Source organism: Choristoneura fumiferana, chromosome 3 (genome assembly GCF_025370935.1).
Source record: "Choristoneura fumiferana chromosome 3, NRCan_CFum_1, whole genome shotgun sequence".
Lineage (NCBI taxonomy): Eukaryota > Metazoa > Arthropoda > Insecta > Lepidoptera > Tortricidae > Choristoneura > Choristoneura fumiferana.
The window spans coordinates 12,645,618-12,712,260 of NC_133474.1; the positions used below are offsets into that span (position 1 = coordinate 12,645,618).

A 66,643-nucleotide genomic window follows, 5' to 3' on the forward strand; every position below is an offset into this window, starting at 1 on the left:
TTCCGCAGAATAAAAATTAAAAGTTCTTTCAATAATAGAAAGCTACAATGTGTCTCTCATCGACAACTAAGAATATTAAAATAGATTATAACGTAATTCATGTCCCGCGGGAACTTTAAAATTTCTCGGGATATAATCCTATACAATATATCAAAGTCTATATCGTGTATGAAGTCGCGAGCAAAAGAAACGAGTAGTAGGTACTTTAATGTTTTCTAAAATTCCACCCTCAGCGAAACAGGGTTTCAAAGTTGGTACGAAACGTAGGTATGTATGTTGTTCTTCTAAAAAAGTCCATGGAATCACGAGGATCGCAGAAAGTAAATGTATGTTATCCAAAATTTAACGCGAGCGAAGCAGCGGGCAAAAGCTAGTAATGTTATAATCCAACTTCATTCGGCTTCTACATTTAACTATTGGATATGTTTGCTCTAGGGTTGCTCTAAATGCGAAGGTGATTAGACGGTGCAACTCAAAAAGTTTGACACTTTATAACACCGAAAATGGTGACAATTGGTATGAAATATTATAAAATGATATGAAAATTTCCACTTGCAAATTGAATAAGTATACACACACACAAACATCACGCCTGTATTCCCAAATGGGGTAGGGAGAGCACACGAAACGTTACCGCTTTGGAGGCGCTTTTAGCAATTTAAGGTTTTAAGTTTGACAAAAACGGTACAATAGTGACAGGTTGCTAGCCTGTAAATATACGTATATGGTTAATTTTTGTGTCACCATATGTACAGTCACGAACAGGGATTGTCGAACCATTTACTTTTGTTCATAATTTGGCCGTGTAGGTAATGCAATGCTAATGATGATAGGTGCCAACTAAGTATTTTGTACTATTCGAAATAAAACGGGTAACAGGCGGGGGGAAGAAACCCATAAACCTTTGTCTTATCTAAATAAAGAAAAAAAACCCTGGTTGTAAAAATAAATTCAAAATTCATTCGTTACATTGCGGATTATATCATGAAATAAAACAGGTATGGAAAGAACTCAACATTTATTTCACAAATTCATAAAATACCGCTGTACTTGATGAATGTAAAAGGCAGTTCCAAAACAATATAAAAATATAAAACAAGCTCTGTATAATTCACATTAATCAAATTTAAACATTTATACTTATTATAGACGTGTTAGTTACTCTTTAACTATAATATTTTAGTACGAATATAAATAGTGCATGCATTTAAATGTATATCGGAAAACGCCTTATAAAATATACAAACAATAAAATTTACTATTTAAAATTTACTAATAAAAATGTAATACCTTGATCTAGCACGTTTTATTAGACTTACATGCTAAGAAAATCTCTAATAAATTATTGTTGATATGATCATAATAATAATTCAAGAGGAATTATCTATAACGAATACCTCATTGCATACATACATATTTTTACTGAAACATGAATCATAATTCATAAGGCACAAAGCGCATTTTGTAAATTCAGTCTTAGTAACACCGAAAGGCCTGAATAGGTATATTAATATTGACATTATAAAAAATAGGGTTGGGTCCTGAAGGCCTTACTTGCATTTAGCCTTGGCGAGCAGAGCACGTTAGTTGTATTATTGTCCGGGTAGCAAAATGTCTTGGTCTGTAAAACGCCCTCACTGCTATAAGCCATAGTAGACGGAATGACTTGGCGGTAAATACGATTTAATGTCAGAATGTTTTAGTAGGTAAATGGTCTGGTCTGGTCTAGTAAATCTATTTAATACAATCAAGACCTTACACTTACTTGTGCATTTCACGACCTATGCGTTTTGGTAATTAAGTATTCCTGATACTTAGACAATTTTGTAATCATGGCATTAGATAAACAAGTCATTTTTCATACTTGGTCAGTGTACTACTGAGACGTTTTGAATGTCAAGGCTAAATGCAAGTAAAGCCTTCAGGACCCAACCCAAAAAATAATAATTAGGTACTATCCAAAATCCCGACACCAAAACCCATACCCATTTTTGTACTAGAATATATCAGTGGCGAAGCGTCCAAAGAACCCCATTCCCACCAGCTTGCCCAATATTTACAAAATACGACAACAGGACTCAAATTATTTATGAAGGATGTGGGCGATCTTTACTTCGGGTAAACCACGGAAATATCTGACGCTACGCCACTGTATATATATAATATATAGTAGTATATAAGAGTACAAAAATAAACAATAAACGAGGAATAAAACAATTACATAAAATTGTTGCATATTCAAGTACCAACCTATGTCACGAAAAAAATATGACATTTCGGGAAAAAGTGGCAGGCTCATTTATTTCTAGCTTTTATTTTCGTACTCTTCAATATTATTTTAAGTTGATCAATAAATGGCACATTAATCGATTAATTAATTTAGTACCCACCAATATATTGGGCATTTCTAGACTAACCACATCAGAGTTTTGAGTAGAACATTAATCTACATTAAAACCTTAACTTTGGCATATAAAAATTTTGGCAAATTTTTTCGTATAACAATCTCCAAAATATTAATAATTTGCTTTGTTTCTATTTGTACATAATTATTCTGTAAAAGTAACTTAATACAGTTACTATAGAGCAGCACCTTTCAACATAATTCATATCGTCACTACTTTTAAAAAAACTCGTATCTCAAAATGGATAATTTTTCTGAGTGCACTTTATGACCATTACGTCAAGGTTAAATTTTGTTGACGTATTGATTTGAGATACGAGATTTTTTCAAAGTAGTGACGATATCCTAATTATCATTACACATCCAGTTAGGATAAAACTTTGGAATGTTCCTTGTCTGATTAATAACTGTTATTGACACAAGTAATTATTGACAATGACAACTGACTTTAACTTATACTATAACCCGTTCATGCCTCAGGTACGATTGTTTTCTTCGCTGGTACCTAACGTGAATTTGGAGTACGTAGCAGGTGAAGCCCTCTAGAAGCATGATGTCTTAGACTATCTAAGTGTCCATTCTTCATTCAAAGATATTGATAAACAGCAAAATTCACGTAAAAGCCGTACGAACGATAAACACAAACAAAAAAGATAGATAAACAGAATTCAAAAAGAGAACGAAATAAAACAGCAAATTAATCGTAATCGAGTTTTCATCCCGTAACACATATATCGAAAATTTTAGCACTGGACACGTAGAATTGATTAAAGATAGAATTGACAGTTAACTTCTTATAATGAAAGCAGCATCGGACCCTCTTAAGTTCTGTTCTACGCTATTGTGTAATCCCTCGGATATTTAACCAATGGCATGGTTGCACAGGATAAATCAATGATAATTATCCAGATAATTATCAATGGTAATAAACGTTATATCTGCGTGTATTTATTATACGTAAAGTATTTGAAGTATATCTTAACGCGAATAATATTTTGCGTAACTTTTTTGACGTTACGTCGATTACGTTTATCAAACACTATAAATGTAAAAAATAATTAAAATTACTTCTTATACACTTGGACACCCTGGTGATATTCAAGGTATAATTTGTTTTTTGGAGTCTTTTTGTTATTTCAACCCCAAAATTTTTACTTTTACGGGTATTTCGTGAAACCATATCGAAAACCAGAAAAAGAGACCAGCGCTGGAAATCGAACCCAGGTCCTCGGCAATCCGTGCAGCGTGCTATAACCCCTACATCACCGCTGGACAGGAATCTAGACACGATTTTCGATATGGTTTCACGGGATACCCGTAAAAGTAACAAATTTGGAGTTGAAATAAAAATAGAAAAAGACTCCAAAAAAACAATTATAATTTGATTGCTTAGTAGCGACATCTCTTGTCTGGGTGAGCGGATAGTTCCTAAAGAATGTGACGTCTCTCGATGAGAGCGGAACATAGATGTCGCTAGTGCTGCTGCTTAAGTAGCGTAGTAGATAAAAAGCAACCTGAGATATGTATGCATAGGAAAAATTGTGTGATTCCTGTGAGTATACTTTAAGGTTTTAATAAGTATGCCCTCAGTTACTATGGAACAGAATCGACACTCTCGTTTCATAGCCGGTTCAGTAGCACCCATTGAATCTGGCTAATGATAGCGGTGAGGAAGTACACTGTGAGAGTGATGGAGCACTGCTCCAGTGGTTAGCCTTATCTTGAGCGAGGCATGCCTTTGGGCCTTTTTAGATACGACAAGCGACAAAAACAGGCCGTTAGGAATACTCGTACTGGGTATAGACTACTTGATAAGTATACTTAAATGTTTAATGTTCCGGCTTGAAATGTTGTAGAGCGTAGTCGTGATAGTACATCATTATAGCGAGAGGTTGACCAAGGATTATGGAGCTCCACACGATAATGTTGCCCCAACGGGAGCCGAACTTGACCTCGGCGAAGCGGGAGATGACGGACAGCGGCGGCTGAACCATCATTCCCAGGAAAGCCCACACCCTGAACATCTGAAGCGGGACGCTCACCTGTAACCAATTAAAGAAGAAATTAATCGATAACGATTAAGTATAAACTTTGAAACTATACTAAACTTGGTATACAGGGTGGCCCATTTATATCGGTCAGTATGGGAGTCTGAAACTATACGACATACGAAAATTTCTTCTTAGGAACCAAACATCGATTTTAATAATAAGAAAAATTGCATTCATGCATTTAAAAAAAACCTGTACGCAGCTCGGGAATCGAACCCGGTTGTTTTGAAAAACAAAAAAACTTACACTATTTCTATACTGACCGATATAAATGGGCCACCCTGCATAGTTGGTTTGGTTGTTTGGTAGTGGTTGGATTTGTGATTTTGGAACTTAGTGAAATCACAATTCTCATTCTCATCATCATTAGCCGTAGGACGTCCTCTGTTGGCCATAGGCCTCCCCCATAGACCTCCAGTTGCTTCAGTTGAAAACAGCCTACACCCACCGTACACCTGCGGTTTTAAACCAGCTCATCCGTCCATCTCGTTGGTTAGGTCTCTCGTTAGTGGACGTCTAATTTTATTTATATTATAAAACGCGAAAGTTCGTGAAGATGTATGAGTGCAAATTTCATACTAATATAGTAAACGTAAAATAAATGTAACTTGGTCTTTTTGTGTGTTATCTCTTAACGTTTAAACCGCTGATCCGATTGAAATGAAATTTATGGAGACAGTGGCGTAGCTACCGGAGGGCTAGACGGGGCAGTGCCCCGGGGCCCCCAAGCTCAGAAGGTCCCTCGACCTCTGACTTAAAAGCTAGAAATGACAAATCTGGAGGACGCCGAATTCGGAACACGACGAATACGGAACAAACGATTTTAGAATCTTAAATCTAGAAACTATCTGATAGTTTAGTTGGGGCCCTACGCCACTGTATGGAGATAGTTTGAGATCCAGTAAAGGACATTAAGATAGGACAACAGCAACAGCTAGTTATGTATATGTTATGTATGAGTGAATGAATCTTAGAAGCAAAACTAAGATAGTTTATAACATAGATAGATACTTACAAAGATAAATAATTTTTTACTAGGATGAATCTATACAGCTGGTATTATAAACGGAAACATTTGTGAGATTGATGTATGTACTATGTTACTCTTTCACGAGAAACTACAATTACTACTAGGTTTCTATACACCGACTACTAGATCATGACATGATAATAATATGACGACGATGATGACACACTGATGGATAATTACCTAGATCAACACATTTTATTCCAAAATGGTGCAGTTCCCGTGGAATAATGATAAACATTTTTTTTAAAACGAAGTGGCGGAGTGATGAGTCTGAAATGTGTAAACCAATCCTACTGACCCAACAAACAAGGTACAATATGTACATAGAACTGAATTATCTTGCTGTTATGGTTTAAACACATAAGTGCAAAATCCAAGGACAGCAATACTCACTACTATCACTTATTACCTTAATCTAATTTCATGATTGCTGTCAATGTAGATATAGTTATCTATACCTATAAATAAAACAGTTCCGTGACTGACTGGTAGACAACGCATAGCCAAAACCACTACAGCAAGAGGCTGGCAGATATATACCGTGAGTATTGTAGAGGTGCAATAATAAGAGATATTCGAAATTCGAACGAAAAGGGAACGGGCATAACTTAGCAATGCATTACTTACCACACAATCATAATAATTAAAAGTAACGAACCAAATATTCATGGAATAACGCCGATATAAGGAAGACTGCAGCGCTAGCAGTGGTCTTGCTATAACCCAACTCAGTGATAGGTATGTAGACGTGTCGCACCGCCCACTTGTGGACAGGCAGGTTCCAGGTCCTCCAGAAGACTCCGATGTTGTTAGCGTTCCACCAGTCTGCGTAGAAGTGGCGGTCCGCAAAGTGCAGCAGCTCGCCCATCAGATTAAGGAACGAATGGAAGCTCAGGTAGAAGAAACACAGCCACATGAAATGGTTTGGCACCTGAAATTGTATAAGGGGCTGTTTCACCATCCATTGATTAGTGTTAACTGTATGTGTATGTGATGCCGTCTCTATTTGTTTTGTTCGAATAGACAGAGACGGCATCACACCTAACCGCCAGTTAACACTAACCAATGGATGGTGAAACAGCCCCTAAATATTACAATAAGTATCTGTTAAATTGAAAGACAGATATAACAGTACAAATTAAGATAAGGCAATAAATCAAGGACATTCAGCCAGTTTTCATGCTATAAAATAATTACAAATGAAAAACTTAATAAAATGAACAGAGGCCTTATTGTCTAACACACTTGGAATCACAGTCGTTTTCACCATTTCTTTCTATCACACGGTATAAGACGAGCGTAGAAAGAGATGGTGAACGCGATCGCGAACGTCAGCGCGTTAAGACAATAATGGCCTCTATTGTATGTAGTTGTAACGTTTCCCTACAGATAAGTCAACGTTCCATATTCGAAAAATGATTTCCATAACATATATGTTATGTGCACTACTACATACCTACATTAGGTAATTTAAGTACTTAAGTTTTCACCTATATCTAAGTACGAAACACGATGCGAAATGTCGCTTCTGCTCTTCCACTTAACAAGGTGTCCACTACAAATCCTAAAAAAAAACCCTGACTTTTCACTGACTTTCCCTGACTTTCCCTGACCAATCATGTTCATTTCAAAGCAGGTTATAGGTATGATTTTTTTACTGCCCGAGATACTAAGCTAGACCCGATGATAGGAATTCAGTGCACACCGAACGTGGTCACTTTTTCGTTGACTGTTTTTATGGTGCCACTCTTTAATACGTCGCCCGGAACTGGAACGACTGGTGTCAAAATATGGAGCTAAGTTTTGCAAAATATGGAGTTTTTTCCGTGACTTTTAGATTTCTAGCTCACTGATTTTCCCTGACCACCTTGAGCTTTCCTGACTTTTCCCTGACTTTCCCGAAATTGAACACCCTGATTAAGCGTTTTTACACCACATTCATAACAGAACAGGTAAATTTAATTGTAAACAAAACGCATTAGGTACGTACCGTAAGGTCGGGGTACTTTGACAGTTTTCAGGTTACTTTCGCCCATATGAAAACCACATAAAAACAAACAATAAAGCGTAAAATAAAAACATAAAAACGTGATCGATCAATTAACATCAACCATATGGCAAAGAGCCATATTCTCAAAGCAATAATAAAACCAGGACCGAGTTATATCTAAGGGTCAAAGTAACCCTTCCTTCAGGGCCAAAGTACCCCGACCTTACGGTAATTAAACTTAATATTACTTTAAAAACTTACAGCAAGTTTCAATAATCTCTCTAAGATTTTGATATATTCCATTTGAGAAAATGTGACAATCGAATTTGTTACAGAAGGTATCATCCATTGCTGGAATAAGGCCAAGACTAGGTTAACGCCAAACACTACTTCCAATAATCGCTTGATCAAGAACCTTTTCCTGATTCTGAAATACAAAACAAAAAGACAACACTTAAGGTAGTTATAAACTTTAACACTGTTAGACTGTACATAAATAATTATATCAATTCTTGATTAACTTTTAAACAGCTAGAGTTAGACCACTAGTATCTTGAAAAAATTAACATCTTTTGACCTCTTGGATGTTCCCCTGAAGTTAACGGAAATCAAAAAGAACACGCTGTATAAGAGCTAGCACATTTACATTTCAGTTAAAATAAATAATCATCTTACACTGCACAAACTTCGTAGATTAGGATACACAAATATTTCCACATATTCTAGTCGCGGCTACAACCAGTCGACTTACTGATTGCGATCGCTGATTGGTATTTCATTCGAATGGAAACCGTATTAATCACAAGAACAGACATTCAATCATTAGGTAAGTTTATGATGAATGACGGAAACGGCAAGAGTTTACAGAAGTATTCGTGGTTTATTTCAACCGGATGGCCACATGGTTAAAGAACCTAACCACGAAGCTTGAGGTCCCGGGTCCGGTTCCCGGCCGGGGCAGATATCTGTATGAATAATACGAATATTTGCTCTCGGGTCTTGGATGTTTAATATACGCATTTTTATCCGTTGCTTAGTATCCATAGCACAAGCTTTACTTAGTTTGGGACTAGGTCAATTGGTGTCAAATGTCCTATGATATTTATATATTTATTGATTATTCATTTTACCTGTACAATCACCTGCATTAATATCTGCCACAACCGAGTGTGCAAAGATATCCAACAGATCCTACCGGCCCTTGGAATAGAGTCCTATCAGATATTCGTGTATTGTTCTTTCATGCGGTATCACTAACATCATGCATGACTAACCGTGTAGTGCGGGGGAAATTCAACTCATAACACAAAGTGGGGGCGAGCAGGAAGTAAAACAGGTCTTTCAGGTTCAAGTTATCAGGGTATCTGACGAGGCCAGCGGCCAGGAAGGCGTCGCTTTTCTCCTCCTCGATGGTCTCTGCACAAAACGTAAAACACGTGATAGCATGCGGTTATAGTTAAAGTATGTTGTACTGTGAAGCAACCAAACACCAAAATTGAATGCGCAAACACATAAAGGTGCTGATAGACTTTAGCATTCACTACAGAACGTCGAGCATTCGCCGTTTTTAAATATGTCGAACTGAACAACGAACATGGCTAAACATAAATAGAGCCAAACATTAGTACGAACATTTACATTACCTACACGATCATTCTAAGGAACGCTGTAGTAGTATGTAAATGCTCTTTAAAATTTGATTATCCACGATGATGTGATGTCGGACGGATGCTCGGCAAAAAGCTCGAAGCAAATTTGCCATCTTTTCGCTTGAATGCTCGCTGAAACGCTCACTAGAATGCCCGCTAAAACGCTCATGTTTATTTTCTGAGCTTTTGCCTGTCATGTAACATTCGCATTACAAGTGAATTGCTCAAGTTTTATCAGCACGTTAAGAGGAAAAAAACTGTACAAAGTGCGACGAATTTCTGACTTAAGCATTTTTTTATACATTTATACATTATCAATAGTACCTGGGCGACCGAGCTGTGCTCGGGCTAAAACTCGTTAATAAGCGTTTTCCCAGAGATAAGACCAAGCTATTCCCTTTGTTATTCCCGAAAACCTCTACATACCAAATTTTATCGAAATCGTTGGAGCCGTTTCCGAGATTCTGATTATATAATATATCAAAGAATTGCTCGTTTAAAGGTATGTTTTAGATACTTAGATAGATTAAAAATGTGCTGATTTACAGTGTTCAATAAAGTATGTTTTTGAATTCAGGTGATGCAGGCGTGCTAAGTACTTCCCAGCACTCAGTAAAGTTACATAACTCCACACTATTTTTATCTTATCTTTTATCTACTCAATAAGCTCTACCGCAATAAGATGCTTAGGTATACTGTGAAAATTCATATTCATTTATTGCTATCTAGTACATTGTTACAAAAATAATAAATAATGTAAACGTGGAGTCTGTTGCTCCAACCGCTTGGACGGACGGACAGAACGACGGACACGTAAGTTCAATCCTTCCGGTAGGGAATTTGAAAATCTTTAAACTTAAAATCGTCAAGGCAGACTTCTTCCTGTTGTTGTGTAGGTATTGAGTAACGTAATCACTTATCATTAATCATAAATAACGACAAAAAACACGCATACGGATTACGTAAGTACTTACAGCATTAAAATACACGTGCATAAAAACAGTTAAGTACTTTTGTGAGATAGAGGTATTCAAGAGCACACAATATTAGATCAGAGAGGCTAAATTTTATACTATAACAACTAATCAGGTCGTCTATTGTTTTGCCATGTCTAAATATGTCTCATATGTCTAAATGATCACAAAATAAAATACTCTTATTTTCGTTTTTAAATATTGTACGTGGTCAAAAGTAAGCATTAGTGCAAAGTGCAAAACTACAACAAGAAGCAAAAAAGAAGAAAAGAGAAGTACCAAAAGAACAGTGCATAAACAGTCAGTTATTTTATCTTGACTTACGCTCTTGCTCGGCGCTCATAAGTTCATCTGTAAATATAATGATTTAATTGTGAAACTAACTTTAAGTGCGATATTACACTTACGTACAATCTAAGAATAAAGAATAAGACTTAAACTTATTTTTCAAAATTCGGCACAACAAAAAAACTAAAAAGAAAGAAAAGAAAAATTATGCTGAAAAAAGTCAAAAGGGGCATACTCAGCGTATCATGCCGCAGGGCTCGCTTTCTGTACGAGTATGACCCATTAACTTCAATGCGTACAGCGCATAAAAATCAGATGTAGTACATAATGTACATATGTATGGATATGGCACGTAGGTAAAGACCAAAACGCGGCACACCTTAACGCAGGTAGTTAGAATTACTATTATTTTTTTCCACTGTGACATGAAAATTAATCATACATTTATATGGATAATTTTCATGTCACATCCACATATGTTCCTGTGATCCTTTGAATTGCATACTTCAATTATATCTCTACTACACTCTTATAATGCACTGCCATAAAACTTACTGTAATTAGGTGCCGACAGACTCTGTCGCCTCAATTTGTTTTTAGAAAACTTCCCTTTGGCTGCAGTTCGGACCCAATGGTTAGTTTGGGTGTAGCTCCATAGTTTCAAAAACAATATCAGATATAGTAAGCACACTGTAGATGTACCCACTGCAATATATAAAAAACAAAAATTATGTTATGACATCAATACTAAATTTACCTATTACTAAATTTAAATAATGCAAATATTTACCAAAACTGAATTCTTCACCCTTGAAATGTATAACCGCCACAGGCATTGTAATTAATAAGATTAAATTGCATACTTGCAGACTAACACCCAATTTTCCAGAAATTATGTCCTGAAAAAGAAAAGCATGACATATTACCACCCTTGTAGATTTTAGGACTATGGCATCCCTATGACGACCGGATGGCCAAGTGGTTAGAGAACCTGACTACGAAGCTTGAGGTCCCGGGTTCGATTCCCGGCCAGGGCAGATGTTTTTATGAATAATACGATATGAATGTTTGTTCTCGGGTCTTGAAAGTTTAATATGTATTTAAGTACATATTTATCTATATAAGTATGTTTATCCATTGCCTAGTATCCATAGTACAAGCTTTGCTTAGTTTGGGACTAGGTCAATTGGTGTCAAGTGTCCCATGATTATTTATTTATGAGAAGAGTGGCAACACTTTTAATCATTTAAATTTACGATTTTATTGCTTGATTAATATAAATAACGTAAATTTAAATTAAACTATTTAAGTATACCGACAGGTAATTTAAATTCACATAATAACTTACACTCCTAATTGTTCACACACCTAAAGTTCCTAAGTCTTTACTAATATTAAAAATGCGAAAGTGAGTTCCTTCGGTGGTTGCGCTTTCACGCCAGTATTCAATCGATCGTGATAAAATTTGAGACCCTGAGAAAGACAGGATAGTTATTATCGCGGAAATTGTATTGTAATTCTCGCCGGCGAGCGATAACGAATCTTCGAAAACGGAGTCGCGGACAACAGCCTGTCTAGAATAATTTGAAAACATGGTGCAGTTAAAAGAATAAAGTATGAATGTTTGTCAATATGTAAATGTTTAAATATGTATTATTTCACCTACCACAGCTATTGCCTTCTCTATCAGCAAACTTCCAACAACAAGCACTACTGAAACTGTAAAAAAAGAAAATCTTACATTCATTAATTTATAACTAAAGTAAAACACATAAATAAAGCAAAAAAAACACCCCTATTTTATCACGTTTAGGTAAATGATAAGTAAGATACATGTACAAAGGCGAACTTATCTCTTTAAAGGACCTCTACCAGTCAACCTTAGAGTGGATGTGAGGATCTATCAGTTAGGGAGCAACAAAAGGTTATATTTTTACTTTCTTAAAATTTTAATGAGACCAAATTGGAAGTATACCCTCTAACAAAAAAAGAAGTTTTAGTTAAGACTTACATTGCATGGTTATTATTAGCCAGACAGATATTAAGCGAAGTTAAAGTTTTTTGACTATCCTATTTCTGAACACTGAGTATATAAACTTACATATAATTAACACTACTGAAGGATACTCATTGTGGCCAGTGAGAAGAATAATCCATTCAATTGGATTCACACGGAAACCATATCTGAAATATAAATATTTGTGCAATCATAGCATATTCATTTACATATAAGAAACCAGTTTAGTTAAAAATTTCATTTTTAATACATGCTTTTTGTCCAGTGTACTTTTTGTTGACTGTTTACTGTACTTTCATTGTCATCCGACTTGGACCCACTGAAATTCAGCGTCGTGGCACCGCGTGCCATGACATGCTGAGGGGTGTCCTTTTTTTGTATCAACTACATATGTATATGTTTATTGTTTTTTTAGCTGTATTATTGTACTCGTAGTTATTCAACAATAAATATTTTCTATTCTATTCTATTCTACTTATGTATACCTACACCATAAGTCCAAATCGAAAATACAAACTGAGACATGGATGCACAGAAAAGCCAGAAAAAGAGACCAGTACTGGGAATCTAACCCAGGTCCTCAGCAAACCGTGCTGCATGCTATAACCCCTACACCACTGCTGGACAGGAATCTAGACACGAATTTTTTCTTTGCATACATATCTCAGGTTGCTTATTTCTACTATGCTACTTAAGCAGCAGCACTAGCGAAAACTATGTTTCGTCAAGAGACGTCACATTCTTTCGGAGCTAACCGCTCACCCAGACAAGAGATGTCGCTACTAAGCAATCAAATTATGATTGATTTTTTTGGAGTCTTTTTGTATTTTTTCAACTCCAAATTTGTTACTTTTACGGGTATCCCGTGAAACCATAAATCCGTGCTGCATGCTATAACCCCTACACCACTGCTGGACAGGAATCTAGACACGAATTTTTCCTATGCATACATATTATCTCACGTTGCTTATTTCTACTATGCTACTTAAGCAGCAGCACTAGCGACATCTATGTTTCTTCAAAAGACGTCACATTCTTTCGGAACTAACCGCTCACCCAGACAAGAGATGTCGCTACTAAGCAATCAAATTATGATTGTTTTTTTGGAGTCTTTTTGTATTTTTTATTTCAACTCCAAATTTGTTACTTTTACGGGTATCCCGTGAAACCATACCAACCAACCCATTATGGTTCCAACAAACCAATTATAACCACAAGTCCAATTACTGGAAGTGGATCAAAATTAACTTGCAAGATTTGACCAAAACAAACAGGGCACTAGTTAAATAAAAGCTTGTAATAAGTTACTATTGCCTTATTCATTTAAAACTGAATTAAAAATAATGACAATTAATTGCAGGCTTAGATATCCTTCAGAATTTATTCACTAAAGGAACAAAAAACAAGGAAAAGATTAATGTCTCACAATTTATCCCTATTTCAGCTCATTAGAGGAGTCATACATGGCTGTAACAACGCATTTTTGTATTTGATAACAACATTATTTAGTTTTCATAATATAAAACAGTCGCTTTCTACAATTGGACCCCCTGTATGCATGCTTAATAGCTTTTTCTTTTTAAAAAATTGCAGCCATCCGAAGATGGGCAAGTCAATAGTGATATATATATAATTGGTTGCATTCCAAGTTGCTAGTATTGAAAACATCAGTAAATTAAGTTGTATGATTTTAATATTCATTTTCATGTAGTCTTAAGATCCGTTTAAGAACGACCTTCACCAAGCTGGTTAATGGATGAAACATATTTTATATTAAATTTAATATGTCAATAAATATATTGCATATGGGTTGTCTAAAAAATTTCAGTTCAGGATATGATTAATTAAAAATTAAAAAAAAAAAAATGGTTTGGTTAATAGACAAATTCCATACCAATCGAAAGTATGAAGTCCATAGAATATGCAAACATTAGGTTGCCTATTTTTGTCCCATCACAACTTTCGGGTAGGCAGGTATGAACAGGTAAATCCGTACTAGTAGCTTGCACCGGTCTGGTTAATAAATGAAAGTTAAATGAAAATATAGATTATTTTATTACGAACACGGTGGTATAGGGTTATCTGTGAAAAATAAGTCCTGAATTCCAGTTGTTGAATTTTAAAAACTGAAATATTGCTAATAAAATTTGCAAGATTAGTATTATATATGTATTACTATAACCTTCTTATTTACTAAAGATGTATGTATAATTTAATGTCACATAAAATATATACACACATATGATATGATGATATTTCATATTACTATTATTCTTTTTCTTATTTAGGTTTTTTTGACATTTTGTTTTTTTTTATATAATAGTTTTTTTTAGTATTACTTATTATTATTTAATTAATTGTGATATAGTTGAGAACATTTACAGGTTTAAGTTGTCTTTTATTGTATTTTATTAATTTTGACATTTTATAATTCATTATTTTTGTTTTTTAAATACATGTTATTTCACATTTATATATAATTAATTGATTATCTAATAATGTATATTTTACATGAATTAACAAATAAACAGTTTTTTTATAGAAATTAGGCCAATATGAACAGAATTACTCACTTGAGGAAGTTTTCAAGGCATAATCTCAGCCCTCCAATAGTCAGCATGAGAAACCCCCAGTTCACCAAGCCCGTGAAGTTTTTGAATCCAGAGCTCCATGAAAATAAGGAATCTCTTGGTTTGTGAATTCTGGAAAAATAAACAATTATTGGTTTACAATTATAAGTTGAATCAGGATATTATGCACCAAATGTTATTTCCATGACATCATTTTCCGTTATCAGGTTAAATTTATGTATTATTTTTTTAAAGCATGGACTCACTAATATAATCCTGGGTTTGCATTATATAAATATTTCTTGCACAATACACAAACTTCTGAATATAATGCTATGCTTAGCAGCAGTAGTTTAGTTGATAGAACTATTAAAATGGAAACAGCAAGAATAAATATATAAAACATAAATAAAAAGAAAAGCTCTCAGGCTGTTCTGTCTGGCACAGGAAATTTATTAATGAATATTTCTTACGGTTTATCAAACTGTGACTTCCTCACTTTGTTTTCTTTTTCCGTAATTTCTTCAGCTCGTGTCACGCTCTGAGCTCTTCTATAGTGCAAAGCTTTTTCCTCAGCTTCTGTAGTCATTATGTTGCTTATGATGACAATAGAATTACTAACACATCCAAGTGAACACTATACCGGATTTAAAAGTGACTGAACTCACTTTTAATACAAAGATCCGGTTTGAACGATAAGGCGGGTATCTAGATAAAAAGAAGCGACTTCTCTTTACACCTAAAGAACACAGTTAATAGTAGTAGCTTAATTAAAGCTTAATTGAATTCTAACATTAAACAAATTGACAATGACCGGGAATGTTACAGGAGACTAATACCACGGACATTAGCTTTATCAAAGGTCAGACATTTGGGTCAAACAGTGTGCAAGCAGTAAAGTAGGTAAATGATAAGAAGCGACTACTAACTGGACTGGACCTAAACTACCTAACCACCCTTTAACCACCTACCTAACCCATAGACCTAACCATACCAAACCAACCAATCCGGTGTCACCCCAATGACAATGACACTGACAAGTGACAACTGACAGATTGACAGTGACAGACAAGGGTAATAATAGATGTTCTGGATGGTGCCAAATTAACAGGCCTGTGAAACATGCGAGTGTTTTGCATCTCTTTCTTTAGGGTGTCCATGAGTAAGTAAAAATTGGGATTGCCCTACAGAATTTAAAGGTGTATTGGAAGGGTGCGAAGTACTAGGTGGGGGTAATGAAATCTATCGCAGCGCTCATGGTGGCCAAACGTAGAAATAGTTCTGGCCAAAGAGTATTGTAATGTATAGGAATGTTCGGGCTCTGTCATCTGCCATACTCATATAAATCTGTCATTAACAAAGCAATTTGTATAGACTTTAACTACCTAATTTTAGTAATAGATGTTTGTGTTATGATGCGAGCTTGAATTATTGAACACTGTATCTGTTTTATTCTTAATTCCTCTACATCTCGGACATGTCCAGCAACAATTTTCCTTATGAAACGATTTGTGGTTTAAATTTTATATTGAGTGATACTCACAAAAACGGTCTTCAAAATGATACTAATTTTGATCTGAAAAATAATTTTACTATTATTCAAAGAAACCAATAAAATAGCTTTATCTTTTCGTTTTACAGTAAAAGTACAACCAAAGTACAACTAAACATGAAGTAAACAAACCCTGACATAACGAAAATAAAACAGACTTTTTGAATAATTTTTACTTACCTCATTTAATTTTAATGACCAAAAATGAATTCACAACCTTGTGTCCACCCAAATCCCGGTATCAAAGTAATTTTGTATAATAAATTAATACATTATTATAGGTTTGATTTTGGTCATAATGTCACGCTATCTGCTGGGCTACCACGAAACTCGAAAATCTAAGTTCGTATCGTACCGTCCCGCTGACTCTTATATTATTTAATACGAGAGCAAAAGGGACGGTACGATACGAACTTCGAGTTTAGAGTTTCGTAGTAGCCCAGCTGTGTTGAATGAACTGCAGGGCTACTACAAAACTCAAAAGTGGAAGGTCGTGCGTGCGGTCCCTCTGACACTTATACTGTTTAATACAAGAGGGAGAGGGACCGCACGACACGAACTTCGAGTTTCGAGTTACATAGTAGCCCTGCTGACAGACAGACAGCCAGCTTGTTGTACCAACTTGAAAAATCTAACTCGAAACGAAAAAGAAAGACCTTTGTAAATGCCATTTTGACTTTGGCTCGAAGAGAGCTTTCAAGTCAGTGTGTAGTAGTGTAGTAAGAGAAGATAAGAAATGGAAAATAACTAGAAATCAAATGAGAACAACGTCAGCTCAGAATTGTATAAATAAGGAATAAAAGCGCGGATCATAATGAAGATTTGGACATCTGAACACACTTTCAAGTAACTATGACGCAATATGTGATATTTTGTTGTCTTATTTCTGCATTATTTTTAACTGTTTAATTCTGTTGTAGCCACCCATGGGAAACTGTTGCTCAAGCAGCATGGCGCAAATATCCCAACCCTATGAATCCGGCTGTTATAGGAACAGATGTCGTTGAAAGAAGAGTAGTGAATGGAGTACTACACACTCGTAGACTTGTCAGCTCAAAGTGGTTTTTTCCCCGATGGGCGCAAGCGGTAATCTATTTTTGTTATAGCTAAAGATCAGGTGATAGGGATCAGCTGCCCCCACTTTTATGAAAGATTTGTGTGATGACTGTGCATTAGCAATGGTTTAACCTAACGCCCAATCCTTTGTAAAGGACTCATTGTAATTTGAACATCAAACTATCATAAATGACAAAGTTTGATGTTTATAAATCAAAAAAATTGACTTGGATGTTAGGATGTTAAATAGAATTCATGATTTTTGTAAATTGAAGACTAATATACTTTACTCTTATTTTGTTTTAGCTCATTGGAACAGCTAAAATATGCTATGCAAGTGAACAATCTGAGGTTAACCCTAACCAGAGACAAATGATGTTGAAAACTAGAAACTTAACTTTCTGCCATTATATAGCGGTTGATGAAACAGTGCGGTACACACCACATCCCTCTGATGCTTCTAAAACGCTCCTAACCCAAGAAGCAGTGGTAACAGTCCAAGTAAGTAGAAATTTGTTTTGAGGGTAGAGCAAGAAAATTGTAACTGCAGAATCTCTTTCAATTCTTGATTCTGTTTGATTCTATATTGGCAACCATACATTAACAATATGGCAATGTTATTTACCTATATCAATTTGTTAAGCCCCTACTAAGTAGGTATGAATGAGTGGTTGATAGGATTGTGTAATAACTGCAATCCGTGGTAGCTACTACAAAACCCAGCACTCAAGTCTCGAATCTAAACTTACACATGGACAATGCAATGCTCGTAGCCAAATTGCTGTACATTTTACATAGGTTTATGAACAGGAAATTCCAAATAGAATTTCCTAATTGTGCCAAGTGCTTGTTATAAAATTAGAAAATTCTTGTCTTGCATAATACATTTACTGCAACGTTGCACTCATAAGTGGTGGCAGTATTTTTCCATTTTGTTGCGAAAATTGCATATAAACCCAGAATCAACTGTTGGGTTGTTGACACTAAATGTGTTAATCAACCTTATATGACCATACATAATGATTTGTCTGCGGTGTCGGCTATTATGTTATGTATTACTAGCGTTTTCCCGTGGCTTATATCATACAGCAGTTGAATTGAAATTCCGGAATTTTATTAAATTCTCATGGGAATTCCCTAAAATGAAAACACCCATGCCAAAGTTCATAACTCAGCTATTGTTATTTCGAGATTTTATCCCTATCCTGTGGGAATATCGGGATAAAAAGTAGCCTCTGTGTTATTCCAGATGTCCAGCTATCTACATACCAAATTTCATGACTAAGCCCAGCGGTTGTTATTTAGAGATTTTATCCATATCCCATGGGAATATCGAGATAAAAAGTATCCTATGTTTTAATTCAGATTATAAACTAACTTTTTGCAAAATTTCATCCAAATCCGTCCAGCCGTTTCAGCGTGAATAAGTAACAAACATACTCACTCACTCACAAACTTTCACATTTATAATATTAGTATAGGAATAGGATATAAAATGAAGTAAGAATTTTTAACTAATACCAATATTATTTTGTTTTAGGGTGTTCCACTCAGTAGCTACATGGAAGATTTGTTAGCAAATAAAATATCATTGAATGCTGGAAAAGGTCGCCAAGCCATTGAGTGGGTCATTAGCAAACTTGACTCAGAAATAAAAGAGCTTGCTAGCACAGCTTGTAAGAGCACTGATGAGCTTTTATCCCACACTAAAAAATCACTTGATGACATAACATCCACGGCAAGAAGATCTATGGATGACATATCGTCCAAAGCTAAAAGATCTCTTGATGATATCGAAAAGTTCACCAAGGCAAATGCCAACCAGCGAAGCTGAAAAGAGGAGTGAAGGGTGCAACTTTTGGTTCAATTCTAGACAATCTGCAAAATGATTTTCATTAAACTGAAATCATCATAATTAGTAATAACTAATGAGCATTGTCTAAAATATATGTATAATTTATTTAATGATGCATACAGTAGCTTTAATTTCATAGGTAATTTTGCTATTATGGCATACAGCATTATCTACAAGCAAAATGTAAAGTTGGCATAAATACTTGTTGTTCTTAACAAACTGTGGCTCAACATTGCATTTCATTGTGATTGTTTTTGTCTGAAGCAATTATAAAGTATTGTTTTCTGAGATTGTTACACAAGTAATGTAAATTGTATGATAATCTGTGTGCTCAAATGTGTGTTAATTATCAGTATGCCTATCTGTATGTATTCACCATTCTATTCCTGTTGTAGATATTATTCTTTTATTCCATGTCACTAGTTACTGGGTAATTCCATTATCTTGATAAGGGAAGGGGCTTGATAGCAAAAATGAATTAATGTAAAGCTGTATGTTGGCTGTATATAATTTATTTAACGAATTGATATTTGCTAGAAGAGTGTTTACACAAATGTTTTTTTACTGACTTGTAATGAAAATGCAAAGATAAACAGATTATAGATACATTATTTGGTTACAATAAAATTAATTCACTTTTTTTTATTTCCTATATTTACCTCCACATTTAAAAAACCAGATATATCAATACAATTGTGTTATGCTATAACTATAACATACATGTTAGGTTTGTCTGTCAAAGGCAATTGTGAGGGCAAATAAAGACAATTTTTTTCTTATAAAAACCTATATAAATGGTTTGTTATAATCTACTAGGATCAAAATATAAAAAAATGGAAAGATAGAAAGAAATATTCAATACTGATAAACTGATATGATAACATTGACATTAGCTTTCCTAACTTTAAGGGGCTGTTTCGCCATCCATTGATTAATGTTAACTGACGGTTAAATGTGTTGACGTCTCCGTCTATTCGAACAACAAATAGAGACAGCATCACATTTAACCGTCAGTTAACACTAATCAATGGATGGTGAAACAGCCCCTTAGTCTTTCATTTCACCTGCTCAAAACAATCTATGGAAGGAAACTACAAGTCAATGTTTTCATTCATCAGAAATTTCACCACAAAAAATTCATGGTTTTGTACACTATTTGTAAAAACATGACAAGTTACTGGCGTGTGCATATGGCTTTGCCCCGATGGAAGGATTAAAAATAAGCCAGTTAGTTCCCTGTTCTGTGGGAATTTCGGAAAATCCCTTCTTACTGCATCTGTACAATTCTCAAGGTATAAGCGTGCTGTTCTCTGCAACTCTGCTTATATGTCTGCCTATTTCGCATAGCTGGCTATAAGCAAATTCTCAAGGTATACCTTGAGTATGATCAGCCAAATTAAGTTCCTGTCTATATCTCCAGTGGTTTAGGTTGTAAATTATCTGTTAGTAATTAGGTATATAGATAGACTGTTCACCTATGTTATATTCATGAATTGGACACTGATTTGTTGTGATTATGTACTAGTTCCAGAATTGGTCATGTTTCCATTGGGAACACTGCTAGTCACACTTCTACCATTTGTAGCTGCTAAGTGTGAAGCTTTGAGACGGTCCAGCTCGTTCACCCATGAGCGCACATGCTCTAGTCTGTGCCAAGCCATTTGGAGCACCTTCTGTGATGCGTATCCTGATCCCTCGTGAGGTTGACCAGTGGACACTTGTGTCAAATAATTTATTTGGTCACTCAATTTGGATTCCACTTGGCTAAGTGTTCTCAAAAACTGAGATGTGTTTGTTTCTGCTTGTTTTTGGCTTGATTTTTCTTTACCTAGCTCCAAAAGAGCTTGTGCTACAAAAATAAGAAATACAGTATTATGATAATAACAAATTAACTGAGATTAATTCCTATAATAAAAACAAAAATTATATGAGGGCACAACCAAGGGTGCAGCAAGGTATTCGCAGGAGGGGAGACGCTACCTCTGGAGAATAAAGTTGATTAGCAGGAACGCTCATATAATATACCTTCTCTCGCGCATCTTATTCCTTAGGGATATTTTTGGTTATTATCGACTAACAGAATCCTAGCTACGCCCTTGTATGTAACTAGCACATTGTCATCTTTGAAGTAAAAACGCTTGAAGATCGCAACAATTTTGAACAAAAATATTTAGTTTCAGTTTCATGTTTTCTACTCTTTTGTGTGGAAATCTACAGGCTTTATTTTAAGAGTAAGTAGGTAAATATGACCATAGGGCTGGTGCATTTCTCGCCCAACGTATTGGAATCACGATCCAGCGCGGAAATGCAGCAGCCTTATGGGCACTCTTCCTCAGGGACAAGACTTGGGCGAACTGTATATTATAGTTAATTTATTTTTAGGATAGTTTAGTGTAACTCAATTGTTCCTTTTTAATTAATAAAAAATAATATCTTTAAAGAGGAAAAAAAAAAAAAAAAAGGTAATATAGAATAACATTGATATAGTATCAATTTCAATATGTATAACGCCTTAGAGAAATTAAGCATTTTTAAATTATTTTTGGTAAAACAAATACGGATAATATAGTAGACATAGTAAACATAGCGCATACCTGCACATTGAAGACAAGTAATTATGTCTTTTTCTATGTCATCAAGAACTTGAATTCTTTCCATTGGACCAGCCATATTCAATTCGTAATTCTCGTAAGAAAGCTTTTTCTTGAATTTCTTGAATAAATGCGTCTTCGTTTATAATAGCAGAGGGGCTACTATGGTCTGTCTGTTTCTTAATCCGAGACTTTTTTATTTGATCTGGGATCCGAGATACTAAAAATGCAGAGTACGAGTAGTATATTGGTACTAATACTCTTACACAGACTACTTAGAGATACTACGTATCAGACCGCCAACTGAGGAACAAGACAATTCATCAGTAAACAACTATATTTTATCTGTATCTCTGGTGATGTATGACGTTTCGTTTTTTTTTTTTTCGCAATTTCTACAGGTCTAGGGAAAGATCGGCATACATCCATGGTATGCTACCTAGCAGATGAGGAATTGTTTTAAGAAAATATTTTAATTTCGAAATTGATCACTTAACTTCTAAAGGCACACTTGCATTAGAAGTCGAGTGATCAATTTCGAAATAAAATATTTATTTATTGGTATTTAGGAGTAAAATAAAATATCGATATTATTTGTTGATTTTTTTATTTTTTATTTTTTTTTTTAAATTTATTGTATGCCTTGTTCTGCATTTCTGGCAAATTTTGCCAATTTAGGCGGACTATATCTGTGCCCTTTAATATTTTATTGATTGTGTTGCACCAATTTGCTATAGTAAATCTCACTGTTAGGGTGACAAAATTGTGGAGCATCTCTGTGTTGTGTTCGGCACAGTCAATAAATTCGAAAGAATTTTTGGTCAAAATATTTTTTTTGATAATGTCTGAAATATTATTTTTGTGCGCATTACTTTCCAAAAATTCGTTTGTTTCCTTGACGACTGTGCCGAAACACCTCACAGCAGCTTCGGATGGGTAGCTTAGGCTTTTTTTAGCCGAATTGTATTCCCGCTGGCTAATCCATAAATGTATGGGACTTTGCTCTGATGTAAAACTTTTTTTACATTGCTTACATTTGTTTTTTTCTAAAATTTTTTTTACTACCCATCCAGCAGTGTAGGCCCGCGAGTGTACATTTAAACGTTCTCGTCGGGCCTGCTCCACAATCGTTCCATATGATACAGTTCTGGGATGACCCGGCTCGACATTCTGATTGTCTCTTTCGTCAAACAGTAAATGTAAATTAAAAATTTGGTCCGCCGAATCATCCTCACAATTAAAAGTTTCACTATGGAACTTTATCACCCTTGTCACCAACAAAGATTTAAAGGTGCACACAAAGCTGTGGCAGTTAGGGTCATTGTTTCTATAATTATAAGCCCTAACTTGGCCAAAAAAATTTTCTATCGGGTCAGAATTAAAATATCTTGGCCGCATTATTGTAATATTTTTCTCTTTGAGAGACTGCCACAGCTTCATTAAGCTTTTTATTGTGACAACAAAATTTTTGAGAGAGGGCACAGATTTTTGCTGTCCGGTGCCTGTTATATATTTCATGCTATTTAATTTTGTTATGCTTTCTCTCCAAAATTTATGGTGTGGTGACTTGGTGGTCACCGCTGTTCTGAGAAATTTGCCTTTTTGTTTTTCTTGCACAATGTTGTTGCTCCGTTCACGCTGTCAAAAAGCTGATCAAAAAAGAGTACAGTCTCCGCTGTATTTTTTAAAGTTCTGCTGACCGGTTTTCCGTCAGTATAATGAGCTGAAAGTAAAAAGAATAGCGTGTTCAAAAGTCGTGACGCAAAAATACTAAGTTTAGATTATTTCTATTACTAGTGTTTACCCGCGGCTTCACACACGTAAAATGTTTGAACAAGCAGTTCAAATGTTTGAACAAGCAGTTCAAATGAAATAACGGGATTTTACTCATTAATGCTGTATGTAAAACATTTGCCCTAATACTAGCGGTTGCAATTTTGAGACTAAGTGGGAATATGGAGATATCAGCTATCTACATACCAAAGTTCATCCAAATTCATCTAGCTGTATTAGTATGAAGGAGTTACAAAATAAAATTCCCGTAAAAATTCTTAAAAGTTACATTGTGTTTTCGTTGACATTGCATTGAAAACAACCTTATCAAATTTCATAACTACCCAGCCATGCAGATTTTGTTGTTTTATCCCAAACCCGTGGGAATATCGGGATAAATAGCTTAAGCGTTACTTACACAAACCAAATTTCATTTAAATCTGTCCTGCCGTTTTAGCGTGAAGGCGTAACAGGTGTAACAGACATACATACAAACACAAATATTATAACGTCTTAAACTTTCGTGATTTTCACTCATAGTCAAAATACCACGCACAGGACTTATCTTATCACGCTAACACACACGAGTAATATTTACCTCGACGTTTCGGCAACATTACAGTGGCCGTGGTCACAAGTATTACTAGTATTATTAGCGTGATAAATCCTGTGCGTGATATTTTGACCACAAATATTATATTCACAAACTTTCGCATTTATAATATTATTCGGAGGATGTGTATTAATGCTCATTGTTTACTGGAAGAATAGTCACAAATAAAGGTGTGTAACCTTGCGACACTTGTGACACACACAGGCTGTAGACAATGTATGAGGTGGTGGTTAGATACAGTCAAGTGTAAAAATATGAACTTATTCAAAGTTTCAATAATAAGTACCACAGACTCTTATTCCGACGCAACAAGGCCGTAGTAACATATTTTTGAATGGTTTGAATAGATACTTATTTTTGCACTTGACTGTACATGCATCAAAAAGTTTTTGCGTAGAATTTAATTGGATTAATGTTGCTTTTGCCTCAGATTGTATAAATAAAAGGCATACATTAACTAGTGGATGAAATTAAAATTGATTACATAAATAGCGTAACTTACAAAAATTTGCTGTATATGACAGAGCCGCAGAAACTGTTTGGCTAAAAACTTTCACACAGTTCTTGACCTGGAATAAAAAAAAATTAAATTATTTTTAACGTTACCGTAACTAAGTGCATACAAGCTTTACATTTGATAACAACAATTTGATCCCTCATTACATTTTTTAATTTTTATACAATATTTTCAGTGTAAATAAATCATTACACGTTAGTAAATTGCAAGTACTTGCCTTCATCTTTTTTATTTTTTCGGGAATGACATGCTGGTCATTCAATTTATGCAGCAGTCTCGCTTCGGTGTGAGTACAGTCTGCTTTGTACACGTCGACAATATCTTGCCATTTTGAAACTTTATCCTCTATTATAATATTTTTGTTCAAGAAATTGTTTCTCAGGCCTTTTATCAAATGAGGAGGATCATAAATGATTTGTAAATTTACCCCGCTCATCGTGATTGTCCCATCTGAAATAAAGAAACAAAGTTATTGAATTATTTAATTGAATGCATAATTATGGCGTAACTTGGCCAGTCCAGCTTTCTGTTGCCTCTTCGTACTTAAACCACTGAACCGATTTAGATGAATTTAGAATCAAGAACAGTTTGAGACCCAAGCAGAGTCGCAAGCAATAGCTTTTATATAAACATAGGTGAAATTCACTAACGCCCAGCTCTGTCTCTCTCTAACCTAATTTAATAAAGTGTAGTAAAATAAACTAATGTAAATACCGTATAGATCAACACATTAACAATACAAAGAATACTTGACCAAGATACAGCTAGATACAGGCACCTATCAGTTGCTTGCAACTGCCTGCCTGATAATTTATATAATAATAATAAAATATACTAACCTGGCACTTGATTTCGAAGTATTTGATCACGTTCTGTGTCTTTCTTTAGACTGTTTAAAGTAGACTGGAATGCGGAACCCTGGTCACAAATAAGGGCAATAGGATTCAATCCACACCCTGTTACAGCTGAAATAATATCTTTCAGTATGTTCTTCAATTCCGCACCCTTAGTTGCCCCTTCACAAAAATAAAATGCCACTGGCTGCTGCCATTTGTGAACAGCACCTCTCAACATAAAGACGAGGGCATGGTCAGCAAAGTCGTTTTTCTTTTTATTGAGCTCAACTAACCCATTGATTGTGTCCTTATTTTTATCATAGGTTAAACCAGGTTCCAGTGACATTTCGTCGAAAACCACAGAGCACATCTTCTTTTTTTCATCCCATGATTGAATCTGAAAACATCCATACTAATATTATAAACGCGAAAGTGTTTGTGTGTTTGTATGTTTGTCCGTCTTTCACGCCGTAACGGAGCGACGGATCGACGTGATTTTTGGCATAGAGATAGTTTATGGGCCCGAAAGTGACATAGGCTACTTTTTATCCCGGAAAAATGCACAGTTCCCGAGGGAACAGCGCGCGATAACCGAATTCCACGCGGGCGGAGCCGCGGGCAAAAGCTAGTAATTTATAATATATGTATATGCTATGCTGCTATGTCAATTGACGACAACAATTAATTAGAAACTACTGTCACGTACCATCAGCCAAATAAGTGGTCTATCAATTTTAAATAACTTTAAATGGCCCAAAGATCAAAATGACTGTCTCATAATAAGTACCTAAAATTTGAACTGGGTACTAAATTTACCTATTAATATTATAAAATGCGAGTTTGAATATTTTGTCACCCCATCAAGCAAAAACGGGATAATAAACACCATGAGAGATATGCACTTGTAGTTTACTCCCCATTACAGTAGTTATCTGCGTTAGTGATAATAGTGTTGTGTCGTTTCCCACTGACGCAATTTTGTGTTTAAGTTACTTAATTATAAATACTATAGAAATTTTATTGTATTTTATTGTATTGTATTGATTTTCTATTGCATCATAAAAGACTATTGCTATGTTTTGGACTACCTGTATTATGGAAGAGATATACAAAAGTGTCAATGAGCAATCAACAAGGTACAAACCTCTTTTGTTATCAGTTCAAATACTTGAGGACAGATTCCTGATTCGATCTTCAATTTTGTCACCATTTTGTTCAAGGTTGACCTCGATGGTAATATAAATATCTTGTGAAGAAATTTATAGCATTTCGGGCTTTGTTTCATGATAGACAAAGCAATTAACTTTTCTTCCTGAGTGAATCGGCGCCCCTTTTTATTCTTTGTGCAGAGATTAATTTGCATTTTCAAAATTTTTTTTGCATATGGGTTCATGTGTTGAGTTAATTTTTGGAAAGACTCCTCTTTATTGAACTTCATGGCTCTTTTAGCTCTTCGGTAATAATCCACCTGTTGTTTTGACTTCTTAAACTCTTCATAAATTATTTTGCACTCCGGTGTCATATTGGTTATTTTTTCAATTAATCTTCTTCTGCGGCGCATTGTCCCTTTGGCACTTCGGATTTTACTCGAACCTGAAACAGTATATATTTTTTTAAGGTAAGGACATCAAACAAAACTATTAAATACAATACAATGACTCTTTATTGTTCACCATAAATAGTAAACGATACAGAAACAGGTACATAGAAAGAAAGAACAATCAAGAAATGTATATAAGTAAAAATGAATCTTAAAATGTGTTGCTAAGCGCAAAACTCTGGAACGGCTGTTTCGATTCGCGATGTCACCTAGCCGCAGCCACGCAGACACCTCGGGGGTACTGAGGTACGGAAACCCGTTACGTGCTTGCGTATAGTTGACACCAGGTTAACGGAGAGCAGATGACGTGAAGCGGCGCCGATCCGGTGCCGAGCGGTTATATGTGCGTGTTAATTTCAAAATGAAAATGGATCAAAACAGGTTCGAAATTATGTACTAACCTGCAGCTGGTCCATGTGATAGATTGTAATTTTCAGAATGCTCAGCGGCAACGAGTTGTTCTTGCAATCCTAGCCGGTTGTCTGTGTTCAGCAGTGGATAACTCTCGAGTGCTGAAGATGAAGCAATGGGCTCCATTGTTACAGAGATTGCTATAAACAGACAACGCTATATGTTAGGTTTGGATTCTAAATAATGTTTTCTATTATTTTTATGCATGTTGTTGTACTTTATTTTATATTCCACTAGAGCGGTGCTGTACGAGGATAGATAAATGAAGCGATTCTATTGGTTCAAGAAAAACACATTCCTCGCACATCTCTGGTAGAAACGCAGCCTAAGGCTTGAATGAAAGAAAATATTGGGGCGCCATCATTGCCAAGAAGAATGCGCTGCAAGAAAGTTGGCAGAAAGTCATGTTTCATAATAATATAATTACAAATAAAATACTTAAAAACTACAATAAGTATACAATTAAAGAAAAATTACAAAATAATAATATTAATATAGGGATGTATGGGGTCCTAACTAAACACTAACTATATCTACTTTCAGTGGAAGTGTAGAATGCTTACACCATCATAAATTTTAAAATAATAATAATTTAGTTTTGAAATATACATTTCAGGTCAAGTAACCATTAAGCTTTTAGATTCCAAAGGCAAGCTCACAAAAAGAACTGAGTGCGGCTGTATCTACTAGACTATATACAACATGAAGAAACAATTACCTGAGCTAGTGCTAGGTACTGGATCTTCTGATAACCTTGGGCTCTCACTAGACGTTGAAGCAATCACATCTGGAATAAGATAAATGGTATGAATTTATAGTAATAATGACATACAAGATTATATGAAGACTATCAAAATTTTCTTTCCTTATTTGGATAGTTAAGTATTTCTTCCTGATAAGGAAAAAAGGAACCCTTTTATCATTCACACCATGACGTCTAGTCCTGTTTAAATGATCTGTGAATATAGGTACATTCAATAATCGGGTAAGCGCATGTCGGACCACATGCAGTGCAGAGTTTTGTCTATTAAGTTTTGATCTCTATTATTACCAGTAGGTAATCTAGGTAGGTAGCTTGGTAGACTTTGCAAGTTAACAAGTACGGTACTCAATCACATCTAAACTGCTGAACCGATTTAGATTAAATATGGTATACAGATAGTTTGAGTCTCCAAGAAGGACATAGGATAGTTTTTATCCTGGAAAATTGCATATTTGCCGCAGGATAGCTATAAACGAATACTACGCGGACGGAGTCGCAGGCAACGGCTAGTGTTTACATAATTGAAAACTAGGTATAATTTGGTTGATTCGTAACCAATATTGATAAGAGAAAAATAAGAAAAAATGTAAGTAGAATTTTTAACAAAATACCTTTTAGTGGTTCCCTTCTGCAGTATGTGTGGTCAAGGTGTCTTTTACGCGAGTAATTATGCTCCATAAGAGGATCCACATTTTCTGAAAGTAACAGGAATATATAAATCAATGAAACATACACATATTTAAATAAGGTTTCATTTCTACTTCAGTCTTACTAGAAAAGCTTCTAAAAACAGAAAAGTTTGCTGAAAAGCTTAGCGCCCACATCTCAGATCCGAACATCACATTAAGAATACTTACACTAAATTTATAGAATATGAGCTGGTATAAAATATTTTGCTTAGTATTTTCCGATTCATTTACTTGTTAACTTACTTAGTTTTGCTGTATTAGAGCTCATTGTACAACTTTATCTTCAGAGGTTGAGCAGAATCGGTAATGTCTACGTATTCCGAATCAAATACGAGACACACTTTCTTAACGAAATCTAAGATAAGATTCTGTTAATAAAATATACTAATAGGTATTTTCAAAACTTACCGGTATCGATATTCGCCTGAGATGGTATTCCACTAGATATCTCGTCTTCAGTAAACAGCGAAGGATATGCTGCAACTAAAAGACGTGATTTGGACGAAATAAACCGTTTTTCAAAGTGTTTTTTGACAAATAAACATCTTCGAAAGTTGCTCTTGTGATAATTTGTTTAGATCATCACGATTTAGACACTGTAACCACTTTTGGAGTCTTATCTCAATGGCTGGGAAATGGTGTAAAATAACGTCCTGTAGCGAAGATTTATAACACAGCACTCGTAATACATTTTGCAAATATTACTAGAACCGTTCGTAGGCTCAGTCACAGAAAAAGCGGATTGGATAAGCACAACGATTCACTCGATCAACATTCTAACGTGACTGATAAAAAAATGCATCATGGCTGCCGGCTTGCGCCTACGCACACAATAAAGCGCTCGCGCACACAGGTTCAGCTATCTGTCACTTTGATATAAAAACAAGATGGAGATACCACTAGCAGATACGTTATACGTTGATTACAGGCCGTGTACTCTTAGGAGTAGTAAAATATACCAGCCTAGTGACGTTTCATTCACGTTTTACGGGTGTAGTTAATGTACGAGTTGTTAATGCACGTTTAATAATGCACGATCTGATAATCCGAGCTTATGGGGTGTAGTTAATGTACGACTTGTTAATGCAAGACCTGATAATCCGTGCGTATGTGCACGAATTATCATGCCGTGAATTGTCGTGCATTATCATCCCGTACCGAACTAGCAGGGAACCAATAATGTACGACGTTATAATCCGAAGCATTATGTCTTCCGATTATCAAGCCTTACGATTTCCGTGATTGAAATAAAAAAAATACCTAAGGACCCAACCTAACCCGGCCGGGTCAGATCTGCTCCGACTATATCGATTTCGTATCGATAAATTATTCATTCGAATCATTGTACAGCACGTCGTACATTATCACTACGTACATGATAATCGCGGCAATAATAATTGACGCCCACGCTTCGTACATTATTACGCGTACATTCCGAGTTGTACGTTATTGTTTCCCTGTCACCCATCACCCAAGTTGTCATGTCACGTCACTGTCAGAACAGAACAGTAAGTCTACATAGGTTAGGTCAGTAAGTAAAATCCATGGACGTAATGGTAAAATCCTCGTAAAATCCAAGTCCCTTCCCTTGTGTCTTGTCTTTCTTTCTTGATATTATATAGAGAACTGTGAACTGCCAGTGTAAGTACGTAATCGTAATACCAAAAATCATGCAGGTGCCATTTCAACATTCATTTCATAATCAAGGTATTCAGCCACCAAACAATTGCCAATGGCGCCTCAATTTTATGCCACGAGGGCCTTATCTGAGGGCGCCACGACAAAATTGGAGACCACCGCCCCAGGAGTTTTCTAATGAAAATGAATATTGGTGTGAGACATGTGATAGAGGTTTCCGGACAGCAGATATCCTCGAAAAACACAAACAACAGCATCAGGTATATTATTTATTTATGATTTAGTACAGTATGTAAGATGCATTGAAAAGTAAGTCTTCTATCCTAGTCTTTATTATGTAGAAGGTCTACCTTCTTTGGGTGGGATTAAATATTTTAAAAGATAGATAGATGATGTTAAAAAAATAAATGTGACATGTTGGATCTACAATTATTGTGCCAAAATCATTTATGCTGTTTTTATATTGACTTTGACGTAATAATCGTAAAATGGCCAAATTGTGGATCTGACTGTTAATAATTGTCACACTCAAAAACTTTTATCATTACAGAAATGTAATATAGATGGGTGCCAGTTCATTGCACATCCTAAGGTTATCACAAAGCACATTCAAATGCAACATGCATCTGGCCTATACAAAAAAATTGCCAAACTACAAGATCCGGAAGAAATAAAGAAATGGAGAGAGGAAAGAAAGAAAAAGTACCCCACAAAAGAAAATGTTGAAAAAGCTGTTGCAGCAATGAAAGAAAAAATTGAAAGAGGTGAAAAAATGGGTCTGAAAATTTTCAGGCATGAAAGAAACCACAAAACAGGTAAATGTGTATTCTTTCTTACACTTAAACTAAGAGATATCTCTGACAGCAGTTGTGTAGCTTATGTATGATGAATGTGTTGAATGTGTACCTATTAAATTTTACAGATACTGCCAATAAAAGAAAATCTTTTGATAACCAAAGAAACCACACACCTCGCTTCAATCAGAATGCTTCTAAGAAGAGGAGAAAAGTTATACCAAAACCCAATGAGAAAAAATTGCCTGCTGTGGAAGACACCAGGAAGCTTAAACCTTTTGGAGGCATTCAAGAATTAAATCTAAATGTGGATGAAGAACAAGAAGACTTGAAATGTGATTTTAGAATTGAGGATGAAGATGATGTACCTGAAGCCACCACATCTGTTAAAGACACAGTTGTTGCAAGTTCTGTTTGTCTTGCTTTGTCTTCCTTGCAGTGTGATTATGGCTCTTCTGATGATGAAGAAGAATGTGAAAAGGACAAAAACACAGAGCCAGGACAAAAAACTGAGAAACATACCACTTCAATTATAAAAGACACTACTCCTTATTTGATTCCACCAAAAAAGCATGAGAGTGATGATGACAGTGGACCTGAAGAAGTGAATGTGATCAAAAAAATAAATGATGAGCCTAACAATCTAGAGTCAAAACCAACAAATAAAAGGAAATCAAAAGATGATATCCTTAAGAGACCAATTTTTAAGAGGCCTAAACCTAAGTTGCCATCTACTTTGTTGCATAAATTGTTATTTAAGGAAGTGAGACATGAACGTAATATTGTACTACAATGTGTAAGACATATTGTTAAGAATAATTTCTTTGATAAAACGAATTAAACTAAAATAATTATCAATTTATTAATGTCATATTTTATTTAATCTGCAATATATCATACCAATGAACCTAAAATAGTGATGACAACTTCAGTACAAAACTACGAATAAATATTTTATTCGTAGGTACAAAATGTTGTATGCCTCCATACTGAAATAGTACATTTTGTCTTATGGGCGGTAATTGAGCATTTCTAAAAAAGTTTGTACATTTGATTTGCGACCCCGATTTGGATAAAAATTTGCAGGTATGTAGAGTGAACGATACTGAGTCGTAATAACATAAGTCTCTCAAAATATTGGTTTGTATGGAAATTTCCTTTTTTGTTACCAAAACTCTATGGATTTGCGGTAATAAAAAAGGAACTTTCCATACAATCAATTGGGACATTTCGGGAGATACGTTATTTAAACTCTGTATCGTTCACTCATCTACCTGCAAATTTTTACCCAAATCGGAGTCTCAAATCAAATGTACAAACTTTTTTAGAAATGCTCAAATAAGGAATTACGAACGAGGGTCTAATAGAAGCCCGACGTCGAAGACAGGGCTTTGAGTGGATGTTCGTAATTCTAGTACCGCCCGTGCGACAATCTAACAAGGTCAGGCCATCAATGATTATATTTTAACCAATTAACAAAAAGTTGCAAAACCCCCGACTTTTGTCATTTCAAAAACGGCTGAACCTATTTTGATGAAACATGTCTAAGAAACATCGTCAGAAAACCTGATTTCAAATCGGTCCACCCGTTTAACCTTTTCGCCGCCACGTCAAATACGAAAGACATCACCCACACGCCAGGCTTCTACACTGCAATGTCTGAAATCGAACCTTAACACAATTAAACAAGGTTGCTTTTGCATTGAAGTAATGGACGTATATAATTATATGTTGTTGGCGTGGAACCGGCGGTGCGTATATATATTATACTAGCTTTTGCCCGCGTAAAATCCGGTTATCCCGCGCTGTTCCCTCGGGAACTGTGCATTTTTCCGGGATAAAAAGTAGCCTGTCACTATCTCCTCCGTCGTTCCGTTTCGACGTTTGAAAGACTGACAAACATACAAAACACACTAGTATTTATAATATTAGTATGGATATATATATATATATATATATATATATACTCACACGCACGAGTCGTTGGCGTGGAAAAGGTTAATGCCCTGATCACACGTACCGAGTAGAGTGGCGAGTGTCCTCAGCAGAGTGCTCGGTTCGTGTGTACTTTGTGAAGAGTACTAGGCCGAACAAAATGGCGAGCGAGCCACTCGGACCCTGGTTTGTTTACTAGGCAGAGTGCCCACCCCCGCAACTCCTCTCAGCATACCCCGCGCCGACTCGCTCGCCACTCGGCAGGTATGAACTCGTTCACTCGCCTAGGGAGAGGCCGCGCAACCGCGTATTGGCTACTGTCACCAGGAAAATCAAAATGCGTAAACCTAAACACCTACTCGCCCACCCTATTCTCTCGGCCGAGTACCAATTTTCTGTCTCGCCATGCTACTCGGTACGTGTGATCAGGGCATAACCCTTAATAAGGCATAGGCGATTTAGCGACCACATCACAAATTACCCCCGGTAATCGGTAGGGGGTAATCTGTGGACCACATGCATCGATTTGGAAATTGAACCTTATTGTTTTAGTAATAAGTTACAATATTCATTGTAATTATTGAAAAGTACGGCCCAACAAGAAAAAAAAAACAGTAAATAGTTTCGTCATTATTTTATTATAAATGCCCAATCTACGATTGTGCTGGGGCAGCAGCCGGGGTGGTGGTTGCGGCGGCTTCCTCCCTAATGCGGTCCTTCTTGAGGGTGCCCATGAAGGCGGCCTTGTCAGCCGGCGTCTGGAAGCGACCGTGACCGAACTTGGACGAGGTGTCGATGAACTTCAGGTTGATCTTTTCAAGGGCAGCCCTCTTCGTGTGCACGCGCAGAGACTGTAATTGAGACCGATATGAGGCAAAGCAATACTCTTAATTCAAATTTAGACTAAGTCAATATGGAATTCCAAAAAGCTATAGCTTAAAAAAAAGTATGCTCAAAGCAGAGCAGTGTTCTAACATAGAAGTTCTTTATGATGCATGTGGGTGACACTCTTTCCCGGCCCGGATAATACCGGGATGAAAATACCGACCCTGTTCTTCATGTACACAAAAAACAGGGCCGGTATTTCCATGTCGGTGTTATCCGGGCCGGGAAAGAGTGTCACCTCATAATATAGCATTTGTGAGTCATAGTTGTGGATTATTTGTAGGAAGAATGCAGAACCACTATTAGAGCTCCAACATCGATTTAGAATAGCTATCTATATCTCTTTATCTATAGCCCTAGAAACCCTACTAACGCTTAAAATGTGTCTTGCTACAACTGTGCTTAAACCCTTTCTAAGCACAGTTGCGCTGTCAATAACGCGTGGTTCGTTATCGGATCAACATGCCGAAGTGCTCCATAAAAAAGTGCAAAAATAATACATAAACGACGTTGAAAAAGGATGGCATATCGTATTTTCGGTTAGTACTACTTATTAGTTTTATAATGTAGTGAATTTATGGCAAAATACGCCTTAAAAACATTGTTTTAAATTAATTTCAATAAGTACCTATGTTCATTTGAAACGTCAAAGCCGTAAATTTGTTATTATTGGCATAAAACGAATCAGACAATAGGGATTGACTCAAGGTATAGTATTGTTTAAAAAATCTTGCCCACCGAAAGCGCGTCGGGTCTTATTTTGTAATGTCATATCATATGCCTCCTCTACATATCGACGGATGCGTCGGCAGATTGTATCTGCGGATGCGTCCGCCGAGGTGTAGAGGGTGGTTTTTGCTTGTCTGTGGTAGGTATTTAACGTCGGCAGATGCATCTGCCACTCATCCGTTTGGTGTCGGTTTTTCGACACGGATCAAAAGGGTGACAGCGCGAACGCAACGCGCCTGTCCACACGTCTGCCGATGTGTGGACGGATCGCAATTTATTCGAAGATATGGTTGCGGATCCATCTGCCGACGCATCCGTCGATATTTAGAGGAGGCAATAACCGCCAATCGCGCGCACTCGATATAACACCTTAATTTTCGTGACATAAGGTTGCATGTAAAGAAAATTGAAATGTTCCCAAGTACATTATATGTTTTTGATTTGCCTTGCGCGTGCACGAGTTATTCCCACCTCGTTACCACCAATTTTTACCAGTGGTAACAGCTGGGATTTTTTTTCCCCATCTTTTACCACTATATTTAAAAAAAGGTTCTATTCTATTCAATATTTATCGAGCCCATAAATATTGAATAGAATAGAACCTTTTCGCGGCAACTTAGTTTTTTTTTCCATCTCATACCCACTAAAGAAATCGGTGGTAACTAAAAAAAAAAAAAAAACCAGTTGTTACCACAAATTAGTTTAAGTGGTAACAGATGGGAATAACGCGCGCGCACTGATGAGTTAGCGATGGGTCATTTTTGCGACTTGAATTTGTAGGTGATTGATAATGTATCTCGGTATTCTAAATCGATGGGCTCCAATCTCACTATAAACAAATTATTACCTTTCTCAAAGTGATGACACGCTTCTTTGGTCCCATGCAGCAACCCTTGATCATGATGAAGTCATTGTTGACCTCTCCATAATGAGGGAAGCCACCCATGGGAGTGATGGACTTCTCAGACAGATCATACTCTGTGCTGGCATTGTTTTTGATGACCTTGCCATCCTTGGTGTGAATTCCTAAGAAAAAAAAATGTATTTGAATATTACTGAAGGTAGTTTTTTTTTTAAGTTTCAAATAGAAGCACCAAAATCATCAGTCCGCCCTAGTATAATCTTCACTTTAAATTCAGGTTCTAACCGTATTAAAAAGCGCAAGTGTTGGATCATCATTTGAATTCATTAATGGCACATTAAGTTCAGCAGGTAAACTAGGAGCTTCATTCATTAATTATGGAGCTTTATTAATCACCTTGCCCGATGCGGTAGATTTTCTTGTTCATTTCAGTACGGTGGTGGTATCCCTTCTGACCGGCGCGGGCGACGGTGAAAGAAACTCTTGAAGGATGCCATGCTCCAATACAGGCAACCTTGCGCAGACCCTTGTGCGTCTTGCGGGGCAGCTTCTTTGTATGCCAACGGGAGGTGACACCTGTAAACATGAAGTTAGGTATGGTATACTAAAAATATCTTATTAACAAGGATGCGAAAATTTACAGTTTTGCTTCTCCAATAAGTTGTGTAAACACATTTTTATAACTGGCGAAGATTTCGTGACTAGCCAAATCTTGCTAGATAGTAGTGACGTAACGAATATTCGCATTCGCAAAATTTCTGCGAATGTTTTGCGAATATGAATATCAGAAAAAAATACAATTTTTAGATAATAGATAGGTTAATAAAATCGAAATGCATTCATTAACAACAAAAAAATAACATCTCTTAATCATATTATCAGTCTTCACTTAATCATTAGGTATTATTTATTTATTTACTTTGCGATGCGTTCGTATAAACTGGGTAATTTTCAGAACAAAGTACAAACGGAACGCACTTCGTTCGAACGAGACTGCCACATAATTTGGCGCCAAAACTAAAAACTGAATATTCGCATTCGCGAATGTAGGTAGCAGATGACATTCGACAGCATTAGGCTAAAAAATGACATTCGTTACATCACTAATAGACAGCATTAGGCTGGAAACAGTGCTCGACCGTACGTCCTGACCGTCAGCGCTGACCGTTGGTTGCGAAAATTCATTCAGTGCTATGCTGACGGCGAACCGACGCGTGTACAGTTCACAGGTCGGTCGCTCTGTCAGCGAAGCAGCGACGAAGCACCCGACGGTCAGCGCTGACGGTCAGGACGTACAGTCAAGGGCAAAGATATCGACTCGACCAAAGTTACAAAAATATGTATACACGACTTTATGTACTTAGCATTAAGGCCGTGTTTACATATTTTTGTAACTTTAGCCGTGTCGATATCTTTGCCCTTGACTGTACCGTCGGGCGAGCACTGTTTCCAGCCTTAGTATCGTGAGGTTAGTTAGTCATACTTGGGATTGGCCCATATGCTGGGTCCACGCGTTTGGCAAGCGCCGACAAACGCACAGATGTGTGGATATGTTAGAGTAAGATTGGAATAGCTTTTACGTACTCTTAGTCTAACATATGGCGAACGCTACACGTCCATAAATATTGTGATAATTATCACAATACTTATGTATCTTGGGCCGGATCACAGCACACACTACCTACACCATCAATATGGATCGCGTCAGTACTGAAGCGTTCTTTGTACGAGGCAGACGTGATGGACCCTAGACAGAGGAAAATTAGAGCTTGTGTGGCGATAATTGTAGCCCTGTCTTTAAACAAACGAGAGCGAAAGCTATGGATGAATAATTAGCTAAAAAAGAGAGAAAAGTATACACATCTGAATTTATTGGACGAAATTCGCCTTAACGATGAAATGGACGACTACTCGTGGTACGGGTTCTCTGCGGCAGACGCGGTGTCACCGACGTCCTCCATCGCTGCAGTCTCGCTGCGTACTGACGCGATAGATATTGACGCGCGACACTACACGCAAGATAAATATCACGATCCAGGTTCTGGGATCAGATCACAAGGATTTCCAGAAATTCAGCGATAAATATTGTGATCCGTCAATACACTACCCTACACGTCAATAAATATCGTAATCTGACAATAAACCTCTAATGACGGATCACAATATCTATCGATAGTGATGCGCAATACAAACTATCCAAGTCTAGGGGTGTGCACTTGGCAAAAACTATCGATGTTTTCATCCATGAAAACAGTTTTTAGTTTAGATTTTAATCTTTCGTAAAAAAATAGATCTAACTCCTGTACTGCATCCTGTGTGTTTGTTGGTGCTTGCCAAATGTGTGGACACAGCAATAGACTTACTCAACCAATCACAAAATGTAACACAAATTTTCATGTTGTTAAACAGATCTCCCAATACAAGCTTGATGCAGAAACCCTCATTAAAAAAAAAAACAGGATCAAGCTGGGGTTTGAAACTTACCCTTGTATCCCTTGCCCTTGGTAACACCAATGCAGTCAATCATCTCATCCTTAGCGAACACAGAGTCGATAGGGATAGGCTTTTCCAGATGCTCTCTGGCCCACTTGACTTTGTCTTCAATGGTGCCTCCGTTGATCTGGATTTCCATGATGTGGGCCTTCTTTTGACGCTGCTTGAGCAGCTTCATCTGGGTGTGGGCAATGAGTCTCACCACAGTGCAGTAGCGAATCATTTTCTTGAAGTCCTTCTCAATGGACTTGCGCCCAAGCTCATCCTGCCATCTCTTGCTGGACTTAGTGAAAGCCTTCTTCTTGCACTTATACCTGATTGAAGCACATAGTAAAGCAGCTGCTGTAAGAGAAACCAAGCGGCCTCATCGTTGAGCGGAGACCACTTGGCAGTAATATGCAACATGGCATATTTTAAGTAGACTCTCATCCAGCGATAGGAGAGCTATTTTGGTTTGATTAGAAATTGTGTATATGACAAGGCTATTGTATATTCATGATTTAGAGTCTAAATTTTAGACAGTATAAGTGAGGTGTCAGGTTTAAATGTAGAAATAACATACATACATACATACATTCACGCCTTTATCCCTAAAAGGGGTAGGCAGAGCACGTGAAACTTGTGTTCCAGTACCACTTTTAGCATAAATGTGGGTATAAAAAATGTGATATCGCAAAAATAAAAATAAGTACTTCATAAAATATTTTATCAATCAATAATTAAGTAGGCAGGCAATGATAATATAGATATCAAATCTTTGACACTTGAATTGGGTATTATAATGAGAGATTTATTTAAACTTCAACTTCCATTGATACATACCAGTTCTTGTAGAAGCGGCGGCGGCAGTCCTCAGACATGTGCTCGGCCCAGACAGTAAGGAGAGCTCGGAGGCCATGTGGTGTTTCGATGTAACCCACAGCACCGACAGCCACCATGGGAGGAGTCTCAATGATGGTGACAGCCTCGACAATCTCCTTCTTGTTGATTTCTGAAAGAGTACCACAAATCATGGTTAACATACAAAAAATATTGAGCATGGGATTTTTATTGGAGTGATACTTCGAATTTGGAACCACTTTCAAGAGAAACTACACATTTTGAACAAGATTTTAAGATTAGAAGCTAAGGTTAATACCAGTTAATGATGCAATTTTTTTTTAATGAAATAAACCCTCAATTTTTTTTTAACCCCCGACTCAAAAAAAGGGCGGTGTTATTTAATATGGGACTGCATATTAGTTCATTAACAATTTTAAATAACACTTACTTGATCCAGGACGGTCAGGTTCACGGACCACATGGGTCATACCGGCCTTGTAGCCGATGAAGGCAGTCAGATGCACCGGCTTGCTCGGGTCATCCTTGGGGAAAGCCTTCACCTTTCCACGATGACGGCGGGACCTCTTCTTGGGGTAGAACCCCATGGACCCATGACGGGGTGCCGAAAACTTCCTGTGCGACTGAAAATTAGCAGCATTATAACCAAAGCTTCGAGTTTATACGTTGTTGGGGTATTGATGACTGAGCATCAGTCCGCCCTAGTATAATCTTCACGACAGATTCAGGTTCCAACCGTATTTTAAAATCTAGTGTTGGATCATCATTTGCTAAATCACATGTACGTTAAAAATCAATTATGTCAAAATAAATACACTATAACAAGAGTTTTTCTCACTTTAAACAACAAAGTTCACAGTAAACCATGTTTAAATAAAGATCACATTGATATTTTCGGATACAAATAGTGGACACTCACCATATCGAAAGACAGTCGCAATGAAAATGGCCGATTGAAAATTGTCGGCTTTGACTTTTCGATTTGAATTTGACGTTAATGCAGAGTTGCCAACTCCTAGAAGTTCGAGTCGCTACGCTAGTAGACTCAGAATTAAAAGTCGCTAAAGCTAAAATTAATTCCACCGGCGGGGCTACTACAAACTTCGAATTTCCCTCAACCCCTCCATCCCTCTCACTCTTGTATCAAATAACATTTGCGTCAGCGCAGCGGGACGGCAAGATACGAAGTTCGAATTCTGCACTTTTTAGTAGTATAGGGTCAGAAGAGCGGCTACTACGAAACTCGAAAATCGAAGTTCGTATCGCACCGCCCCTTTCACTCGCGTATTAAATGACATAAGCGTCAGCGAGACGGCAACGGCAACATACGAAGTTCGAGTTTTTTTTTTGTTTTAATTTGTAAGTACTCCAAAAGTCGCCAGATAAGTCGTAAAACCATTTTTGTCGCTAAAACTTTTTCTGGTCGCTAAGACTTAAGCAAAAGTCGTCACTTCGTCATTCTAGCGACAAAGTTGCTAAATTGGCAACACTACGTTAATTACAGCAGGGCTACTACAAACTTGAAGTTTGTGTCGTGCGGTCCCTCTGACACTTATACTATTTAATACGAGAGTGAGAGAGACGGTACGATACGAACGTCAATTTTCAAACGGTAGTAGCCCAGCAGATCATGGAGAAACACAACTCTGTTCAAGACATAATTAAAAGCGCGGTTAGATAGATTTTCTACCGTGCGTTTGAAAGAAAATACAACTGTCCGAATTGCATCAAGATGAACATAACATTTAAAACCAATATTTTGTAATAATTTATTAAGCATTTTAATCCTCTAAGTTGTCAAACGAAAATGCAGATGCGGGACAAACAAATTCTTCACAAGCAAATATTTTTTTGCAAAAATCACATTTAAGTCAGCTGGGCTACTACGAAACTAGTAACTCGAAGTTCATGTCGTACCGTCCCTTTCGATCTCGTATTAAATAGTATAAGCGTCAGCGGGATGGCAACATACGAAGTTCGAGTTTTGAGTTTCGTAGTAGCCCAGCGATACACACAAGTTAAACTTATAATGCCACCCTTATTGCATTAAGGGTTAATCTACGGGTTAATAGAATTTCTAACTGACATTGTAGCAATAAAAAAAAGAAGCTTCGTCTACGTAAATCACATGACTCCATGTTCTCTACATACATTGTATATTTGACAAGATTCGGACTTTTTTTAGATAAGACGTATTTTTCTTCTATTTTATTTTCTGCAGGGCTACTCCGAAACTCGAAACTCGAAGTTCATGTCGTGCGGTTCCTCTCGCTCTCGTATCAAACAGTATAAGTGTCAGAGGGACCGCACGATACGAACTTCGAGTTTCGAGTTTCGGAGTAGCCCAGCTGACACATGACTAACTACGTGACAGTGACACTGACACTTGACAGAGGGATGTGCGTGGATTGTCTGTGGATGTATTCTATCAGTTTTTGTAATTGTTATACAAATACAAAACGAGAAAGTAATTTTCATTGAAATTTTATTAGAAGCCGATTTTCATAGTACAAATAATAATCAACAAGATATTGGAGATTGGGCCTATGCCCAAGTTCTTAGCTGTTCCAAACAAAGGCAGATTATTAACACTTACTGTATCATAGAACTTTTAACTTCTGTAAAGTAGCTAAATTCTAAAATTGCTCCTTACAATGAATAACTCTGCTGCTAAGGTATAGTTTAACTAGTTAATTACTACATTCAGTTATTTTATAGCTGCCCAATAATAAATTATACATGTATTTTTTCAGGTAGGTGAAATATTCACAGAGGCTGGAGCAGCTTTTAATAAATTGGCAGAAATGACGATGATGCTGCACCCCATGGCTGAGAATACATCTAGGTTAGTGCTATACATACTAATAATATAAAAAATGCTCATTAAATCTATACTAACACTGAAGACTGTATATTTTATTGTAATATTACAGTGGGCAAGCAAAGACTCCAGTGAAAAGGAAAGCAGCTGAAGAGCGACCAGCTATGGTGGGAAATACACTACAGACTACACACAATGTCCATACAGCACCTATTTCACAACAGGTGATTTTATACATGAAATCCTTTGGCAAATGTTACTTTATTGTCATTCACAATATTTGAGTAGTATTTAGTAATTAAGGACTATTATCAGCAGTTTAGTGACTTTTTGCATCTGTTTTTAACCAGAGCCGGATTAAGCCAGCGCTGGGCCTGTAGCAAATTTTGTCAAGGGGCCCTTGATTTACTTCAACTTTATACTATTAAATAAAACATGATATATCATCATCATCATCATAGTCAATCATTTTGATACCATGTCTTTCTTTGGCGGCAGTTTCGTGTTGGTTTTGTGCGGTGGTTTCAAGTTTTTGTTGGTTAGGTTATGCATGTTGAGTAGTATTTACATGTTTTTTTAGTAAACCTTTTTTTTCTGATATATGCCTATAACCTACTCAACATGCATTACCTAACCAACAAAAACATGAAACCACCGCACAAAACCAACACATAGGCATATATATATATACATAAAATTATGAATCAGTTCATATATATATATATAGAGGAGGAGCCAGGTGAGCCGTGCCCACCCCAGTATGGTCTAGTGCCTATGACAGGATATTGGGCTACTGATTCATAATTTTATAATACTGATATATCTTCAAACAAAAATCCAGGCCAGGCTCCCGCTGAAAAATAACCTAGATATGCCAATGTTTCTGATGCATATTCAAAATAATAATATGTTAGTAGCAAAAATTTATTAAATCCCTCTTGCATGCAACTGCTCTTGCACGATGTTCTACAAGGCCTGAAATTGCCTTCCTTTATTCCTTTTCCTGTCTCTTGGATACCATGTGATTAAAAGTTTACTTCATTTGTCAGGGCCTCACATAACTTGCCTGACTGACTATTCTTATATGCAATAATTTATTTCTCATTTTGTTTATTCTTCTCTTATCCATCATACTTCCCCTTTGGTCAATTTCCAGTTTCTTTACATGTGCTTTTGTTAGTGCCCAAGTTTGACCGCCATAGATAGGTGACTATACTATACTATCAATAGGTACCCAGAAAGTTAATTAATTAATTTTACTTCCCAGGATCAGTTTATGCAAGAAGATACAATGTTAATGAGTCTTACTAACATGTGCCTGACATGGCACTTGAAATTAAATCTAACTACATACAATCTTAGAATTAGTCTCTGCTAGCCATTTTTAAGGTCACTTTAAAATGTTCAAATTTTATACTGACTTTTTTGTTTTTCTTAATTTTTTGAATGCCTTGTATGTAGGCTTTCTACGTATTTATTACCTAGGTCCTAGCCTATCCATTTCTTTAGCTGTCAAATCTGAATTTAATTATCATTTTCTTATTTTGCTTTTTTCAGGTAACACTTAACATGCTAAATGCGCAAGAATCAGAGATGGATGGTGAGGGCCTCAACAATCAAGTCAAGTTGGAGTTTGAATCTAGTACAGAAGAAGTTACAACATAAGAGATAGCAAAACTAAAAATAATTGTGATGGGGCCTCATCTATACCTAACAGTTTAAAAATATTTATTTTGTTTAAAATGCAAACAATAGTAAAATTTAATGTTTGCATTTTGATAATTTGATTTTAGCCATTATTGGCCGTTTATGCCTTTAGGAAAAGGTGAGGACTATTCACAGGGTCCTGTTTTGAAAATTACTTACCATTGTACAAGGTATATTGCTATGTTTATCGTGTTTGTATGGACAAGCAATTAGAACTGATAACAGTCAAGCAGATTTACATCTGCCAATTACTGTGTTTGTTATAGAATACCATTCAAAGGCAAATTGCAATTTGAATAAGTTTTATATTTCCAAGATATACATATAATTTTGTCATTAATTTTTTTCTTGTGCTTCTTGTTCTGTTCACAATTAAGACTTGTGTTTTGTCTCTTCACAAAAATTACAAGTCTTTTGATGAAATAATTGTGTGTAAACACAAAAATGTGAGTCCCATGTCTATCGTCTTCTTTCCCATGTCTATAAGCCAAAAATTAGTTTTTCATGCAATATTCAAATAAAAATAATTTACGACCAGAATTCTTAATGTATCTAACTTCCCGCATGCTGTGTATGCGTTACTACTTGTTTGTGATTGGCCAGTACATTTTACTAGATTCATGCAACTTCTAACTTAGGATACCTAAACAAAATGACCTAAAAATTTGTTGGTTGTGATATGGGTTAAAAGTGGTGTAGGCTTGCATACTCTCATTGATATTGTGTATTTCATATTGTTATTTCTCACATATTAGTTTTCAAGAATTATGTTGATCCTAAATTATGAATGAAAGTTCACAATAGTGATGAAAAATTTATTACTGTACTTGGCTGAATATGTTGGCATAATGATACTTTGTGTAACAAACAAATAAATTGATTAAATAAAACAAAAATATTATTACTATTCCACTGCTAGCTAACTTCATTCTTTTTGTGAAAACTGATAATTTTCCTGTTCCAAGAACCATTCATAGAATCACAAACTTTAATGTGTGTGTCTTCAATGACCTTTTTTTCTATTACAAATTCCACATCACTCCTGATTTTCAATGTCTCATAAAGAGAGAAAGTGCTGCCAGATTTCTTTAATCTTCTTTGAGCATTTCTGTAACATCTCCAAGGCTGTGGTTCAATGATGATACACCTAGAGATATTTTTAATATAACTAATAAAGTCCAGCAAACCGTCATCTCCATTATTTAAATGTATCCACATTGTTACCGAAAAACACAAGGTAACATCAAAAAATTTCTTCTGATATAGATCTAAATACTCTTGAATAGATTTACGATTCGCCTCAGACATGATATTGGCGGTTAGAAATGTAATATCTAAGATTTCATTGGATTCTTGTGCTCTTTGGATCAGAGTGGGGTCTATGTCGATTGCCAGCATTTGTATGTGAGATTCAGGGTAAGTTGTGTTTAGATACTGGTACAGTTCTTTAGAGAGCTCTCCTGTGTTGCATCCAATGTCTAAGCAAAGGAATGGCTGATTTTCAATAGGGGTAGGGAACATGAGTTTCTCAAGGTTGTTGGTCCTGTGTTCTGGGCTATGGAATGAGTAGTAGTTCATAAAGTTGCCAAACTTCACTGCACCTGGGTCACTGCCCAAATGACTTAGCTCTTCGGTTGTCATTATTATTTTATTGCTGAAACCAAACCATTATTTTATTTTTTAGAGTTTATCTTTATATTATTGAAGTAAGCGCAAAGTTCTTACCTGATTTTACGCAGATGCCAGCAGCAACACTAGTAGTGCAAGCAAGAATTAATTATAAACTTTAAGGTTTTTGTTTCTAAATTTGTGATAAAGTTTTAGTACGCAGTAGCTGAATTCTTTATCGGAATAGTGTAAGATAGCATTTGTTTTTTATATACGTCCTGTTTTCCGTCTTAATTACTCCATTTACGCCAGGCCAGTGATGGCATAGATGAGTGTGTATACTAGTGATGGTATGGTCGTCCGTCAGCCAAGCAAGGGTAAGGTATTGTTTCATATCTCTTATTAGTCTTTGTATTGTTTGCTTTGCTTAGCTTACAATGCAATGAAATGAATGGCAGGTGGGAGGGAGGTTAATCAGGTTCCGTTAATGAATACCAATGATGTGTCATGTGACACTGTTTGTGACATTGACATTGACAGATTTGTTTGACAGAAGCCGATGAACGTCAGAAAACATGCGCGTTCCATTTAACACAATATTGTATTACGTTTGTGCCGCTTGTTTTACAGACAAATCCGGGTGACTATTCACCGGACGTACAATACCGACATGGAAATACCAACATGATCTTTCGTGTACACGCCCATAGAAACTCTTGTCAGTTTGACTCCAGTTTGTATGGGCGTGTAGGCGTGTACACGAAATATCGGGTCGGTATTTCGATGTTGGTATTACCCGTGCCGGTAAATAGTGTCACCCACAAATCCAATATTTATATTATTATCTACGATTGTTTCGTTCAAGTCTTTTCACTAAAGTAATTTTATTTTATCTACCTATAATTTTATAAATTAGGGAAAGATTTAGTGAATAATATTTTGCCATCGTATTTTGTCGGAAAATTTCGTATTACTTATCTTGGTTTCTCAACTAGCTTACTGAAGTTTACTGGAGCTAATGAGAAAACAAGATAAATACGAACGTTTTTACCTAAGTATATATGATAGCTCATAGGCAAAACGAGAAGGCGGATCACCTGATGAAAAGCAATCACCACCGCCCATGGACATGCATGACATAAGCTGAGCTACGGATGCGTTACCGGCCCTTTGAGAAATGAGTAGGTTTCTTTTTTTGAATTTTCCCAAGTTGTATCAGCAGGGCTACTACGAAACTCGAAACTCGAAGTTCGTGTCGTGCGGTCCCTCTCGCTCTCGTATTAAACAGTATAAGTGTCAGAGGGACCGCACGACACGAACTACGAGTTTAGAGTTTCGTAGTAGCCCTGCGACACGAACATCGAGTTTCCAGTTTCGTAGTAGCCCTGCAGGTTACTTATTATCTAACCGGCGCAAAACAATTCAATAGATCTGTACGTAGGTTCAATAGATCGATGTACGATAGGTACCTTGAGCTATTTTGTCTTGGTCGATCGTAATCTAATATGTGTACTTACTTCTGTGTAGATGGCTACTATAATACTTACTACGAAATTGATTAACCTAAACATAGTTTTTATGAGCTTCCGACTTATACTAACCTAATCCCTAATTAGCTAATTAGTTTTTGTATGTAATTTTTTTTTCTATAATTTGAATTTTACAGCGCATTAGTGTTTTAACTGTAATGCTGTAATTTTTTGTTGACAAATTAATAAATCTATTCGACTATAGGCTATAAATACATTTGTTTGATTTCAACTACGAATAAATATTCTAGAATATTTATTTATTCGTAGGATTTCAACTTGTTTCTTTTGATGTCTTAAAAACCTAATTATATATATTTTTAAAAAATTTTAAATTTCATTTTTAGTACAAGATTTTTGTGCTGACTGTAATTTTTGTTGACTGTACTTGCATTGTCACTCAAACTACATTTGCATACCAAATTTCAAGTCGATGCTAATAATAAAGAGTTCCGTCCCGCGGAGAGGATTCTGGCTGGACTACCAGGATGTCACTACTAGATTATTGTATTGTCACGCGATTTACATAAGTATTTTAGATTTCAAGTCAATCTGACTACTGGAAGTTGGTCAAATTTAACTTGCAAGATTTGATTACAGACAGACAGATACAACGGGACAGGTAAAACTAAATAAAAGCTTGCAAAATAACAGTAGGTAATAGTTATTTGTGCAACAAGAGAGCAGTCGTTTTTTGCTGCGAGTGTTGATTTTTAATCCCGAGTACTACACGCACTCTACAATCACGCACGAGCGATATATTGAGTGGTTCTAGGTTAGAATCCTGAGAGCAGCGAGGGATTCAATCACACGAGATGAAAAAAGTTTGGTCTCGTGTGACATATACAAATTTTCACCGGAGCAGGGAGAACATTTAAATTAAAGGTTCAAATAAAACCACATATATTTAGAAGACAAAAAATATCAAAAACTTTAAAATATAATCCGATTGTTAAGAAATAAATATAGTACGTAATCATATTTAAATCTTTTTTCTCAAATATGATTCGTACAATCGCCATTACTTTAAAAAGTCACTTATGAATGCCAGATAACAATCAAAAGTCTCCGGTAAGTAGACAGGTTTTGAATACGTAATGAAAAAGTATCCAGTAGGTTCGATACCAATCTCACACTTATAACATGGATTGTAATTTGAACATATTTAGAACTCCTTGTAAAATATCATACTTTTTAATACTGCAAAAAACCTCATCTTTAGGTGCTGTAAAGTGTAGTAAAATGCGATTTTGCTCACTGATTTTTTTATTATAGCAAAACCTGCCTGTTTGAGCTGCTGAGCTGAAAATAAATGATATAATTTATTCTAATAAATTAGTCTTGTAATATATACTTACTAGGAATACTTAAGAAACAAGAAACGAACTGCTACTAAAAAGAAGGTTAGATTAGAAATGCGACCCCGCACAGAAAAAAACTGCTACCAAAATTAGGTTAGGTTAGAACTGCGACTCCTCACTGAAACGACCTGCTACCAGAAAGTAGGTTAGATAAGGTTACCGATGACCCCACACCGAAAAAAATCTACAATTCACAGCAGTAGTATTTAATTATTTATTATTTTCTAAAAGAAAAGTAAGTCTCCATTGCGTACAATTTGCTTTTTTTATTTCTAATATTTATTGTGGCTGCGGTGCATTTCCCGTGACGGGTTAAAACAAAATTAAATGGTAATTGTTAGTTTTCATGGCCTTCCGTAACCTTGCCGTTTCGGCAAAATACTTTTCGCCAAATTTCACTTCCCAAAAAACGTATCGCACTAGTTTAATTTCCCAAACGTATCTTTAGCATATTAACATTTCGCATTTTATTCATTTGGTCAAATTATCATTTGGCATAGTTTTACATTGTCAAGATTTATTATGACAAACGTTTATTAAGCAAAAGTTTTTTTTTGGCTAATATTATATAAGTACCAAAAAATGTTTGTTCAAAATGAAACTTCGCACACGAACCAACCTTAGAAACCAATTGCTACCAAAAAGTAGGTTGGGTTTGGTTAGAACTGCGTCCCCCACAGAAACGAACTGCTATCAGAAAGGTAGGTTAGGTTAAGTTAGAACTGCGTCCCCCGCAGAAACGAACTGCTACCAGAAAAGTAGGTTATTATGCCCTGCAATAGTTTGGGAAGGGTGCTTTATGCCAAACGATACATTTGATTAAATAATACAAAACAACAATAACATGACAACACAACACAACAAACAATAATAAGAAACATGACAAGTAATTATTCTCGAAACAATAATTTGGCAAAAAAATACTAACTGTAAAATTGCGATAAGTTTTTTTTGCAAATTATAATTTGCCAAATGATAATTTGAGTAAAATATTTTGGGACGTGATACCTTGGGAAAAGTTTTTTGCCCATACATTAGTAATCCTTATTGTGAATGATATTTAGAGATAAATGAACCTCATTAGTCCTATCGATCTACATCATAAAATACGGCATTTTATTTTTGTCGCATTTGACAGGTTCGAGTCCCGGTCCTTGACAGACGATTTTTCAAAAAAAAATAAATGCAGAATTTATTGTTTTTAAAAATAAAGGAAAGTCTCCTTTATACACAGAATGTGCCATTTCGATTATTTAAGTAAGTTGCCATCCATGTGGCATTCGATCTTTCCACCCTGTATAAGTCCTACAGGACGGGACAGGATGTGCCTATATAGGTTTGACTATTTCGCTAACCTCCTGATTCCTGACGTTTTTTAACAAACTTAGTGCTTAAAACCTAGACGTGGTTAACCTGCTTTGTTATTTTGGATATTATTTCAAAATTCTTAGAATTCTTTATTCAATTAACAATTTTTACTTTATAAAGTACCTACATTCGGCCGTTATTCTTAGTGTTAATTAGTCCTTTATAAAGTACGCGAGAACCGAGGAGGCTAAGGCAGGTAGGTACCTACCTAAATGATGCTTCTGTCAGAGCGGAATCAGTTTTACTTTGGCATTCCCAAAATATTGGTAATTGCCTTGTGAAGGTAAGCAATTTTGATGCTTAGCTGATGAGCACGTAAATATTCTGACTACGTACCTAATGCAAGTCGCATGCGCACATTCGCTAGTCGTGCAAAACGTCATTATTAGTTTTGCATGCATGATTAATTGGCGTTCCGTTTTTATTATTCCGCCTTAAGTTTTACCTGAAGCCGAATGGTAGCTACTGTCAAAAAAAAAACCAATTAAATGAGATTGACAGGGTTTGGATCAAATGCTGCCTAGAAATGAAAATGCGTTCCTTGAGTTAACTACTTTCTACATATAGATTTTTTCATTATTATCGATGACTGTAATGAGGATTACGGCAGATTAGTGCTCTACTGCTAATATTTATACCGTAACAAATAAATAATTTAGTTACCTTCAAAATGTATTTTTTTTCGTGACTCCTAGGATAGATTTTAAAGAGCTTTAGTATATACAGTCTCTAGTGTTAGCTTAAGGAGCAGTGTTTACTGTTTAGTCTGTGCAGTACTTGGTGCAGGTTTTTTTTAGTGTCGCTACGTTGGCGTCCGTCTGTCTGTCAGTTTTGTTTGTTACGGGCTGTATCTCGATTCCTATTGCCGCCACAGCAACAAAGCTGCAGCTGCTGATGTGTAACTGTCGTTCTAAAAATAGTACAAGACTTACTATATTGATAACGTAGATCAGGGGTATATTTAACTGCATATACGTACTCGTACCAGTTTCAAATCGAACCCATGTTTTTTAGAGTTTATTTAATAATATTTTTTATTTTATTTATCCATACTTATATAATATTATAAATGCGAAAGTAACTCTGTCTGTCGTCTGTCTGTCCGTCTGTCTGTTACGCTTTCACGCCAAAACCGCTGAACCGATTTGGATGAATTTTGGTACAGAATAGAATAGATTTGGGAAATAACATAGGCTATCTTTTATCGCGAAAAGAGGCTTTAAGGGTTGAAATAGGGCATGAAAGTTTATATGGTGGAAGTTCGTCGCTGTCGAAGATAAAACCATGAAAACTTGCCATTTCGGCACGTGATTAAGAGAAAATGACATTTGTTCACGCTTTTTTTTTATTCTTTCTGTGAGGGGGAAAATAGGGTATGAAAGTTTATATACAAAGATCGTCATTGTCGAAGATAAATCGATGGTTATTTATGAAACTTGGCATTTGGGCACGTGATAAGAGATAAAATACATATCTGTTCGCGCGTTTTTAAATTCTTCCTGTTGGAGGTGAAATAGGGATGAAAGTTTACATGAAGGTCGCCATTGTCGAAGATAAATCGATGGTTCTTTATGAAATTTGGCATTTGGGCACTTATAAAAAAATAAATAGATATTTGTTCAAAGCGTGTTTTGAAAATTTTACCTGCGAGGGATGAAATAGGGATGAAAAATTTATATTGAACGTCGTCATTATCACAGATAAATCAAGAATCTTTGTGTTTAAGTTTTCGATAAGAACTAAAAAAAATCGTTCAATTCGACTTGGAATCGCGCATCAAGGGTCCGTACGTAGTTATTTATGAATATCAGTGTTAGCAGAGCCTATTTTAAGCTTATAAGCAAAATGTACGCAACGTGGGGTAATTTTAGATGGCTTATTGACATAGACAGTCAGAAATGAAAAATTATGATTTTCAGATTTTTCTTATTTATTTTGCTTATAAGGGGAAAAAAATTGTTAATAGAGCTACTTTTATACAAATATTCCAAGTTTCTAGGACAGCTGGGAGTACCCTATAACTTTTCTGTTAAGGCGATTTGTATGGAAAACAAACTTTTTAATGACTGTATCATTTGATGACGTTAACTTAGAAGTTCAATTTTTCACAGCTTCCGGGACTATTGACCTGAGTTTAGGGTTTTAATTTCAACTCGATTACGATACTCGCGCGTTTACGGGATAAAGGGTCTTGACAGACAGACGTATGGACGGACAGCAAAGTTCCTTTTGAGGTCCGGAACCCTAAAAAACATTTGTTCCGGCTGTTTTCACATTTCGTAATTTTTCATACTTGAAAATATGAGGATGAAAGTTCTTAAGGAATTCCAAACAAATTTACTATAAGTAAGTATATTTATCGGAAATATGTGTAGCTATGCTTAGTAAGAATGCCGTCTTAATTATAATCCTACCCTCTAACTTACAATAAAAGGACGTAAATGTCAAGAGTTCACTATGAAGAATTAGTCCTTTTGAGTTGGCAGGTAAATACACGTCGTCGTCGCTCGTCGTCGTCGACTACCCGCACTTTTTTATTTATAATAGTTTGTATGTAGTTAGTTACCTTTATTTTGTTTTATATTATATGTATAACAATGTTTTTAATAAACTCTAGATATAAAGCAATGTATTAAAATATGTTATTTTTACGTAAACCGTAGAAGTTTCTATGTTCTATTATTGGCAGAATAGGTACCCTAAATAAATTAAAAACTTTCCAAAGTTACTATTCCACGCGGACGAAGTCGCGGGTAAAAGCTAGTTTATTATAATTTCTTACAATAATACCTTGCTTAGGTACAATACTTACCTACAATTTACTATTACCTTAGGATAGTCGGATAATCGACGTAGGCCATCTGATGAATCGCTAGCCGACATTGAGTTGGATATGGTCTGGGATATTTTTGTATCATGATTTCGTGGTAGGTGCTTAATAATATTTACCTACTCTTTTGTACTGCTTAGGAATTCGCTATGTAATAATTTATCATCATTATCTCCGATCTATACCCTTCCCACTACTGGAAATAGGCCTCCTCTCAGCTCGAAAGGGCTTGGTTTGAGGTTTCCAAGCAGGCCCAATACGGATTGGGAACTCTTATATACATACACACCATATCAAACATCTAAATAAAACAATAAATTTAAAAACACATAACCCTCCTTCTTCGCAGTCGGGTAAAAATCAAAAACCCGACTGCCTTAAAAATACTATAAAGAAGAAAACAAGTCTAGTGGGCTAGAACTTTGTTAAGTAGCTAACTTAAAGTTCAACAGTCGGGACCCATTAGGTAAGAATTTTTGAGCGTCACGATTTAAATGGGTGCCGACTGTTGAACTTTAAGTTAGCTACTTAACAAAGTTCTAGCCCACTAGACTTGTTTTCTTCTTTTCAGTATTTTCAAGGCAGTCGGGTTTTTGATTTTTTAAATTTATTGTTTTATTTCACATTTTTCTGTGAAAATGGTATATTAAAAGGTTATAACCTATATATAATTAGAATGGGCTAATTATTAGCTTTCATTAGATACCCCACTCAATAGGTTTGAATAAAAATCATTTTTTGAAAACTTACAATTGGGCGCCATAAATCCGCCATTTTAATTTTTCAAGAATTTCAGGTACCCAGTGTCACTCGCATTAAGGCGAATCCAATGCCGTATCATTTATCGAAATCGGTTCAGCCGTTGAGTAGTTACGAGAGGACATAGGAATAGACATACATACATACGCGTCAAACACATAACCCTCCTTTTTCGCAGTTGGGTAAAAATAATAGTGGATATAAAATAGTTAAGTATAACCAATGTCCTGTTCTGGTACTTAGCTGATACTTCTGGCGGCAAACCATGTGGGTAAGCAGGCGTGCACAGCTTAACGACACTGCGTTAGTATTAATGGGTACAAACTGATCGACACGGTTCGATACGAGTACGCTATAACTTTTACTTTCTTTAAGCCGATAACAGACATATTTCCTATACGTAAGTATGATTTTTACGGTTTCTGACATCCTGAGCGGCGGGCGCAACCGATCGTAGCTGCCGGCGGAAACACTTTTTGCACCTTGCGCGTGCGCACTACGCACGTTAGAGACCGAAATGCTATTCACCGATATCGGCAAACTCGCAAATAAAACGCTAAAATCGGTCGTCCGTGAGTGAAACGAGGGATTGAATGGTCCTGGTAGTGCACGCAAACCCATCCGTTATAATGCTCTACGCACACACTCAAACGGTAACCAACACACGCAACATAATCGGTAATACACACAATTCTTGCTTTTTGCCAAGCATTTTATTGGAGAAATTCACTTGGAAAATATTTCTCGATCATTTTCAAGTTCAGTTACGTAAGTACGCGTGCGGGAGAATTGGTGCGGAATGGCGGATGTTTGGTGGTGCCCGACGGCCAAGTGGCGCGCGGTTATAAGCTCGCGCCCGCTCCTTCGAACGTCAGTTACGAGTAGACCACCCTCGTCTACGTTGATTTAGTTGTTAGTGCAGTGTGTGAAAATTAATAAAAACAAAAACAAAATGTGTACTGCTTTCCGGATAACCGTCGTGTCTGTTATTTGTGTGGTCGTCGCATCCGGCCATGTTCACGGTCCCCGCAGATCCCGCAGGATGGAAGTGGAGGATTACAAACAAAACGAAATAGACAGTGGACGAGCTGAGGAGAGCTCGTGGTGGCCTTCAGCAGAATTCGCAGTTCTGCAGAAAGTTTACGACGACTGCAGTTCACAAAAACACTTGACGATGTGCTTGAAGGGCAAAGCCCTTAGCGCTCTCACACGGGCTGTAGAACAGGTGAAGCCAGTGAAATGTTGTGATCGAAATATCTGTGATGTGTATCATGAATAGTGTAAAGTAATGTTATGTTGATTGTACCTACAGGAAAGCGTACAGCTCGCCGACGGGCTCTCCCTGGTGAAGCAGGCTGACGCTCCCGCCGCAGTCGCTGAGCCGCGCTTCTTCCCTGGCATGTCCACGGAAGACAAGCTCGACATGGCTCTACGCACTAAATTCGAGCAATTGATGAACTCGTACACCATCTCAATGGATTTGGCGTCGGAAGGCAGAGGCAGAGGTCAGTTATTTATTTCGTAACTGATAACGATGTAGTTGCCATTTTATTTTTGAAAATAAATGATAATTTCTAAATGTATTTTCGTAATTTCAATTTAGGCAAGAAAGTGCTCCCTTACCTGCTGCTGGGTATCTTCACCACTGTGAGCGTGGTGGGAGGCATCGCCCTGAAGACCCTGGCCGCGATCGCGGGCAAGGCTCTGATCGCCAGTAAGGTCGCGCTGACCATCGCCGGCATCATCGCGCTGAAGAAACTGTTCAGCCACGACGGTGCCCCTGGTGAAACCACCTTCCAGGTCCATGCTGATGGACACCATAGGTGAGGCGACTATAAAATATACTCGTAACTAGTATTATTTAAGAACATTATAAAATGAGATTCAGAAGACGCACGAAAGTGATGAAGCAGTGACAATTAATTATATATTTTTTTATCAAATGGCAAATTGAGTTGAACTTTTGTTGCATTTAAATTATATATATTTTTTCTTATTTACACGCAAATGCGTCTATTAAAATTATGAAATTTATTCAAATATATTACGTTTCTTTAAGGATTAAAATTCCATTATTAAATCGAATACGGTTATTTTTGTAACACTTTTTAATTCTCAACATTTCAATTCTAGTCTTTAATTCGAAGGCGCAATCTGTATGTGGTGAGGCCAGCGCCCGCTAGCGCGGTGGATCCGTACCGGTATTACGCGGAACAGACGACTCCCGCGGCCGCCGCCAGCGCGTAGGCGCCGCCGCGCTGCGCCCTGCGCCCGCGCCCGCGCCGCCTCGCCCTGCGTCCTCCGCCCGCCCGCCCGCCGTGCCTCCACGCACAAACAACCTCAAACCAAAGTACCGTCCATGTAATGGACATCCTACTTGTAGAGTCGCTCGTTAGCTCTTGTTGTCAAATCTATGTCAATAAATTATTTAATGTAATTTATTTATTTGTGACTACGGTTGTATGTTTAAATTACAGAAGTGATGTAAGAGATAATAAAAAGAAACATGACACTGAATATGGTTTCATTTTCCAGTGAATATGACATAAGATTGTTTGCCAACGTAACAACGTGTAAAGTTGTCGCTGGCCACAAAAAAAAAACTTCAAAATGAGACTTAACTAAGTCATTTATAATAATAAACAAGAAAATTGCCTGACTGTTAATGCCTTAACCGTAGAAAGGTATGCCTAGTTGAAGCTAATAACATAACTGTGCAAATATGGCACGCTCCGCTGTTGATAATTACAACGTTCGCCATCATAAAAGCAAATAAAAAAAAATTGAAAAATATATAATTTCGATTGTATCGAACTTTCCACTAGTAATTGAAATAAAAGGTGGTTGATTAGCTTCATAGCCTGTTTATCACCTGTTACCAAAGTTCCCGGATGACAGGCTGATGCTTAAATACTCAGTGCTTTAATTAGTTGCAATAACCCGCTTTCTTTATTCAGTCTAGTGGAGAGGAGTCCGAGAAATGTGTCTAGATTTTCCGTTAATGTGGGTGCATTGGGTACGAACATGGAAAGTAGAAAGTTTTAATCGATCCACTGCACATGCACGCATGCTGTTGAAGCACGTAGCTTGTTATGATCTTTTATGCCTTATTGCATATCGAGGTAGAGCAATTTATTGCTTTACACGCTAGGCTGGCTTTTGAATTCGCTTACATGTTCAATGCGAAGGTTAGGATCATTTACTTGCCGCAGTATCCTGTTTCCAGAGAGAATGTAGTATGCGTGAACTGAACTACCTAATTACAAATGAGTAGATGAGTCGAGCTAGCGAGGTGGATGTTTTCCAGGGAAGAGAGCTGCAGCGGAGTGTGCGGCGTTGTTCGACTGCGGAAGGTCAGCTCGTTGATTAGTCTAGCGCCGGTAAAGGCCGACCACAGAACGCGTTTGTGCGCCCGGACTGCTGTTTATAATGCAGATATGTGTTTGCCCAATCGCTGCACGCTACGCTGGCTATATGGCATCGTTAATGTGGCTGGCGTCTCTTTGCATACGCAAATATAGGGCGGGCGGTCCAGCGCTGATTAAGCGGTGCGCTAGCGGCCTGTGTCAGAGCAGGCCAATGAAAGTTTATTTCGCGATTGGATAGATTGGAAATTAGAATTAAAAGCTGATGCTCGTTGGTTAGGAATTCAGATAGATAGGAATTAGGAAATTGTTTATTCAAGTCAAAAGTCACAATATCTTTATTCAATTTAGGCTTTAAAAAAATATACCACCGGTTCGGAAAAACCTCTGTTGAGAAGAATCCGGCAAGAAACTCAACGAGTAAAGTTGTAAAGTTATGCATATATTTGTAAAGAAAGTTATTTCTTTAGTTTATGGTGCGCTCTATGACGGTTAATACGGTAAAGCAGATTATGTTTGGATTTGGAGTGACAGCAGTAGAATTCATCGTGATTGCACATAATGTTTAAATATTACAATAGGTAACTAAATATAAAAGGAATTGTTAAACTTAATAATAGACTTTAAATGTCGTTTCTTTATTTTCAGGTAGGATAATGATTTAAGTTAGTGTTTTTCATGTTATGTGTATGTAAGAACCTACTACAATAAAATCTTTATTTTCAGAGCAACACAATATTGTTTATTTATTATTTACAATTCCTGAAAAGTGACGAAAGTGTCTTATATATTTACTAAGATGTTATTCAAATATTAGGAAGTATATGACACTCATAGCGTAATTTGTGTCTAAACGACATTTTGCTCTTCTATTATGATGAAATGTACATTATAAATTGCTAAATTATTAGGTACCAATGCTTTAAGAGATGTTATCACATTAAAACAATTATTTTTAATAGCAACCAAGAAAACTATTACATGAATTTTTCGTTTTCATTTTCTTAACAAAATAAATCAATTAAAATTATTTTCAAACATAATCATCCTGTGCATTTAACTGATAAGTGTTTAATACTTTCAGTTAAATGAAGATCTTTGTTTGTCATAAGTACCTAAATGTCAAACATCCTGAAGAGACCAGTTAAGGAGTTCCTGCTAAATTTACGTACTTAGCAATATTTTTCCTAAATGGAAATTTACTTAAATAAATGTAGGTACTCCAAGAATCGACTACTGTTATCTATAAAGAAGTGGTACCTAATTCGTTAGCATCTTATATATTTTATACTAGCTGGTCCCCGCGCCTTTGCCTGGTTTCTACTGCTTTATTATACGTATTGATTTATGTGTGTTTTTATTACGCACTACTTTTTATGGCACTGTGTTAGATAACGATAATCATCCACATAGAACGTATACACATTTATACAAACATTCATATGTTTACCCTCTCGGGATTCGAATCCAGACCAAGAAGCTCAGGTTTCATAGTTGGAGTTTGGAGTCTCTAAGTACAAGATAACTGGTCTTTAAATTAATTAACAACGTCAATTTACATCTCTGGGATTGAAATTAAAGTTTATGGTTCTTTCATATTATAAATAAGATAAGTGTATTTATAAAGTTTATGCATATACCAGGTGTGGCCTGTAATATGAGCAAATAATAAAACATAGATCATTCTCCTCAAACTGAATTACATTAGTTCAGCGACTTTTAAAAATAATTAGTATTTTCATTTTTATTACACTTTTAAGTTTATTTGAAGAAGCAATGTAAAGCAAAATGCTTGATGTTTGTAGCGCGACAGGCGACGTCAGTTGCGTACTAGGATGGCGTACATTGATAACAGTATTTAATTTGTATGAAAAAAGGAAAATTCTAAGACTCCATTATTTTTAAAAGTCGCTGAACTAATGTTGTTCAGTTTGACGAAGGCGATCTGGGTGAAGACCAAAAAGTTGCACAGCGTTAAAGCTGCGTTAGCACGTAGTTTTAATTTCCGTTAACTTTTTCCATTGTGACACGAAAATTAACCATACATTTGTGATAATTTTCGTGTTACAATGGAAAAAGTTAATGGAAATTATAACTACCTGCTAACGCAGCTTTAACGGTGTGCAACTTTTTGGTGTCCACCCGTATGTCATTCATTGCATCAATTAAGCTGCTATGTACCTAAGGTTAGTTTGTTGATAGTTTAAAAGTGTTGTAAGCCTCAGGCTTTAACGTGGAGCGTCGAACGTACTAATGGGCGGACCATAAGTGGACCCAATATAGGTAACATTAATAATTAGTTGTCGTAGAGATATATCCAGCGACAGCATGCGCCTGGTGACAGTTGCGAGTCCCGGGAGGAAACTGGACTGGACCCGTCTGGCGCTGATGTCAACTAATATAACCTTCTGCCAACTCAGAATCTCCAGCACATTACCGCTTATCAAACACATAACATATCTGTCCTTTTCCAACTACAAGAGCCTGTAAGAGACGGATGCTTCACGTCGCAGTGCAAGAAGGGCAGGGTCGCCACTCTGCTTCAATACTTGATGGCCATCTGCGCCTCAATTTAGGACAGACGCCGCCAGAGTGGCTATAGATTACTAATTTAGTGCTGTTAATATCGGCTGAGTAATTAATTAATTATTTGTAGATATCAACCTGTGTCAAATATCGTCATCGTTGACAACTTTATATATAGGTACGTGTACCACGTAAAGTTGTCATTATAATGTCAAATAAAATACCTGTATTTTAATCGATTCACCCGTTTAAGAACTACGGTGCTACAGACAGACAGACAGACACACATAACGGTCAAACTTATAACACCTCTCATTTTGTATCGGGGGTTAAAAATAGATAATTATAATTAAAATAATGTTTAACGGTTAATCATCACTATCCCGCCTGCCTATATTGTCCCACTGCTGCTGGGCACAGGCCTCCTCTCAGAATGAGAGGGCTTAGTCCGTAGTTCCTACGCGGGCCCAGTGCAGATTGGGAACTTAACATACGCCATTAATTTATTTCGCAGGTTCGTGCAGGTTTCCGCACGATGTTTTCCTTCAATGTAACTGTTGCTTTTGTAGAATCTTGAAAAAAAATATTTTAAATTCCATGTTCTTTTGCAAAATTTCTATCAATTCATACCTACCTTCGCTGAGGAGGGAATTATTTCTGAGTCCGAATAGCATTGTAACATTACTCGTATACATGTAAGTACCTATGAATCACTTATAACTCGAGCATGTGCGTTCCCTGTGTCATAATTCAATCCAAATTAGTTTCAGGCTGTAAATAAAAGTACTTACACAATTTTTGTAAGCATCATCATTTGGTTTATATTATGTGTGGGTACATATGGAGGAATCCGCGCACGTGAGGCGGATATGAGGCTACGGGCGTCACTCGCAGCGAGCGAAGTTACTTTACGGGCGAATGGTCAAAGTATCCGACATAAACCTATTTTGTTCTCTTCTTATATTGGATGTGCGCTCCCTTCTTCACCCGCCTCCGCCGGCCGCTGTCCTTTGGATCAGGGCTGAAGCTTTTATATTAAGCATTTTTTGGATACACAAACGTGATTTATAGAAAGAGATTTTTAAAGGGTTAGGGTAATTGGTTCTGCCAGATTGCTAATATTGTATATAAATTATTAACTGTGCGGCTTTATTCCGGTACGCGACGACATCGATTAGGAAGAGATGGCAGGCGCTTGTTGTCGGTAAATCACTATGCATACTACGTGTAGTATGTCCAATTTTTCTTCTAAGTCATCACACTCTTGACAGGGCCGTTGCGGTCGAGGTATCATTAAAAATTTAAACCTTTATGACGATTCTATTGGGATGATAGTGTATTATTTTCGCCTTGCTTTCCTAAGCCCAGGGCTGGAGCCCAAGTTCCAAGTTGATAATAGAGAGCGTCGTTTCCACTCTCACAATAAGTCTTTTAGTATTCTTTTACGACAACCATGAGAAGAGATGGATCTGTCCTATTCTAAAAGCGGGTATGGTAGGCAAATAAAAACTAATTAAAATAATTCATTTATTCAGGCGTTACAAGATATAGGTAGGTTAAGATACCGTAGGCAACAGGCTAGCAACCTATCACTAAGTATTGTACCGTTTTTGTCAAACTTAAAACCTAAAGTAGCTAAAAGTGGCTCCGAAGCGGTAACGTTTCGTGTGCTCTACCTACCCCATTTGGGAATACAGGCGGCGCGTGATGTATGTGTGCGTGAGTGTGTTACAAGGTAAAAATACGTAGTTCAGACATTAAAATCCATGATTCGTCATTTTAAACTGCATTATCAACAGCTATCACAGAAAGAGACTGTAGAGTTTGAAGTTCCTGAAATTTGCTCCCCCACTTACTAATGTAGTTTTAAAATAAAATTAGCGAAGTAATGCGAGCGTACCAACCCTGTAACTGCGGGGCGGATCTGTGAGGAAGTTTTGCAGGGAATTATGTTGGTACGTGCCAAAGCCATTATTGCTCGAGAAAAGTTCATCAATTTCATTTCTAGCCCGGCACACGTCCGCCCGGCCCGCGCCCGCCTCCACACATGACGGATACACACAACCTTATTTCGACAGATATTTTAGAGATTTTTTATTTTAGAGATAAAGTTTGGATGTTTGTTAATTTATCATGCATAAAAGTTTCAATCTAGGTATTCTTTTTATATCAGCTTATTTATTGTGATTCTATACGAAACAGGCTGATGGCAATGTGAATCCAGAATGCTCATGGTAAAGTCTATTAGATGATATTATTAAGACCAAATATTTATCTACGTGAAAATCAATACCAAATTACAGTTTGTGTGTTTTGGGATCTTTTCACGCGCCATTGGATTTTTTCCCCAGATGTGTAGATTTCCCTAAGCTATACTTCACTGAAAAACGAAAGTTAGACAAGATGTTCAGCTGAGCTAATTAGTAATTGCTATAGACAGCGATTTTCTCGTAGACACAGGCGTGTACGAGTAAGTCAAATGGCACAAGAACATTATAAATCCTATGTGCAGCGAATGGCGTGCAGCGCGTGAAATATTGAATGCCTGGACAATTGGAAATAACTAGTCTTCATTGCAGTCAAGAGAAAACTAAATTCCTGAGGAACTGTGTTAGTGAAAACTAAGTATGTTTCGTACATACAGCGTTCATAACCAATTTTGCTATGATTTCTTTGGCAGATGTATGGAATGTCAACATGACATTAGTAGGACAAAGTTTCCACCATGGTACGTGATTCAGTTTCCTTGACTGTACAATCAACTTTTTTTTTAATTTGCCTTGTATGTTGGGTCAAATCATGCAGGTTCATTTTGACCCACTTCTAGTGGTTGGACTGACTTGAAATTTGATATACATTTTGTAAGTTGGATGATAGTGCTAGTACAGTCAGCAAAATGTGCAGTAAGAAAAAACCTTGTATAATTTTAACAGAAACGTATCCGTAAATTAATTCACGACGACATTCGTAATGACGAGAAAATTATGATTCAAAGATTCAAATCATTTATTGTAAGTCCACAGGTATATAAATAAGGTATTAAAGTTTTACAGTCTCTTTCCATAGTCTACCATATTATGGTGTACAATATTTTTGGATACAAGTGACATTATATAATACAATCAAAAATAATAATTAAAAATACAAAAAAAACAACAAATCAAATTAATAAAATTATGATTATATAAAATGAAGACGAACTAAATAAATAAAACAAAACAGATAAAAAATAAAATCATTACAAATCAAGTCAGATTAAATGAAGTCAAACAAAGCAAAATAAATTAAATTAAATCCGATAAAACAAAGTAAAGTAAAATTAAGTTTGATTAAGTCCAAATAAAATTCTGATACATTTAAATTGAAAAGCAATCAAACTAACTTAAAACACAGAATCAGATGTCACCAACAACATTAGAGCATTAGAGCTATGTCACAGGTCTTTAATTTTATGATATGTAATAGAGCTATGAAACTATGAAACTGCCAGGTCACACTTTAAAACCAAGGTGTAGGGTTAGTAAAGCCAGGGATAAGGGGCTTGGCTTTTCATTGGATCTGATAACTTTTTACAGCGAAAGCGTCATGAGCTTGTGAGCCTAGGCCGCCATTTTTACATGAAATGTTTTTGGTAGTATAGAAATTTCATGAGAGTTATAAGTTCGTGGATTTTTAGTCAGATATTTTATTTCCGGATCTAGTCTGTAACTAGCGATAGTAGAGGTTTACTCGTTGTATGGCGATGCCAATACGTAAACCGAGAAAAGAGCCAAACCTATGTTCACCTGTAGAACGGACAAGTTTATTTTTTACCAATTAAATACAATCTGTGCAGCCTTGTGTGCAGGTGGTAGGACCTTGTGCAAGGTCCGCCCGGATTGCTACCACCATCTTGCTCGCTAATCCTGCCGTGAAGCAGCAGTGCTTGCACTGTTGTGTTTCGGTGTGGAGAGTAAGACAGCCGGTTAAATTACTGGCACTTGAGGTATCCCATATTAGGCCTCTAGGTTGGCAACGCATCTGCAATCCCCCTGGTGTTGCAGGTGTCTATGGGCGGTGGTAACCTCTTACCACCAGGAGACCCACTTGCTCGTTTGCCATCCAGTCGAATAAAAAAAAAATGTTTAGATAACGTGTAACCACTGGAGCTAGAGACTTGAAATTCGGCAGACAAATTCTTTAAAGACATTGCCAGGGGCTACAAAGCTAGCCAATTACTTATTCTTCCACGGCAACAAAGCTAAAGGATAAAGATAGTATAGTTCAATATAGTAGCTGTACTTAAGTAACGGCATGTAGAAAAGTGCAACCAAGTGAAAGCCGGCGCACGCGACGTCTGCTGTAATGAAAATATTGCAGTCATTTGTGCATTTCAAATCAATAACTGCAAATTTCACTTTCCAATGTGCATTTTTGTAAGAATTATTACATTTACTGTATTCAATAGAAATCGTATACGAGTAACCCAGCTGGTTTTGTTATAACAATCTTATTTTCATTTTACGGTCGGTGGTGTTTGGTATCGGTGGTGGTTGATTGATTACCTACAGCATTATCATCATAATTATCTTAATCTTCATAATGTAAAACGTTTTCAAGTCAATCACATCATGGAAAACGTGAAAAAATTTGCTTGAAAGATTAAATTCGAATATAGAGTTTTATTAAAAAAAGATCGTGACTGTACAGTCAACTAATTAATACATATAAGATCTTGACACTTTGGTAGATCTAACAAAAAAAATGGTATTGTATTGTAATACTCCTTAATTAAGTGTATCTACATAAAACATAAAAATTAACAGTTAATAAATAAGAGAAACACATGTATAAAGGTGCGGTTGACTATTATTTACTATAATAAGGTTCCATGGTGGTCCAGGATTCAAATTAGTTTATTGTACAGTCGAGGAAATTGAAGCATGTACCAGGGCGGAATCTTTTTGTGTTATCAATTTCGCTATGATTTATTTGGCAGATGACCCTTACCTATGCGATGCCAACATAAAATTAGTAGGACAAAGGATCCACCCTGGTACGTGATTCAGTTTCCTCGATTGTTGCCCATAACTTGTACAAACAACCAAGCTGAACTACTATATGGCTAGCTTTTGCCCGCGGACTCGCCCGCGTTAAATTTGGGGTAACATAGACTTCATTTCTAAGAATAATTTTTTCGTCTTTTGATTGATTTTTCGGAGGACTACCTTTATGGAAATACAAATACAGACAGACGTTTCAGACAGATGCTGCAAATTTTCGAATTAAAAAAATCAACCTAGGTACATATCGAAAATAGAAACTGAAACATAGATGCATAGAAAAACCAGAAAAAGAGAACAGCGCTGGGAGTCGAACCCAGGTCCTCAGCATTCCATGCTGCGTGCTATACCGCTACACCACCACTGGACAGGAGTTCAGACACGAATTTCTCCTATGCACCACATATCTCAGCTTGTTTGTTTCTTATTTAGGCACTTAAGCAGCGACACTAGCGACATCTATGCTATAGCCCTCATCGAGAAACATTCAGCACTCCATTGGAACTAACCGCTCATCCGGACAAGAGATGTCCAGATGTGATGTGATATGGATTTTACGGGATGACCGTAAAAGTAACAAAATTTGGAGTTGAAATAAAAAATACAAAAAGACCCCAAAAAACCAATCTTAATTTGATTGCTTAATAGCGACATCTCTTGTCCGGATGAGCGGTTAGTTCCAATGGAGTGCTGAAAGATTCTCGATGAGGGCTATAAGCATAGATGTCGCTGCTTAAGTGACTAAAAAAGAAACAATCAAGCTGAGATATGTGGTGCATAGGAGAAATTCGTGTCTGTACTCCTATCCAGTGGTGGTGTAGCGGTATAGCACGCAGCACGGAATGCTGAGGACCTGGGTTCGATTCCCAGCGCTAGTCTCTTTTTCTGGTTTTTCTATATGGAAGTAACAAAATTTGGAGTTGAACCTAAGTACATATTATAATCATAATTCACACCAACTTTGAACTCCAGCTGTTTCACATATTCAAGAGTAGAATTGCGAAAAACGTTAAAGTGCCCACGTGTTTCTTCTGACCGCAACTTAGTACACGATAGTTCATTAGATAAATCCCGCGAGATAAGAATTAGTAAATACTATAGAAAGCTACATTGTTTTTTATTTTTACAGCTATTTCAGTCTTTCATTAAGTCTTGGTATCATCAAAACAGAACGTACATGACTGTAAAATTACGTATCAGAGCTATCCCTCATGATTAGACGACCTTGGCTTTAGCATCAGGTGGTGTCTATCATATGAATTGTCATTGAAAGAAATTGAATAATCGTGCAAAGTTTCTTAAATTTTGAGAACTTCGTTCCTGCGGAGACAATCCTGGCCGGGCGACCTGGATGTCGCTGCCAGATTATTGTACCTATTGTCACCAGATTTACATAAGTATGCAAAATCTACAGTTCTTAGGTTAATGAGTTTAGCTTGTGCGTTTTATGATTCAGTTAGTTTTATAAAATCCTCTTTAAACGTTTTATCCCGTAGGATTTTCGAAAAATCCTTTCTTAGCGTACCTCTATGTCACTTAAGGTATATGTATGCTAAATTTCAAGCGTTTAGCTCCAGCAGTTTGGGCTTTGCGTTGATATATCAGTCAGTCAGTCAGTCAAGACTTTGAATTTTAATATATTAGAAGATAGAAGAAGATATATAATACACGTACCCACAACCTATATTCGTTAATTAGAAATCGATATAAAAGTGTTCAATGGCTCGTCGATCTGCTGGCAATTTTCTAAGCGCGTAATCAGAGCAGGGGGCGGGTGCGCCGGCGCACGTGCGCAGAAACCGCACTGGATAACGGACGGCTGGAACGAGCTATTTGATGGTCCAAATTACGAAGACGGAACTGGTAGTATTTGTGCAAAATTTTTGGAAACTCAAGATGGTCCTGAAATTCTACTTATTTTGTCAAGTGAGGTACATCTTCGGCCTCATCTGCACTTAACATCTGGTGAAATAGAGTCAATCGATGATAATTTAAATTAAAAAAAAAAACAATAGTTTCCTTACGGTTTACGTAGTGCTTACGTATCATCCACTAGGTAACTAGGTATCTAGGCTCTTTTAATTGTAAACTTATTCTTAATTGTAATTATTCAAATTAAATAAAAACTAAATGTAATTCAAGAAAACAAAAACATATGAATGGAAACCGCATCCACTTCGGTTAAGCTGTTCTTTAGATAAGTGCGAATAAAGCACATACAAACAAGCAAACTTATCTGTTTCTATCCGGCTAAAAATTCCCCTAGCAATTTTTTCTTAAATGTTATCAATGCACCGACATCGACAGGTTACCAGTTTTACT

At 36.5% G+C, this 66,643-nt stretch overlaps 8 protein-coding genes across 9 annotated transcripts; 4 read left to right on the forward strand and 4 right to left on the reverse strand.

The window, feature by feature from the left end:
* Positions 1–4,219: 4,219 nt before the first annotated feature.
* mdy (diacylglycerol O-acyltransferase) lies at positions 4,220–16,043 on the reverse strand. Of its 2 annotated transcripts, XM_074085702.1 has the most exons (11): positions 15,447–16,034; positions 14,977–15,105; positions 12,488–12,570; positions 12,053–12,105; positions 11,177–11,285; positions 10,942–11,091; positions 10,423–10,449; positions 8,750–8,891; positions 7,737–7,902; positions 6,144–6,416; positions 4,220–4,446 (listed from the first exon to the last, which is right to left on the reverse strand). In XM_074085702.1, the coding sequence occupies exons 1-11, from the start codon at positions 15,560–15,562 to the stop codon at positions 4,234–4,236; spliced, it is 1,461 nt and encodes a 486-aa protein (XP_073941803.1). In that variant the 5' UTR covers positions 15,563–16,034; the 3' UTR covers positions 4,220–4,233. The 2 variants fall into 2 exon arrangements, with proteins under 2 accessions (XP_073941803.1, XP_073941804.1); XM_074085703.1 differs by lacking the exon at positions 10,423–10,449 and having other exon boundaries at positions 15,447–16,043.
* Positions 16,044–17,164: 1,121 nt separating this feature from the next.
* slmo (PRELI domain containing slowmo) lies at positions 17,165–20,076 on the forward strand. The gene is made up of 4 exons (XM_074085704.1): positions 17,165–17,371; positions 17,446–17,611; positions 17,888–18,082; positions 19,122–20,076. Exons 1-4 carry the CDS (start codon positions 17,340–17,342, stop codon positions 19,413–19,415), a joined length of 687 nt encoding a protein of 228 aa, XP_073941805.1. The 5' UTR covers positions 17,165–17,339; the 3' UTR covers positions 19,416–20,076.
* A 158-nt stretch (positions 20,077–20,234) lies between these two features.
* MED11 (mediator complex subunit 11) lies at positions 20,235–22,286 on the reverse strand. The gene is made up of 2 exons (XM_074085705.1): positions 22,031–22,286; positions 20,235–21,285 (listed from the first exon to the last, which is right to left on the reverse strand). Exons 1-2 carry the CDS (start codon positions 22,104–22,106, stop codon positions 20,951–20,953), a joined length of 411 nt encoding a protein of 136 aa, XP_073941806.1. The 5' UTR covers positions 22,107–22,286; the 3' UTR covers positions 20,235–20,950.
* An 8,407-nt stretch (positions 22,287–30,693) lies between these two features.
* Positions 30,694–32,523, forward strand: Nufip (nuclear FMR1 interacting protein 1). Its single transcript, XM_074085706.1, has 3 exons — positions 30,694–31,127; positions 31,418–31,682; positions 31,790–32,523. The coding sequence occupies exons 1-3, from the start codon at positions 30,900–30,902 to the stop codon at positions 32,500–32,502; spliced, it is 1,206 nt and encodes a 401-aa protein (XP_073941807.1). The 5' UTR covers positions 30,694–30,899; the 3' UTR covers positions 32,503–32,523.
* A 1,692-nt stretch (positions 32,524–34,215) lies between these two features.
* RpL3 (ribosomal protein L3) lies at positions 34,216–40,416 on the reverse strand. Its single transcript, XM_074085707.1, has 7 exons — positions 40,325–40,416; positions 39,836–40,028; positions 39,388–39,556; positions 38,557–38,879; positions 36,469–36,648; positions 36,058–36,236; positions 34,216–34,447 (listed from the first exon to the last, which is right to left on the reverse strand). Exons 1-7 carry the CDS (start codon positions 40,325–40,327, stop codon positions 34,250–34,252), a joined length of 1,245 nt encoding a protein of 414 aa, XP_073941808.1. The 5' UTR covers positions 40,328–40,416; the 3' UTR covers positions 34,216–34,249.
* A 1,366-nt stretch (positions 40,417–41,782) lies between these two features.
* LOC141426649 (uncharacterized) lies at positions 41,783–44,003 on the forward strand. Its single transcript, XM_074085709.1, has 4 exons — positions 41,783–42,080; positions 42,159–42,250; positions 42,339–42,450; positions 43,784–44,003. The coding sequence occupies exons 1-4, from the start codon at positions 42,060–42,062 to the stop codon at positions 43,889–43,891; spliced, it is 333 nt and encodes a 110-aa protein (XP_073941810.1). The 5' UTR covers positions 41,783–42,059; the 3' UTR covers positions 43,892–44,003.
* A 215-nt stretch (positions 44,004–44,218) lies between these two features.
* On the reverse strand, positions 44,219–46,058 carry LOC141426648 (probable RNA methyltransferase CG11342). Its single transcript, XM_074085708.1, has 2 exons — positions 45,659–46,058; positions 44,219–45,587 (listed from the first exon to the last, which is right to left on the reverse strand). Exon 2 carries the CDS (start codon positions 45,572–45,574, stop codon positions 44,849–44,851), a length of 726 nt encoding a protein of 241 aa, XP_073941809.1. The 5' UTR covers positions 45,575–45,587; positions 45,659–46,058; the 3' UTR covers positions 44,219–44,848.
* Positions 46,059–54,202: 8,144 nt separating this feature from the next.
* LOC141426219 (uncharacterized) lies at positions 54,203–55,655 on the forward strand. The gene is made up of 4 exons (XM_074085071.1): positions 54,203–54,613; positions 54,701–54,893; positions 54,992–55,211; positions 55,522–55,655. The coding sequence occupies exons 1-4, from the start codon at positions 54,341–54,343 to the stop codon at positions 55,526–55,528; spliced, it is 693 nt and encodes a 230-aa protein (XP_073941172.1). The 5' UTR covers positions 54,203–54,340; the 3' UTR covers positions 55,529–55,655.
* The last annotated feature ends 10,988 nt before the right edge of the window (positions 55,656–66,643 follow it).

Excerpts from the sequence above, each read along its gene's own strand:
- MED11 (XM_074085705.1), bottom strand. The coding sequence starts at position 22,106 with ATGGCTGGTCCAATGGAAAGAATTCAAGTTCTTGATGACATAGAAAAA. Across the intron at positions 21,286-22,030 it reads TACTTGTCTTCAATGTGCAG|CACAAGCTCTTTTGGAGCTA; the intron begins GTATGCGCTATG and ends TTATTTTTGTAG.
- Nufip (XM_074085706.1), top strand. The coding sequence starts at position 30,900 with ATGCAGGTGCCATTTCAACATTCATTTCATAATCAAGGTATTCAGCCA. Across the intron at positions 31,128-31,417 it reads AACACAAACAACAGCATCAG|AAATGTAATATAGATGGGTG; the intron begins GTATATTATTTA and ends TTATCATTACAG. Across the intron at positions 31,683-31,789 it reads TGAAAGAAACCACAAAACAG|ATACTGCCAATAAAAGAAAA; the intron begins GTAAATGTGTAT and ends TAAATTTTACAG.
- slmo (XM_074085704.1), top strand. The coding sequence starts at position 17,340 with ATGAAGATTTGGACATCTGAACACACTTTCAA. Across the intron at positions 17,372-17,445 it reads ACATCTGAACACACTTTCAA|CCACCCATGGGAAACTGTTG; the intron begins GTAACTATGACG and ends ATTCTGTTGTAG. Across the intron at positions 17,612-17,887 it reads TTCCCCGATGGGCGCAAGCG|CTCATTGGAACAGCTAAAAT; the intron begins GTAATCTATTTT and ends ATTTTGTTTTAG.
- LOC141426648 (XM_074085708.1), bottom strand. The coding sequence starts at position 45,574 with ATGACAACCGAAGAGCTAAGTCATTTGGGCAGTGACCCAGGTGCAGTG.
- RpL3 (XM_074085707.1), bottom strand. Across the intron at positions 39,557-39,835 it reads ACCTGACCGTCCTGGATCAA|AAATCAACAAGAAGGAGATT; the intron begins GTAAGTGTTATT and ends GTACTCTTTCAG. Across the intron at positions 36,237-36,468 it reads AATCTACCGCATCGGGCAAG|GAATTCACACCAAGGATGGC; the intron begins GTGATTAATAAA and ends TTTTTTTCTTAG.
- LOC141426219 (XM_074085071.1), top strand. The coding sequence starts at position 54,341 with ATGTGTACTGCTTTCCGGATAACCGTCGTGTCTGTTATTTGTGTGGTC. Across the intron at positions 54,614-54,700 it reads TCACACGGGCTGTAGAACAG|GAAAGCGTACAGCTCGCCGA; the intron begins GTGAAGCCAGTG and ends TTGTACCTACAG. Across the intron at positions 54,894-54,991 it reads GTCGGAAGGCAGAGGCAGAG|GCAAGAAAGTGCTCCCTTAC; the intron begins GTCAGTTATTTA and ends ATTTCAATTTAG.
- LOC141426649 (XM_074085709.1), top strand. The coding sequence starts at position 42,060 with ATGAATAACTCTGCTGCTAAG. Across the intron at positions 42,251-42,338 it reads ATGGCTGAGAATACATCTAG|TGGGCAAGCAAAGACTCCAG; the intron begins GTTAGTGCTATA and ends GTAATATTACAG. Across the intron at positions 42,451-43,783 it reads CAGCACCTATTTCACAACAG|GTAACACTTAACATGCTAAA; the intron begins GTGATTTTATAC and ends TGCTTTTTTCAG.
- mdy (XM_074085702.1), bottom strand. The coding sequence starts at position 15,562 with ATGACTACAGAAGCTGAGGAAAAAGCTTTGCACTATAGAAGAGCTCAG. Across the intron at positions 15,106-15,446 it reads AAGTCACAGTTTGATAAACC|AATTCACAAACCAAGAGATT; the intron begins GTAAGAAATATT and ends TTATTTTTCCAG. Across the intron at positions 11,092-11,176 it reads GGGTGAAGAATTCAGTTTTG|TGGGTACATCTACAGTGTGC; the intron begins GTAAATATTTGC and ends TATATATTGCAG.